Source organism: Wolffia australiana, chromosome 8, assembly GCF_029677425.1.
Source record: "Wolffia australiana isolate 7733 chromosome 8, ASM2967742v1".
NCBI classification, from domain to species: Eukaryota; Viridiplantae; Streptophyta; class Magnoliopsida; order Alismatales; family Araceae; genus Wolffia; species Wolffia australiana.
The window spans coordinates 13154070-13222287 of NC_135842.1; the positions used below are offsets into that span (position 1 = coordinate 13154070).

At 39.5% G+C, this 68218-nt stretch overlaps 4 protein-coding genes across 7 annotated transcripts; 2 read left to right on the forward strand and 2 right to left on the reverse strand.

Annotated features, from left to right (window-relative positions):
* The first annotated feature begins 7180 nt into the window (after positions 1 to 7180).
* Positions 7181 to 7837, forward strand: LOC144707137 (putative glycosyltransferase At3g42180). Its single transcript, XM_078580252.1, has 2 exons — positions 7181 to 7571; positions 7833 to 7837. Exons 1-2 carry the CDS (start codon positions 7181 to 7183, stop codon positions 7835 to 7837), a joined length of 396 nt encoding a protein of 131 aa, XP_078436378.1.
* Positions 7828 to 12174, forward strand: LOC144706754 (3-oxo-5-alpha-steroid 4-dehydrogenase family protein). 4 transcript variants are annotated; one of them, XR_013582317.1, is made up of 4 exons: positions 7828 to 8191; positions 9837 to 10314; positions 11201 to 11262; positions 11995 to 12174. XR_013582317.1 is itself a non-coding variant. In XM_078579769.1 (3 exons), exons 1-2 carry the CDS (start codon positions 7880 to 7882, stop codon positions 10305 to 10307), a joined length of 783 nt encoding a protein of 260 aa, XP_078435895.1. In that variant the 5' UTR covers positions 7828 to 7879; the 3' UTR covers positions 10308 to 10314; positions 10382 to 10718. The 4 variants fall into 4 exon arrangements, 3 of the variants coding, with proteins under 3 accessions (XP_078435895.1, XP_078435897.1, XP_078435894.1); XM_078579769.1 differs by lacking the exons at positions 11201 to 11262; positions 11995 to 12174 and adding an exon at positions 10382 to 10718; XM_078579771.1 differs by lacking the exons at positions 11201 to 11262; positions 11995 to 12174 and adding an exon at positions 10382 to 10718 and having other exon boundaries at positions 9837 to 10243.
* Positions 12175 to 15361: 3187 nt separating this feature from the next.
* Positions 15362 to 25430, reverse strand: LOC144706705 (4-hydroxy-tetrahydrodipicolinate reductase 2, chloroplastic-like). Its single transcript, XM_078579704.1, has 8 exons — positions 25195 to 25430; positions 23985 to 24222; positions 17721 to 17854; positions 17377 to 17451; positions 16011 to 16112; positions 15814 to 15923; positions 15646 to 15733; positions 15362 to 15572 (listed from the first exon to the last, which is right to left on the reverse strand). The coding sequence occupies exons 1-8, from the start codon at positions 25366 to 25368 to the stop codon at positions 15504 to 15506; spliced, it is 990 nt and encodes a 329-aa protein (XP_078435830.1). The 5' UTR covers positions 25369 to 25430; the 3' UTR covers positions 15362 to 15503.
* A 29022-nt stretch (positions 25431 to 54452) lies between these two features.
* On the reverse strand, positions 54453 to 57073 carry LOC144707000 (glutamyl-tRNA(Gln) amidotransferase subunit C). Its single transcript, XM_078580113.1, has 5 exons — positions 56878 to 57073; positions 56743 to 56783; positions 55489 to 55544; positions 54772 to 54826; positions 54453 to 54680 (listed from the first exon to the last, which is right to left on the reverse strand). The coding sequence occupies exons 1-5, from the start codon at positions 57061 to 57063 to the stop codon at positions 54605 to 54607; spliced, it is 414 nt and encodes a 137-aa protein (XP_078436239.1). The 5' UTR covers positions 57064 to 57073; the 3' UTR covers positions 54453 to 54604.
* Positions 57074 to 68218: the final 11145 nt, after the last annotated feature.

Below are 68218 nucleotides of genomic sequence, written 5' to 3' on the forward strand. Positions count from 1 at the left end.
AAGCCGTAAAATGTGGTTCAAAATATGACGAAAGGGCCAAAACACGGAGGCCCTCCCCGAACAAAACACAATGAGAAAGTTCAGGAAAACACAAGGAAAGTAAATTGGGGAAGCCTTCTCGTCACGCTGTGTATTTGAACTCTAGGTCCTTCTCGTCAGCTCGAGCTTCGCGACGTGGTTGCTGACATGTCGCCGCGGGTTGACCTGTTGCTTCAGCTTGCAGATGGTCCCCCATCAGATGGCCCCAAATATATGACCAAGCGTTTGGCTTCCTTATAAAACAATAGGCCAAGGCTTCTCACTCACCATTAGAAGCTCCAAGCAATCTGAATCATGATCTACCTTGAAATATTTTCTGTCAAAATCCCAACTAAGACAACCACATATATGCACCAGGAAGGTTTCAAGCCCAATAATCTGATAATGATCATTAGCATGTGAGAACAGATATTCTCACCTTTGAAGGTTTTACCAACTCAAAATAATATCTGAGCTGCAAATATAAAAAAAATAATTATTTCTTTTGGGAATTTTAAGTCTTCGAGGGACAATGACCTGAATATTATTCCCTAGTGGAACATTGAATCAAACACAAATCTGAAAACTAAAACCATAAAAAAGCAAAGACATCACCTTTCCATGGATCAAAACTGTGATTTCTTGGTTTCTCAACTGAGTATGTTCTAGTTATCATATGTCAGGTTTCTAGATGTATCCACACGATATTCAAAGCACTGGATCTTCTCTTCTTTTTGCAAACTTTGCTGCTAGAAATCTGATTTCCTCTATTTGCTGCTAGAAATCTGATTTGCAAACTTTATCATGTATTGAAAATTTTTCATAAAAATTCACAAGAAAAATTTCAAAAGTCCTTTTCCTGGGAAACAATGAGTAAAAATCCTCAAACTTGAGAATATGCACTGACATTCAAAATCTCTGTGTTTGTGACCCTCTATTCATATGTATTAGTATAGTTAATAACTTCAATGGCTTGATAGCCTTAATGGCCGGCCTTATTAGTTGTTGGGTTCTAGAGGCCTAGGTCTGGATGAACAAATGTAAACGATTCGCAGTGAAAGACATGAACGAATCAAACGGCATCAACAAACTCATTGAAACAACATACCTTTCCACAAATCGCATCTGTGATTTCTTGGATCCCGGAGTGAGACGAGTCAAGCTGCTCACGTGTGCAGCCTCTAGACGTATCCACGCGATCCTCGCTAAATAAATCATTGCTAAATTTAAAACTCATGACAATCATGAAAAATAAATCAAGAAACAACCATTTAATAAAATTTAAAATGGTTATAGGAATTTTATTGAATTTAATAATTTAACTCTTAAATTATTACATTCAATTATTCCAAATATATATGTATTCCCTAAGTTAAGGAATTTTATTGACATCAAATAAATTAACTTTTAATTTATTTCGATGAATAAAATCAAGTACATATTATTCCTGATTTTTATGGAATTTATTTGACATTAAATAATTTGAATTTTAAATTATTTAACTCAAATAAAGGGAAATCAACATTTCTAATTTATATTTATGATTTATTTGACATTAAAATTTAACATTTTAATTTTTTTTCGTCTCAAGAAATCAACAATATATTTTTCCTGATTTTTCCAGAATTTTTTGGAATTTATTTCATGCCTAAAATAATTTATTTAAAAATTATTTAAGGTTAAATAAATATTCTGCTTTTTAAGGAAATAAATATAGTCTTACTTTATATCATTTAAAAAAATCCTAGAATGGCCCATTTGGTTGAGGGCTTCCTTCCTTTAGGGGAGGTATTGGGTTCTAAAAACCCATCGCGGCCAAAAATATGATGATATATTTGCGCCCCTTAGCTGGCCTGCCACGCGGGATTCATGCCTAGGTGGGACGGACCCCGCTGGCTGGCCGCCTAGCTGGCGCCCGCCTAGGCGGCTCATGCCACGCAGGCCGCCCTCATAGGTGGCAGGGCCCCACTGGCTGATCGCCTAGCTAGCGCCCGCCACGCGCGCCGCAGGCCCACCTATAGCAGATCGGGTGTGACCCGGTCCGTGCTAGGTGGCGCCCCCACAGCCATACATGGCCCCACCAGGTTAGTGGGCCGGTTTGACCCGACTTCAGCCACCGTTTGGCTGTCGGTGAGCTGCCACGGCCCGCCGTCGCTGAAGAGCCCCGTTCAGACTAAATGGGGCCCTGTTCTGCCCGGAGGAGACCCCGTTCAAGCTGAACGGGGCCCTCTCCCTTTGGGGAGGCCCCGTTCTGCCATGGGGAGGTCACGGGTCGTTCAAGCTGAATGGGGACCCGTTCCGCCCTGGACACACCATGTTCAACCATTGAACGGGGTCCGTTCAAGCGCTAAAGAGCCCAGAATGGAACGGGAGGGGCATCCGAACGGGAATGAACCAAAACAATGCGAAAACATCTTTTTGCACTTCGTTTAGGACGATTTTGATGCCATTCTTCATCAAAATCAAGGCAGAGTCCGACTTTGATACCATTGTTGGGTTCTAGATGCCTAGATCTGGATGAACAAATGGAAATGATTCGCAGTGGAAGACATGAATGAATCGAATGGCAACAACAAAATCATTTAAACAATGTACCTTTCCACCGATCGTATTCGTGATTTCTTGGATCCCGGAGTGAGACGGCTCAAGCTGCTGACGCGTGCAGCCTCTGGACATATCCACTAGGGAACGGCACGTCTGGGACGTGACGCCCCGAACTTGACGAGACGGATGATGGGTTGTGACAGACAGTGATGTGACGCAATGTTCGTCATGTCACCGTCACGTCACTCATCCAAGGATTTTTCGAAAAATTTGTCACCTACCCGTCACTCGTCCGCGCGTACTCGTTTGTCACGTCACCATCGTGGTGACGGCGTCACCGTCACTAGTGACTGGTATTATTTTTATTTTTATATCTTACGTATATGTATTTGTTATTGTTATTGTTTTATGTCACCGGCCCTCTCCCTCTCTCTCTCAACTCCTTCTCCCCTTACGATCGCTCCTTCTCCTTCTTCCCTTACGATCTCTTTCCCTCTCTCTGTCTCTCTCTGGATCACTCCCTCTTCCTCTTCTCTCTAGATTGCTCCATCTCCTTCTACATATATAAATATATATATATATATCTGTCTCTCTCTCGATCCCTCCTCCTTCTCCCTCTCATTCTCCCTCTCCTTCTCCCTCTCCCTTTCTGGATCACTCCCTCTTCCTCTCTCTATTTCGGTCGTTCCCACTCCTTATCCCTCTCTATCTATGATAGTAGTTGATTTTTCTGCTCTCGCTCGGTCAGGTATTTCCACGTAGGGCTGGATACTATCTTGATCTTAGATTGGGGGTCGCGATTCGAAATTATCTACATTTGAAATTTTAGGTCCATAATTTTATTATCATAACATATTAAACCATACATCTCATTTTTTTTAAAAATGATCATTACCACCTATTTAATAATAAATTATAATTGTATTAAAATTCCATCACGGACGTCATCCGTGACGGATTAATCGTCATGTCACTCGTCCGGACCATCCCGTCACCATCACGTCACCGTTAAGGGCAATCCGTCACCGTCACAGACCCTTTGATTCGTCACCGTCACCGTCACGTCATCCGTCACGTGATCGTCACGGTGATGCGTGATGTGACGGATGACGATTGCCGATCCCTAGAATCCACGCGATCCTCGGCACCTCGAATCTCCTCCTTCTCTTTGACGATCCCCGTTCTACCTCCACCGTCGTCGTTACGCCGTTCGATCCCATCGGGCATGGAGAGGGGTGTAGGGAGAGTGGAGAAGAAGGGGAAGGCCCCTGAAAAATTCTGGCCTGGGTGAATTTCTTTCAGGGCCTTCCCCTATTTATACTAAGTGGATATTTTTCATAAAACCCCCCAAAACTTAAGTAATATCTTCCGACGTCTGAAAGACCATTTGCATGTGACCCTCTAGGGCCATGTATTAGTCTAGTTAATGACTCCAGTGGCCCAATAACCTCTATTGACCTTCCACATTAATTAACCATATCATCATATAGATTAATTAATGTCGGATCGATTTAACCCAATCGATAGGTCGAGTCTCTAACATGTGGGGGGGTGCCAAGATACACCTCGTCTTCTCAAAGATACAAAGGAGTGTGTTTGACTCACTCAGGGAACCTGTTTGTCATCGGTTACCATGTAGACATAGTCCCTCATCCACTTGACGCTCCTTGGATGACTTAGGGTATGGTCAACTGTCAAACCCTAATCGGTCATCTGAGTTAGTACTGATGCATTCGGAAATCATCAGAGAACTCTTCTCCGATATTTCATTGCCTTGGCCAAGGACTTCATTGCATCGTCTTCCTTGAGTTGTCAACTCTTATACCGAGGGTGGACGATCCCATCTTGACTACACAATCATCTTCGTGAACTCCTTGATGTACCCGAACTAGGACCGTTTAGAATCCCACGATTAGAGACTCGTTGGCCATAGTCAAAGTACAATTGCCCGTCCACAAGACCTCTTTGGTGTCTCAGGTCTAAGGACCACTTACACAACCGTGTTGTGAATCATGCAGATTTAGTATAATACCATTCAAGGATTCGTGCGGATGCATATCCTTCAAATAGGAATGTTTAGAACACATGCTTAAAGACTAGTGATCTCCATATTACGATCTCATCATAATTCACTAAGTCCGATCATGTATGCATGGACTTCATTATGAGCATCACACGTGCACTATAATGAATATATTCTATTAACGAACATGGAACGAGATGTGGAATGTGTGATTGGCTTGTCGGCCACATATATTTCCATCATTAACTATATTATATATATTAGTTATTCAAAGATTTATTTAACTAAATTAATTAGTTGAGTTTTTGGCTAGTGGGGTGCAAAGCTACCGAAGATACAAAAGAGTATGTCAACTCTCTTATAGAGAGAGAGTGTGGGAGAAACTAAGACAAGAGGGATAGAGACATACTAATAGAGACTAGTGAGATGGGAGAGAGATATGTAGAGAGTGAGAGTAAGAGACAGACGAGAGAGAGAGAGGCATATAACAATAGAGGCTAGAGAGAGAGGGGGAGAGAGATAGGTAGAGGAGGAGAGTGAGAGACATACAAGAGAGACATATACATAGACATATACTCATAGAGACTAGAGAGACTAGAGGGAGACTAGGAAGAGAGATACTAGAGAGATATTTACTAGCGAGAGAGGGATAGAGACTAGAGAGAGAAACCAGAGAGAGACTAGAGAGAGATACTAGACAGAGATAGAGATTAGAGAGAGGGATAGAGACTAGAGAGAGAGGTAAAGACTAAAGAGAGACTAGAGAGAGGGATAAAGAGTAGAGAGACACTAGAGAGAGCGAGGGGTAGAGACTAGGGAGAGATAGGGATAGAGACTAGAGAGAGATGCTTGATAGAGATAGAGACTAGAGAGATATACTAGAAAGATATATACTAGAGAGAGATAGAGACTAGAGAGAGATAGAGACTAGAGAGAGACTGGAGAGAGATAATATATAGAGATAGAGACTAGAGAGAGATACTAGATAGATACTGAGACTAGAGAGAGATACTAGATAGATATTGAGACTAGAGAGAGATAATAGATAGAGATAAAGACTAGAGACTAGAGAGAGAGATACTAAATAGATATAGAGACTAGAGAGATAATAGATAGAGATAGAGACTAGAGACTGGAGAGAGAGATAATAGATAGAGATAGAGACTAGAGAGAGATAATAGATAGAGATAGAGACTAGAGACTAGAGAGAGAGATACTAGATTGAGATTGAGATTAGAAAGAGGGAGATAATAGATAGAGATAGAGAGAGATACTAGATAGAAATTGAGAGTAGAGAGAGATATTAGATAGATATAGAGACTAGACAGAGATACTAGATAAAGATTGAGACTAGAAAGAGAGATATTATATAGAGATAGTTACTAGAGAGAGAGATACTAGATAGAGATAGAGACTAGAGAGAGATAATAGATAGAGATAGAGACAAGAGACTAGAGAGAGAGATACTAGATTGAGATTGAGATTAGAAAGAGGGAGATAATAGATAGAGATAGAGAGAGATACTAGATAGAAATTGAGAGTAGAGAGAGATACTAGATAGATATAGAGACTAGACAGAGATACTAGATAAAGATTGAGACTAGAGAGAGAGATATTATATAGAGATAGTTACTAGGGAGAGAGATACTAGATAGAGATAGAGACTAGAGAGAGAGATGCTAGATAGAGATAGAGACTAGAGAGATATACTAGATAGAGATTGAGACTAGAGAGAGAGATACTAGATAGAGATTGAGACTAGAGAGAGGGATATAATAGATAGAGATTGAGAGAGAGATACTAGATAGAGATTGAGACTAGAGAGAGAGATACTAGATAGAGGTAGAGACTAGAGAGAGATACTAGGTAGAGATAGAGACTAGAGAAAGAGATACTAGGTAGAGATAGAGACTAGAGAGATATACTAGATAGAGATTGATACTAGAGAGAGAGATACTAGATAGAGGTTGAGACTAAAGAGAGATATACTAGATTGAGAGTCAGTTCTCAAAAGTCAAAACTGTCTTAGCTTGAAAACAACTCTCTCTCTCTCTCTCTATTATATATAGGGGAATACTGCGAAACAGCATGAACTCTCGTTTTTGTCAGCCAGGCAGCATAAAATTTCATACATGTTCAAAAAATAGCACGCACCAATAAGAAGACGCCAAGTGGCATCTTCTTATTTTTTTTGTCAGCGATGGTCAACTGCTGACGTGGTAGCCAGGTGGCTTCCACCGTGGTAGCCAGGTGGACTCCATGGTGGCATCCACATCTCCGGTCGCCGACGCCGCCCGTCTCCGGCCGTCGCACACTCGGGGCGGATCACTTCTTCGTCACGGAAGACGGAATCGGCGAGTCCTTGGATCGGAACCTCATGAAGCTGCGCAAGAACGCGATCCAGATCTTGCCGTTTCTGGCCACTCCGACACGAGATTCATACCTCACAAGGACCTCACTCTCCCGTAGTCGACGAGCGCTTCCCCGCCGGAGTCCCTTGATCCGACCGCTCAAGCACTTACGGACAAAATCCGGACCGTTCCTGGATTGATTGCGGTGAACGGATGTCGCGATCTGAGCGCATGCGCCGAGATCATGTCAGCCAATGAGTTCTGCTTGTTCTTCCACGGCTACGGCGGCGATTTCCCGATCGGTGAGGCGATGAAGGCGGGATGCGTGCCGATCGTCGTCTCCGACCGTCCGATCTTGGATCTGCCATTCAGCGATGTGGTGGACTGGTCAGAGATCGCGCTGTTTGTGGCATTGCAGGAAGGAGGGGGATTCGTTCGGCGAGCAATCGATCGGATCGACGAGGAGAAGCGCGCGAGGATGAGGGCATCGGCTGCTCAGGTGAGTTCGCTGTTCAGGTTTGAAGATGGGTTCTTGGAGGGGGATCGGGAGCCGAGGGATGCCTTCCATGCCGTGATCTTCCAGCTATGGTGCCGGCGGCATACCATTCGCTACGCCGGCGGCATACCATTCGCTGGTGGCCGGAGATGGGTGGCGTCGGCGGCCGGAGATGTGGATGCCACCGTGGAGTCCACCTGGCTACCACGGTGGAAGCCACCTGACTACCACGTCAGCAGTTGACCATCGCTGACAAATAAAAAAAGAAGAGGCCACTTGACGTCTTCTTATTGGTGCGTGCTATTTTTTGAACATGTATGAAAGTTTATGCTGCCTGGCTGACAAAAACGAGAGTTCATGCTGTGTCGTAGTATTCCCCCTTATATATATATATACATAGGCTGATTTGCAGGAGGGAGCTGTGGAGACGAGAGGGGGCAGCCAGCCATGTGGGAGGCCATCTCCGCCATCGCCTTTCCCCTCCCTTCCAATCCCCTCCTCGTCCTCTTCCCCGCCATCGCTGCAAGCGCCCAGTTCTCCACAGGCCTCAATGAAGCCCAAGGCACCAACTTCAACTACTCCAAGTTCTTCGATTCCTCCAAGACCCCTCTCGCCCTCAAAATCCCTAGCCGGGTCGGCATGGTTGCCCTTTACTCCCCCGCCGCGCTCACCGCCGCTGCTGCCGCCTTCAATTCCGACGGCACCGTGATGATCTTGTCCTCCATGCTGGCCCTTCACTTCGTCAAGCGGGTCCTCGAGGTATCTTTTGCGATCGCCCCGATTATCGTCTGGTTTTTTCTTGTGTTTTCTTACCTGGGTTGGTTCTTTCGGCCGCTCTGGTCGTGCCCTCATCTGGGTTTTCGGATTCCTGCGGTTTTCCTCCTCGAATGGCGCTTATTCCTGAGATTTCTTGGGTTTCCTCCATGCTGGCCCTTCACTTCGTCAAGCGGGTCCTCGAGGTATCTTCTTCGATCGCCCGGATTATCGTCTGGTTTTTTGTTGTGTTTTCTTTCATGGGTTGATTCTTTCGGCCGCTCTGGTCGTGCGCTCATCTGGGTTTTCGGATTCCTGCGGCTTTCCTCCTCGAATTGCGCTTTTTTGGGTTTTCGGATTCCTTATATTTCTTGGGTGTTCTCAGAGCTCCCTCTGTTCTTCTTTGTTTGCGGATTGCCGTCCTAGTTCTTTGGGTTCTCAGGATTTGGCTCATTGAATGGCGATTTTTTTCCAACAACAAAAAAAAACTTTTAAACACTCCTGATTTACAGTGTTATCTTCCCTCTCTCAGAGCTTGGTTATCTGAGATTATATTTGCTTCCCTCAAATTTCCAAATTCTTGTTTTGCTGAGTGACTGGTGTTTTCTCAGAAAATGTCTGCAGTTCAAGATTCTTCGAGAATCATCATTCAGCGGAAGAAAACTTTGGAAATTTAAGGGGTAAAGAAATTTTCTGATGAAACAAGCTCTGAGAGAGAAAATAAAACCAAATAAATTTGAAAAGCCGTAGACTTGTTTTCCCAGAAATTCTCTCCATGTCTTTAGATTTTTCAGGATTTTCTTTCCTGATTGGTGGTCTTCTCCCGTCGTCAAATCTTTTCTCTTCTTCAGAATAATATGATTTGATTTCCTGAATGTTGATCTTCTCCCCCCGTAAAATCTGCTCCCCTCTTCAGACTTTTAAGGTTTTCTTTCCTTATTGGTGTTCTTCTCCTCGTATAAAATCTCCAACCCTCTTCAGACTTGTAAGGTTTTCTTTATTGCCTGGTGTTCTTTTCCTCTCATAAAATATCCAACCCTCTTCAGACTTTTAAGGTTTTCTTTCCTGATTGGTGTTCTTCTCCTCTTGTAAAATCTCCACCCCTCTTCAGACTTGTAAGGTTTTCTTTCTTGCGTGGTGTTCTTTTCTTCTCATAAAATATCCAACCCTCTTCGGACTTTTAAGGTTTTCTTTCCTGATTGGTGATCTTCTCCTCTTATAAAATCTCCACCCATCTTCAGACTTCCAGGTTTTCTTTCCTGCCTGGTGTTCCTTTCCTCTCATAAAATATCCTCCCCTCTTCAGACATTTAAGGTTTTCTTTCCTGATTGATGATCTTCTCCTCTCATAAAATCTCCACCCATCTTCAGACTTCCAAGGTTTTCTTTCCTGCCTGGTGTTCTTTTCCTCTCATAAAATATCCCCCCTCTTCAGACTTTTAAGGTTTTCTTTCCTGATTGGTGTTCTTCTCCTCTTATAAAATCTCCACCCTTCTTCAGACTTGTAAGGTTTTCTTTCTTGATTGGTGTTCTTCTCCTCTCATACAATCTCCACCCCTCTTCAGATTTCCGGGATTTTCTCTAAATCCCTCCTGTTCTTTCCAACAACCCCTTCCCTTCTTCATATTTTTAAGGTTTTATTCCCATTTCAGAGCCTCTTCCTCCACCGATACAGCGGCATCATGGCTGCGGACACCCTCGCCACGATCCTTTTCCATTATCTCTCCTCCACGGCGCTGATCATCTACACCCAATGGCTGACAGTGGAGGAGGCGGCGCCGTCGGTGGACCTGAAGCCTGCCGGAATATTCCTCTTCTCAATTGGAATCTTTGGCAATCTCTACCACCATTGTCTCCTCTGCAACCTCAGGAGGGAGGGTGACAAACAGTACAAAATCCCACATGGAGGGCTCTTTGGGCTTGTCACATGTCCTCATTATCTTTTTGAGATCCTTATCTTTGTTGGAATCGCCTGCGCGTCTCAGACCGCTTGTGCTTTCTGTGTGATGATGGGCACCATCTTCTATCTCATGGGGAGGAGCTGGGCCACAAGAAAATGGTACATCTCCAAGTTCCCAAACTATCCTAGACAGACCAAGGCACTCTTTCCCTTCATATTCTAGACAAAAGGTAAAATTTCCATTTCAGAGGACCTCAAAACTCTTTTAATCTGTTTTTTGTCTCACTTCTTTATCAGATAAAGTAAGTAATAATGGTCGAAGCCCGCAATACTTCTTTGGATCTGGTGAAGGTACCAATAGATACGGCTTCATACTCCATACAAGAATGTTTGAATATAATCATATTCAAAGGCCTTCGTTAAGTTGGGCACCATTTTCTATTCTCAAGTATGATTCTGTTGTTTCTCTCAGCTCGCCACGAAGAAATTAGAATTAATGAGAAGGCAATATCAGCCTCAATATTATTCTTGATGAAATGTAGGTATATCTCTATAGATCTTATTTACTCTTGGATAAGAAAACATTATTCTTGTGGCAGATATTCAATTATGTAATGGGTGCACTGATCTCAAAGATATCTGTCTCTAGTAATCCTTTTGTCGATTATCTTTGTAGAATGTAAACGGTTGCAAGCATAATGAGACTTTGATGATGAAAACTGGATATCACTGTAAGTCAACAGCGCCCTCAACTTATATCCTACTCAACAATAAAACCTTCACTATAAATATAGGTTATAATTTTTTTATAAGTTATGATGTAATGAAAATGAAAAACAGAGACTATAGCGACAGCAAGAAATCACGGCCCTTCAAGAAACTTTAAAATCTCATTTCTTCTCTCTCTAAGCATTAACAAGCTATAAACAAGTGGCCTTTAATAAACTCTATTTGTTCTTGGTCCATTGGCATGTATTTGGTAGGTCAATTCTCACGCAATTTGCCTCATACTTGGACATTTGGACTAGATTCCACCAACTTTAAAATTTTTCGAAGTTAGAAAATGCACAACAAATCAATTATATTTTATTTCTAATAGATATCTTCCTTTTGTAGTGTACATACTCCAACACTGTGGGAAACTTCTTGGAAAAAATGAAAGGACAGTGAAATTTCAGGTAAAAACTGCAGCACTTAATATTGAATTGATTTCATAAATAAAATAAAATAAAGGGAAATTATCAAGATAAATGAAAAAAATCCTGATTGCCGTAAGTTGATGTCACCAAGAAAATGACACCCAAAATAAAGAGTTTGGGATTTTGGGCTTTGTATATCAACTAAAATTCTTGGTTAATTTATAAATAATTAGATGAGGCCAAGGCCATTGGAAATGATTCTGTATCTAATTTCCATTGTTGTAAAAATTTACAACATAAATCCTCAAAATCAATTAAAATTAAAAACCCCTGGGTGTCTGCCACACAACAGATAATAGGTGTGGATTTCTCATAGAGGTTGGAGCATTCAGAGGCGACACCAGTTCTCTTTTTCAGTTTGCAGCTACCCTCTGAAGCTTACACGTCCAAAGATGACATATATATATATATATATATATATATATATATATATATATATATATATATATATATATATATATATATATATATATATATATGTGTGTGTGTGTGTGTGTGTGTGTGTGTGTGTGTGTGTGTGTGTGTGTGTGTGTATGTATATATATATATTTGTTTAGAAATCTTTTGAATTAAGTGATATTTAGCTTACACACTTAGATCCAAGCTTATATGCTGCATGTCGTACCACATGCCCATTTTGCATTCACTGAAGCCATAAAGGAACATAATAGAGTTCATTTTGATGTTCATAAGATTACAAAAATCTCACAGGAAATGCAGATGAGGGGCCAGTTGCTCCCACGACCTCCATACAACTTGTGATACTTATGAGACTGGCTTACTCCTAGTGCCTGCCACTGCCTATTGGAAACTCCATGCCTCTCCATTGGCAGTAACATAACTTTCTTAATGTTATTTATTTTTTAATTTTAATTTAATTTACTTTGGTTAGTTTGAAGGTTACAAATTGGATCAAGTATTATAATAATTTTACATAAAATTTTAAAAATCATCAAATGTCATTCAATCATGTTTATGAATTCAATAAAAGCCCTTGGAATAGTACTTTGATTGATGTATGATTAGTTATGCATGAAATTAAATAAAATTTGATGGGAACCATCTATCTCCGAAGACTCGGTCTCAACCAGCTCGACGAGCTAGGGCTGAAGCAAAAGGCCCGTCCTTCAATTATTCAGCCTAGTCAACGGCCCACAGGAGGTTGACATTATCTTCATTCATATTTTTGGGGCTTCTTCTCATTTTGTGGGCCTATGTGTTTGTGTTTTTGGACTTGGGTATGTGGATCCAGGCGTGGGCCTCTCTTCTAGAGGGCCCATAAAATGTATGGTGTTATAAGTTTGCTTTAATATATAGAAAATTTATAACAAATACTAATTAAAATCATCTAAAATTTACCTTCATGAGAAGCTTGAAATATATTTCCTTTGGAAATATATCTTCATTGTATATTTACTTATGGAGCCTTTGACATATTAAATGAGAAAACTATGTGATATGGGAGTTTTACTCTGGGGGAAAATGTTTTTATTTTTTCTTTAAGAAATAAATTAACTTCTTAAGGGAAGTGTAATTATTGGATCCATAATGATTATGTTTACAACCCTTATATCAGAGCAAATAACCTAAAAGAATGCACTTGATTCCATGACATAATGAACACCGGAGTAAACTTTATGCGTATTGGATAAAGTTCAGCTAGAATACATAATCATTTGGAGGATTGGTATCCAATTTCAGATTTGATACTCTGAAGACCATTCAAACATATATTTCATAAAATAGTTTCACCATAAAGTATTCCGGGATATTGTTGAATAACTGAGGATTGACTCTTGTTAATATATGTGTGTTTTACTGGGGTTCATTATCAATAGATAATTCCTGCATTCTAACCCTTTGATTAAATTAAGGAGATGAAATTAATCTAAATATACCGAGAATAGTCTACCTGAACCTATTAATACAAAATCACAAATCACTTGTGAATCATATCGATTTTATTTTTCATTTGTGCATCTTAGGGTTTAAAATTGATGAGTTAAGTTAATACACATATATAAAATGATCCAGAGATAATATTAACCACACTTGTAAATACTGCCCAGAGCCTCAACACATCAGAATGATATGTTATATTAAGATTGATGAAGCTTACTAGTATAGTGAGCTTATGCTTAAAAGATTTTTAGGACTCACTCATTGCCACATTTACTTACCAACTATTAAAATACCTCAAAATTGTTTTTGAAAGCTAAAAAAATACAAGAATTATCACAACGATGTCATCATGGTTATACATTTATGGAGGATAATAGTGATATTATTTTATTTTATTATTAGTTTCCTTTTGAGAAGATAATCATATCACTATTATCCGTCATGAGGAGAAGAGTCCATGCTAATCTACTATGTGACAAACATGAATGTTGATACTCCTAAAAGCAAACTTTTAAATCTCTGCAATCTTAATTATTGTCAATATCTTTTGGAAAAGTGACAACTAAACATATATCAATTGTCATAGTGCTGTACTAAATATACTTTCCATTAAAATAATGAAATTCGATGATTATTTTAGTACTACATGTGGTTTATTCTCAGAAGATAGTCGAATATGTAGACCCTTTCATGGCTTAGAGGCATACCCAAAATTTTTCTTGTTGATGTAAACTCTAGACAACTATTCCTTGGCATGGGTTGGTGTTGTATTCCATCATTTTGTGTAGTGGAGCTTGAATTTTGTCTCAATAAGTTTCTTATTTCCTTATTGAGACACTAATGCATGTTTATATTGCATAGAAATACAACGAATTTTGACTAAACTGTTGTAATATCTGTTCCCACAATTGGAACCCATCTCAGATATCTACCTGTGTTAATTTTGGGGAAAAAATGCGAAAACGTTAACATCACCCTTCCTTTCCAATTTATCTGGATGCCTTTGCATTTTAAGAGTCGTAGATTTCCCACCATAGTATGATATGGTTAGCCTATGATCATCATATATGGACTTGGATTTTATTCTCCACCTTTATAGAACTTTTGGGTTTGATGGCTTGTTATAACGAGGCGAGCTAGTTCATCCAGCAAAACGATAAATTGTTCCCACAGCATATATGCAAAAGATGTATGTTAGAAACTATGGATCTGGGACTTCAAAGATATATAATTTATATAATTTGAAAGATAATTGAAATAGGAATTGTGTAGTTGTGCTGTTGTTAGGGATGGGATCAGACCATCTTTGGATGAACCATTACCAACAATGTGAGGATAATTCTCATTGAAAAAAAAGGTGTAGTCTCATCTCTTACTGCAGATGGTTGGGACAACACGAGCATGTCCAGGGTACTTTGAATCCCAATTTACAGCAGCCTATCATCTGTTGATAAGCTGATTAAGAAAAAAATAACTACAAAAGAAGAGAAAGAGTAATTATTATATTTTCTCAGAACCATAGTGTGCAACTGATTTGAGGATCTATGTATTTCTTAAAGTATAAATACTTTTCAACAATACCATAATTGGAAAAAACTCTGTGCTCTACCCACCCTGACTTGTAAGTGTTTACCAGACATATATTGGGTCCTGCTGGCCTTGCTATTGGGCCCACTTTTGGACCAGACTGGACCAAGTTAGATATATTAATTGTGCATTGGCGAAAACCTTAAAGAAATATAATAAATGCTAAAACATACTATAAATATAGCTTCCTATAGTTTAGTTACACAGTTATAAATTATTTAAATATATTTCTATTTATGTCAGCTATCGACATCCAACCCTACAGACAAAGATGAATGCCGATATCAGGAGGGATAATGGTATCAATACTGTAGCAACTGAATATTGGTAAAAACAGATTGGATAAGCCCATTTCCAATATGAGTTTCACATCCGTCCCAATTTGTCATCCAATATCAGGCTTGGGCAGGGTGAACACTACATTCATCCGATATCAGTCCCAATTTGTAATTTTACTTAAAAAAAGAAAGAGTAGCTCCAATATCATCCAATGCCTTCAAACTCTTATCCAGTGCTCCCACCTTTCCGCATTTACTTTACCTCCCAATTAAATATGAGAAGAGAAAATTGTAATTTGCTAGTCTCACGATTACCCACTAAATGGCCACATAATATTAGACTCATTAAACACAAGAATCTCATTACAATCATGCCAAAATATTCTTTGCCTAAGATCTCATAAGTTGGAATCATCGTCATCATCATCATCATCATCGTCATCATCATCATCATCATCTCATGTTCCCCTCCCGGAGAACATCGATCATATTGTAGATCTTCTTTTCTGCCTTTTCCTGAATCTGAAATCCACCAAAACCATAATCAGTTCTACTGATGAAACAGAAAGACTGTCCTCCCTGAGCAGAGTACAACCTTCTTGGCCAGGAAGACTGCAGCATCTATAGCCCCCTCTGCATAAATCGACCTCCCGCATACATTGTGCTGGAACTCAAATGAGACCCTGAAAGATTGCAAAACGCGACTTGAGTTACCCAAACATCAAACTTCGTGACAAATAATCCAAAGTTGCGGATGACATACGTGTTATCTGGAGATGTCAAATGATAGAGATGGAAGGCATGGCCTGACAGATGCTCCTCAGGCACACCCACAACCTCGAGCTGCTTCCTGGGATCCCTGATCAGCTGGATCTGCACCATGGAGATGATGAAATATGAAATTTAGGGTTTCCAGGTTTAAGAGTTTCGACAAAAGCGACAATTAGGGTTACATCTCACTTCATCCAGATCAAATGAGACGCCCAGTTTGTTGAAGCAGGCAATTATCGCCTTTGCTGTGCCAGAGGTGTCTAGTTTGGTAGACTGATGAGATTCCATCACCTGAAGATTCAAAGATAAACTCAAAATGAGGATAAACTGAAAGTACTTTATTACATTTTAATGTTGTTAGGTGAAATTTCAGAATTTTGTTTTATTGTTGAAACTTAGTGGGAGCGTTGGATTCCATTCTCTTTCTGAATTTATTTATAATTTCTGTTAGGGTTTGTCCACCTATAAAAGAGTAGACTAACCAAGAGTTTCTCGAGTTAGTTGAATTTCTCCTTCATTCTGTCGCCCTGCATCTTTCTACCTCATCTTTGCATACTTTCTCTACCTTCCAAGATTTATCTACTCTACTATTTGACACGATCGAAGTAACTTATATCATCTTCTATGTAATTACACAACAAAGGATATAATGAAATGCTTTGATTGAGTTCTTTTCCATGTGGTTCAATTGAGTCCAACAATAGAGAAAGTGCAGGGGAAGAGAGATTAAGAGTTCCTAGGGTCGAGAATTGAACCGGAATGGTCGTAAGAGATGTCAAACAGAGGAGGTAGGGATCTACTAGGGAGGAGCCACTTGAAGGCACGGTGATGTAGAGATGATCATGAGGGACAAGGACTGTAGAGGGAGAGATGGGACCCAGACTTTGATTGGAGGAGAGACAAGAAGCTCAAACTTCATAACACCCCCTGGCTGCCCTCCTAAATTGAAGGCTGCCCTATTTAAAAGGAACATAAAGTGGAAAAGATATGAATGCCCCTAAAGGACAAAAGGGGGGAATGCCCCTGAGGAAGGTCAGGTATTGTATCATTTTTCTACCTTTCCTGAGAAGAACCTTCAATTACAATAGTAGGTACACTATGAAGTGAGGAAGATATCCAGTTAAGAAGACTGGGGGAACGACATTAAAGACTTCTAATAAGAGCACGATCACACCTCAGATCCAACAAACAATCTGATGATCATGGTCAGACCTCAGACGATGAAATAAAAGCACGACAACATGTGACCCCTGAACATAACCCTCCGTCATGAAATACTGTTTTTCCAGTTGATGAGCTTCTTAACTGGATGATCTGACCAATTCTGTGACTGCCATAAGCAAGCCTTTATTTTTTTGGACAAGTAAGAACAAAATGGGAAATTTTCTTTTAGGCGACAGTTTCCTCAGATCGGCACAACAAAGAATTAAACATTTGTTCCTTTAGAGGAGAGTAATATGTAACTGTGGCGTGGGATGGATTTAATTTAATTTGTCTGGAGATTGATTTTTTCCCACGATGTCCACCTTACGTAGGATGAACTGATAATTCATACCTGCAGTGAATAGCCTGAGAAAGCCCCAGGAAATTGTTCTGCCATGATCTCCATTGCTGCCAGAAACGCAACTACCTGAAAATGTCCCAGCAGGCAGAAATAACCATAATATGATGGCATCAAGATTAAAGAAACTATACAACAGAGATAAAAGCCCTAGTAAATCAAGATTGTCTAAAAATCTTCTTTTTCCTTCATGAAACATCATAATGTCATTTTTTTCTTCATTGACAATCAAAATCTCGGCGTTTTATCCTGGAACATCAAAATCTCATCGTTCTCTTCTCCGATTGTAAGAATCTCACGTTTTCTTTTCCTAAATTATAAAAATCTTAAGAGCATACCTGCTTCCCCATCTGAGGAGAAATTACGGCATAGACATTAGCCTCCTCTGCTGTTTTATACATCAATTCTCTGTTCCCACCGGTGGTTCCCATAACAAAGGGTACACCAAACTTGCAGTACAGATCAGTGTTTGCTGCACCAGAGGCAACCAACTCATTAAAAAAACTCAAGCTAAATAAGATAACCATAACATATTGGAAAGTTTTCTTATTTCTTTTCCTAAATTTAATTTGAGATCCTATAAATTATTACTGTTTAAATCAATTTCAAGATTGAGCAAAAAAGGCTTACGACTGATAGCATCAGGCACTGTGAAGCCAGTGATGATTACAGAGAATAGAACATCCTCCTCCTCTGAAGGGTCATGAGGAAAAACATCTTTGTTCTCCAAAATGACCTCACATAGATGTAGGGATAATGTACTCCGCTGACCAGAACAAGAGGATGGCGACTTGTCATTCATCTCCACCAACGCGATGAAGAGGATGATGAGTTTGTGTTACTCTCGTTGGTAACAATGAATGGAATGTGATAGATCGGAATCCAATGTATCTCAAATTGCGAACAAGAAGAATACAAACAAGCTAGCAATTGGATCGGACGGCTCCTCCCTCCTGCGGTCGGTGCTCCTTCACGATCTCCTTGGGCGGTAACCCTCTCGGTTGACTCCTCCCTCCCGCGGTAGTGTGCCCCACCGCAGCTCCCAGACCTTGGCGTAACTGCCAAGAAAAGGAAAGTCTACCTTCTCCTGGGTGTGACATCTTATTTATAGGCCCAAGGTACCGGTCTCCTCCTTCCTCGGGTTAGTTAGCCTGGTCAACATCCCGTTGACCAGATCTGGCTCCTTTTCTCTGGTACTTCTTATAATACCTTCTATCAATACCTTCCCCTTGGAGTCTCAGCTTGACCCCAAGCTGGAAGTCGGGAAAAGCCTCGTGGAAGCGATGAACCTGCTCCCAAGAAGCTTCAGATGCTGGAAGATTAGCCCACTTAACCAATATCTCCTTCCCGTAGGGCGTACTGCGAACCTTGAGGATGTCCTCCGGGTATACCTGCCATTCATAATTAGCAGTTAGATGTAGGTGTAGTTCTTTTGTAGCTGGTTGATGAGGTCCCAGAGCTCTTTTTAGTAATGAAGCATGGAAGACTGGGTGTAATGTGCTCTGAGGGGGCAAGTCTAATTTATAAGCGACAGCCCCAATTTTTTGGAGAATTTTATAAGGTCCATAAAATCTGGGACTGAGCTTTTCACATGGTTTTTGCGCCAGTGATTTCATTCTATAGGGTCGAAGTTTCAAGTAAACCATATCACTCTCCTGAAACTCTTCATCACTTCTATGTTTGTCTGCTTGGAGTTTCATTCTTGAGTGGGCTTTAGATAGGTGTTGCTTTAATACTGTGATGATCTGATCCCTTTCAATTAATAGTTTGTCGATGGAGTCAAAAGGCGATGGTGGTGACCCATATCTCATGAGTGATGGTGGATCTCTGCCATAGACTGCTCTAAAAGGTGTAGTTTTGATGGAAGTATGGTACGCCGTGTTATAGTTGAATTCTGCCCAATGAAGCCATTTCTTCCATAATTTTGGGTTTTCAGAAGTAAAACATCTCAGATAGCATTCCAACCCTCTGTTGGTGACCTCTGTCTGGCCGTCCGTTTCTGGATGGTATGAAGAGCTGAATTTTAAGTGTGTTCCTTGGAGATGATGTAATTCCCTCCAGAAGTGACTTGTAAAAAGGCTCCCCCTATCCGATATAATAGAATTTGGAATGCCATGTAGTCTGACTATCTCTTTAGTGAATACTTCAGCAATGGTGAGAGCTGAGAATGGATGCTTAATGCCGATGTAATGGCTATATTTACTTAGACGGTCCACTACGACCAAAATTGAGTCAAATCCTTCTGATTTAGGTAAGCCTTCCACAAAGTCCATTGTAATGTCCTCCCAAATTTGATTAGGTATGGGTAAGGGCTGAAGTAATCCTGCTGATGACAGAGTTGATGATTTTTGTTGCTGGCAAACTTGGCACTGATTAACATATGATTTAATAGTTTTTCTCATCCCTGACCATTTGACCTGCTGAGATATTCTTTTGAGGGTCCTTAGATATCCCCCATGCCCTCCGATTTTTGAATCATGGAACTCCTGTAAAATCTGAGAGATCAAGGAAGAATTGTAAGGTAAAACGATCTTTCCTTTCCAGAGTAGGAGCCCCTGTTGGAGTGAGTAATTTGGTGCTTGTTCACATCCTGATTTCAATTTTTTGATAATATCACTAAGTTTGGAATCTTGTTGTAGTTCTTGAGTAAGTATCTATTTATCTAACCAATGCGTCTGGGATAGTGAGTTGCACTCTCCGTTGATTTCTTGAATGGATCTTGATAAGGCATCAGCTACCACATTCTTCTTGCCAGCTTTATATTGGATGCTAAAGTCGAACCCCAGTAGTTTTGATATCCACCTGTGATACTGCAGAGGTACCTCTTTTTGCTCTGAGAGAAATTTTAGACTGAACTGATCCGTATATATGGCGAATGTATTGAATAACAAGTAGTGTTTCCACTTATGTACAGCCCAAACTACTGCCATCAACTCTCTTTCATATGCCGACTTGAACCTCGATGTGCACGGAAATGCTTTGCTAAAATATGCCACAGGGTGTCCTTGTACTAACACTGCTCCCACTGCTTGGTCTGAGGCATCTGTTTCAATGCTGAAAGGAATAGAAAAATTAGGTAGCTTAAGAACAGGAGTTTCTGCCATTGCCTTCTTTAGTCGGTTGAATGTTTGCTCACTCTCAGCGGTCCAATTGAAAGAATTCTTTTTTAAAAGGGCAGTGAGAGGTTGGGCAATAACTGCATAGTTAGCTACGAAACGGCGATAGTACCCAGTGAGCCCCAAAAAACCCCTTAATTCTTTCACTGTAGAGGGACTTTTCCAATTCTGAATTGCCTCAATTTTTCCGGGATCCGTGGGGACGCCTGCCGCCGATATGCCATGCCCCAAGAACTCTATAAATTCACTCCCAAAACAGCACTTCTTTGGATTAACATACAGATGATTATTAGAAAGTAGCTCAAATACTATGGCTAGGTGCTTCTCATGCTGTTGCAAGCCTTGGCTGTAAATGAATATATCATCGAAGAATACAAGAATAAATTTGCGAAGGTATGCTGAGAATATTGAATTCATGAGTGCCTGGAAGGTAGCCGGGGCATTTGATAAACCGAAAGGCATTACCTTAAATTCGAAATGCCCATGATGTGTCTTAAAGGCAGTCTTATGGATATCATTTGGATGCATCCTGATTTGGTAATAGCCAGATTTCAGGTCTATCTTAGAGAAAACTGTAATCCCATGTAGCTCTTCCAAGAGTTCATCGACCATTGGTATGGGAAACCTATTGGGTATGGTCATTTGGTTTAGTGATCTGTAGTCAACACATAGTCTATATCCCCCATCTTTCTTCTTGACCAGTAGGGCGGGACTTGAAAAACAACTATTCGAGTGTTGTATCACTTGGGAGACCAAAAGTTCTTTGACTAACTCCTCTAGGACGTTTTTGTGTAGGTGCGAGTATCGATAAGGTCGCTTATTAACTGGTTTTGCTCCCGGTATTAAATGTATCTGATGACCACAACTTCTGGTGGGAGGTAGGGTGTTGGGCGATTCAAAAATTTGTGGGAACTTGCTTTTAATCCGATGTAAACATGAATCAAGTGGAGAAGTAAGTACCTCGTGAAGAGAGTGTGTGTGGAGTGACTTGGCTTCCTTAAATTGAACGATAGACTCTTCCCACTCTTGATGAGCTTGATCGACTTGGAACTTAGAGTATCTGAGCTCTGGGTCAGAAATAATAGTATGAATCTGTCCATTAAGACAGAACTTCAGCATCAGGTGATGGTAATTGCAATGGAACCATCCCAGGGACTTCAACCAAGGGACTCCTAAAATTATGTCACAGCTGCCCAACGGAAAAGGAATAAGATTTTGTTCAAACTGGAGCCCTTGAAATGATATCGGTATATTAATACAAATTCCATCTGTCAGCTTGCGATGCCCGTCGCCTAGTGTTATGCTGATTCGATGATAAGGGTGAACTGGAATATTCAATTTCTGAATCACCATGGGCTTGATGAAATTGAAAGTGGCGCCACCGTCAATGAGGATCCGTACTCGATGATTGGAGATATAGCCATAGAGCCTGAATGCACCTGGTTTTGGTATCGAAGATGATTTGCTTGCCTGGACAGACATAAATTCTCCGTAATATAATGGCCCTTCATCAAGTTGCATTAAGTCTTCTTCTGAAATAGGTAGCTCCTCGGGTTCCACCTCCTCCTCCAGCATGTAGATACTCAATTTTTTCTGGCAACGATGTCCCAGAGTATATCTCTCGTTACATTGATAGCATAAGCCCTTCTCTTTCCTTTGCAAGAATTCTTCTGTAGATAGCTTCACCAGCTTTTTCTTATTTCCTGGTTGAGGAACTTCGTTCCTAGCAGGAGCCTGGTTAAGCCTCATTTGTTGACCACTGTAAGAGGTCTCTCCCCTTTGTGTATAGTTTGTTCTCCTGTATTTATCATGAGCAACAAGAGTAGTATTGGCATTAGTGAAATCACGACATTCCTTACCATCCAATATAGCCAAATTATTTTCGGCCTCAATCGAATAATCCATAATTTCCTGGATTCCAAATGGCCGGTACTTGTTCAATTCCACCCTGACCTCAGGCTTCGGTCCTCTGAGATAAGCGGTTTCTTGAATGTCTGGAGGTACATGAGATAAGAAGGCCACCAAATCCTCAAAATCGGATCGATACTGTGAGACGGTGCTTGTCTGTCTTAGGTCCATCAGCTGTGTGCACAAGGAGCGGTTTGATAAGTTGTACCTTTTTTCAAAATGTTGGCCGAACACTGCCCAATGTCCAAATCCAAGATTTTCCTCAGTGTAAATAAACCAGCCTTGAGCATATCCTTCCATGTGGAGTGAAACGAGTTGCAATTTTTCCTTGTTGTTCCATCTGTGAATTTTAAAGAATCTTTCCACGTCATTTAGCCATATTTGGGCGTTAGATCCGTTAAAATAAGGTAAATCCCCTTTTCTAAACATCACCTTCTGTTCTGCTACTGGATCTTGATTAATCTGTACAGGACCGTACCTGGTCGGCTCCCTCTGGGAGGGTCTTGTGGATGAAACTTGGTTGGCTTCCAGCTTTGAGTTCATCGCTTGAAGTTGTTGCATGATGCCCGCGAGAATCTCCGCCGGTACTGGAATGTCGTCAATTTTGGACTTCCCTCTGGCGTCCTCTTGATCCGACATGATATTGATCTTGGATTGAACTCGAAATCTTCCCCCAAATAGATCGTCTGGCTCTGATACCAGATTGTTACTCTCGTTGGTAACAATGAATGGAATGTGATAGATCGGAATCCAATGTATCTCAAATTGCAAACAAGAAGAATACAAACAAGCTAGCAATTGGATCGGACGGCTCCTCCCTCCTGCGGTCGGTGCTCCTTCACGATCTCCTTGGGCGGTAACCCTCTCGGTTGACTCCTCCCTCCCGCGGTAGTGTGCTCCACCGCAGCTCCCAGAACTTGGCGTAACTCCCAAGAACTTGTCAAGAAAAGGAAAGTCTACCTTCTCCTGGGTGTGACATCTTATTTATAGGCCCAAGGTACCGGTCTCCTCCTTCCTCGGGTTAGTTAGCCTGGTCAACAGCCCGTTGACCAGATCTGGCTCCTTTTCTCTGGTACTTCTTATAATACCTTCTATCAGTTTGTCATCGTCCTCTTCCTACATCCGCGAATTGTTGACGGATGAGAGTCTTCTTCGAAAAAATGTTGATGGATGAGGATGATGGATCATCACCGTCTTTTGTCACTTTCTCTTGTTATATTCTTTTAGATGATGAGGGACAATGACCGGTTGTCATCTTCCTTCATTCATCTGTGCCTATGGCGACAATGACAGTTTTCTCTGGGTAATTCTGGCCACAGATTACGACGATGACACGCTGCTGGTGCAATCGTCCCTCGTAAATAATGGATCTATCATCGACAACAAACCCATCAGATACCCTTCACCAAATGACAAACATGACCTTGCTGAGCCTGAATAATAACAGGCCCACTTAGGTTCTTATCATATTCATAAGAAGTTCGGCGATTGTCTCACTTATTTTTCAAAATAAATTTGAGATCCAACAAATGATTCCAAAACGAAAATTAATTCTAAGACCAAACAGAAAGAGCTCACGATTGACAGCATCAGGCACTGTGAAATCAATGATGATAACATTCGGGTGCTTATCCAAAACTGAAGATAGAACGTCTCCTTTCTCTGAAGGGCCATGGAGAACAACATCAGTGTTCTTCACATGGATCAGCTGTCCTGCTTCACTCGGACCGCTAAATGATGAAGGAACTAACTGCAGCCCGGCTGATACTGCTGCTTCGGCAACAGCCTTCCCCATTTTCCCGGCGCAACCATTCACCTACCAAGGTTAAATTTCCATGAAAATTCAGCAAAATGCATATTCAGCAAAATCTTGCTGCCTCGAGGAAGTTACTATTGCGGATTATTTTTCAGATTTCTCAGTCATGCCAAAGGATCATAATGCTGGACAGAAACGAATGCTAGAAATAATCTTCAAAGCACGTATGATTCAACTTCAGAATGGAGACTAGAATTTAACATACTTGAAAATATTTTCTCCTTCATAGATCATAGGGATTTCCTTGATTAAATGCTGTGAAGCTACGTATTAGTCAACATAGCACAAGCTGAATAGTCTGTAGTTTAAAGGCGACATCCCAAGGCAAAACCAAGGAAACATACAGAAGAATTGATACTAGCGACAAAAAAATCTGAAATCTTCCCTTCTCGTTAATATCATCCATCTGGACGCAGGCGTATTGAATTGATACTAGCAACACGGTTTTATCTTTCATCGACAATCTAAACGATTCTCCATGACAAGAGTTTGTTGAAGCTAGTATCGGTCCATCAAAGTGTTACCTTACTTTTGCTCCGAGATATTTCCTTCAAAATCCGAACTCATATTTTAATAGTTTCAAGGGCCCCAAAGGTTCCCTTCTGCTCAGCAGCCTCCAGCAGGAAGCACAAATTTAACTGTTCGGCAGGAAAAAAAACACAAATTCATCTTCCCTGACTGGATTTTGTTGAAGCTGGCATCAATCCATCAGAATATTACCCATACGAACTCTTATTTTACTTGTTACAACGGCCCAAAACCTCACCTTCTCATCGACAGCCTCCATCAAGAGGCAACCCATCAGCAAGAAAAAAAAAAGACATGAACACCCAAACTTTCCCAAAACCCTCACAAACCCTTGCAACAAATTTACCAAACACAAATGCCCAAACACAAAAACAACAAAAACAACAAAAAATACAAACTTTCCAAGCATCTGCTAAGAATTATGTCTAGTTCTTTAGAGCTTACCATTACGGGGAATAGGGCAGTGGTTTTAGGGATGAGGGCGAGGGATTCCGTAGAAGCGGTTGCGTTGCTCATTACAATGCCGCGCGTCTTCCTCCACCTCTGGCTGCCTCTGGTAGAGCTTGTTCTGAAGAACGACGAGGCTGTGCCCGTCGACGGGGAGATGAGCGACGCCATGGCAATCTGAACAGATGGGAGTGAAATGAAAACTTGGCTGTACTGGAAAGCGGAAAGAACAGTCGAGGTTTTTCCCTTTTTATATGGGCTTTTTAGAAAAAGGTTTTTTTTCTCTTTTTTCCTTCTTCTTTCCCCCCAAAAAAATAGAAAATATTAGGACTGAAGCAATCACGTCTTGGCACAGGACTATGTATTCGGAGTTGTTTTTATATTGAGTCTCTCTCTCTCTCTCTCTCTCTCTCTCTCTCTCTCTCTTCCCGTCTCTCTCTTTCTCTCTATCTTCCCTCTCTCTCTCTCTCTCTCTCTCTCTCTCTCTTCCCGTCTCTCTCTTTCTCTCTATCTTTCCCTCTCTCTCTCTCTCTCTCTCTCTCTCTCTCTCTCTCTCTTCCCGTCTCTCTCTTTCTCTCTCTCTTTCCCTCTCTCTCTCTCTCTCTCTCTCTCTCTCTCTCTTCCCGTCTCTCTCTTTCTCTCTCTCTTTCCCTCTCTCTCTCTCTCTCTCTCTCTCTCTCTTCCCGTCTCTCTCTCTTTCTCTCTCTCTTTCCCTCTCTCTCTCTCTCTCTCCCCTCTTTCTTTCTTTCTCTCCCTCTCTCTCTTCCCTCTTACTCTCTCTCCCCCTCTTTCTCTCTCTCTCTCTCTCTCTCTCTCTCTCTCTCTCTTCCCGTCTCTCTCTTTCTCTCTATCTTTCCCTCTCTCTCTCTCTCTCTCTCTCTCTCTCTCTTTTTCTCTCTCTTTCTCTCTGTTTTTCTGTGTCTCTCTTTTTCTCTCTCTCTCTCTCTCTTCCCGTCTCTCTCTTTCTCTCTATCTTTCCCTCTCTCTCTCTCTCTCTCTCTCTCTCTCTCTCTCTCTCTCTCTCTCTCTCTCTCTCTCTCTCTCTCTCTCTCTCTCTCTCTCTCTCTCTTCCCGTCTCTCTCTTTCTCTCTATCTTTCCCTCTCTCTCTCTCTCTCTCTCTCTCTCCTCCCGTCTCTCTCTCTCTCTCTCTCTTCCTCTCTCTCTCTCTCTCTCTCTCTCTCTCTCTCTCTCTTCCCGTCTCTCTCTTTCTCTCTCTCTTTCCCTCTCTCTCTCTCTCTCTCTCTCTCTCTCTCTCTCTTTCTCTCTCTCTCTCCCTCTCTCTCTCTCTCTCTCTCTCTCTCTCTCTTCCCCTCTCTCTCTCTCTCTCTCTCTTTCCCTCTCTCTCTCTCTCTCTCTCTCTCTCTCTTTTCCCGTCTCTCTCTTCCCGTCTCTCTCTTTCTCTCTCTCTTTCCCTCTCTCTCTCTCTCTCTCTCTCCCCTCTTTCTTTCTTTCTCTCCCTCTCTCTCTCTCTTCCCTCTTGCTCTCTCTCCCCCTCTTTCTCTCTCTCTCTCTCTCTCTCTCGCTCTCTCTCCCTCTCTCTCTCTCTCCCATCTCTCTCTCACTCTACCTTTCTCTCCCTCTCTCCCTTCTCTCCCTCTCTCTCTCTTCCCTCTTACTCTCTCTCCCCCTCTTTCTCTCTCTCTCTCTCTCGCTCACTCTACCTCTCTCTCTCTCTCCCCTCTCTCTCTCACTCTCCCTTTCTCTCCCTCTCTCCCCTCTCTCCCTCTCTCTCTCTCCCCCCTTACTCTCTCTCCCCCTCTCTCTCTCTCTCTCTCTCTCGCTCACTCTACCTCTCTCTCTCTCTCTCTCCCCTCTCTCTCTCACTCTCCCTTTCTCTCCCTCTCCCCCTTCTCTCCCTCTCTCTCCCTTCCCTCTCTCTCTCCCTCCCCCTCTCCCTCCCTCTCTCTCTCTCTCTCTCTCTCGCTCACTCTCCCTCTCTCTCTCTCTCTCCCATCTCTCTCTCACTCTACCTTTCTCTCCCTCTCTCCCTTCTCTCTCTCTCAATCTCCCCCTCTCTCACTCTCTCCCCCATCTCTCGCTCCCCCCCCTCTCTCTCCCTTCTCTCTCTCTCTCTCTCGCTCACTCTACCTCTCTCTCTCTCTCTCTCCTCTCTCTCTCTCTCTCCCCATCTCCCCCTCCCCCTCTCTCCCCCCTCTCTCTCTCTCTCCCCCTCTCTCGCTCCCCCCCTCTCTCTCTCTCTCCCCTCTCTCCCTGTCCTCACTATCTCTCTCCCTCCTCTCCCTCCCCCTCTCTGACTCTCCTCTCCCTGTCCTCTCTCTCTCTCTCTACCTCCCCCTCTCTGACTTTCCTCTCTCACTGTCCTCTCTCTCTCTCTACCTCCCCCTCTCTGACTTTCCTCTCTCACTGTCCTCTCTCTCTACCTCCCCCTCTCTGACTTTCCTCTCTCATTGTCCTCTCTCTCTCTCTCCCTCCCCCTCTTTCTCCCTCCTCCCACTCTCTCCCTCCTTCTCTCTCTCTCTCTCTCCCTCCCTCTATGCTTCTCTTCTTCTCTCCCTCTCTCTCTCTCTCTCTCTCTCTCTCTCTCTCTCTTACTCTCTCTCCCTCCCTCTATTCGTCTCTCACTCTCTGTCTCTCTCCTCTCTCTCTCTCTCTCTCCCTCCCTCTATTCTTCTCTCACTCTCTGTCTCTCTCCTCTCTATCTCTCTCTTCCTCTCTCCCTCCCTCTATTCTTCTCTCACACTCTCTTTCCTCTCTATCTCTCTCTTCCCCTCTCTCCCTCCCTCTATTCTTCTCTCACACACTCTCTCTCCTCTCTCTCTCTCTCTTCCTCTCTCTCCCTCCCTCTATTCTTCTCTCACACTCTCTCCTCTCTATCTCTCTCTTCCTCTCTCTCTCTCCCTCTATTCTTCTCTCACTCTCTGTCTCCTAGCTACCTCTCTCCCCCTCTCTTCCTCCCTTTTATTTCTCTCTCTTTCCCTCTCTCCCGCTCCCTCTCTCTCTCTCTCAAAATTCTAAAGATGTTATTTCAGACAAATTTCTCTTTTTCCTAAAAAATAGAAAATCCAAACTAAAACCCTGATTCAATCACAGAAGGCTAAACTCGAAATATTTGGAGTTATTTTTCTCAATGGTCAGTAAACGGAAAATATATTATTCAGCCATCCATAATTCTTTGGATATTACTCAAACATACTTCTCCAATGTAACTCTTTTCCATTTTACTTTAAATCGTTTTAAGTGATTTTATTAAAAAAATAATAATGATTTGGAACTATCGGTGGAGTGGGAGAATATTTTTCTATTTTTTACTTTTTTTTGTTGTTTTGTAGTGGACGGCAGCCGTCAATGTCCTGTCAATAGTCAACGTCAACCCACCATACTTGACGTTGACGTATGTGAGCTGGTTGAAGTTGAAGTTGACAGGGTTGACTGCTGCGATGATGTAGAGAAAGAGGTGAGAGAGAGAGCGAATGAGAGAGAGATAAACAGATAGATATATAGATAGATAGAGATAGAGATAAATAGATAGATAGATAGATAGAGAGAGAGAGAGAGTGAAAAAGAGAGAGAGGTATCAAGAGAGAGATAGAGAGAGGGATCCAGAGAAAGAATAGGGAATCACAGAGAGATTGAGAGAGGGAGCCCGAGAGAGAAGAGGGAACCACAAGAGATAGAGAGAAGGAACCAGAGAAAGAAAGAGAGGCATATAGGGAAAAAGGGAATTACAAAGAGAGAGAAAGAGAGAGGAGCCAGAGAAAGAGAGGCATATAGGGAAAAAGGGAATTTCAAAGAGAGAGGAGCCAGAGAGAGAGAGGCTAAGAGAGAAACATACTAAGAGACAGAGACTAAGAGAGAAATACTGAGAAATAAAGAGAGAGACTAAGAGAGAAAGAGAGAGAAAGACCAAGAAAGAGAGAGAGAGAGACTGAGAGAAAGAGAGTGATAAAGACTAAGAAAGAAAGAGAGAGAGAGAGACTGAGAAAGAGAGAGAGACTGAGAGAAAGAGTGAGAAAGACTAAGAAAGAGAGAGAGACTGAGAGAAAGAGTGAGAAAGACTAAGAAAGAGAGAGAGACTGAGAGAAAGAGAGAGAGACTGAGAAAGATGGACAGATTAAGAGAGAAAGAGGGAGAGAGAGACTGAGAAAGATAGACCTACTAAGAGAGAAAGAGAGAAAGAGACTGAGAAAGAGAGAGAAACTAAGAGAGAAACAGAGAGAAAGACTGAGAAAGAGAGAGAGACTGAGAACGAGAGAGACTAAGAGATAAAGAGAGAGAAAGACTAAGAAAGAGAGAGAGACTGAGAACGAGAGAGACTAAGAGATAAAGAGAGAGAAAGACTAAGAAAGAGAGAGAGACTGAGAAAGAGAGAGACACTAAGAGAGAAAGAGAGAGAAAGACTCAGAAAAAGAGAGAGACTAAGAGAGAAAGACTAAGAAAGAAAGAGAGAGAAAGACTAAGAAAGAGAGAGAAAGACTAAGAGAGAAAGACTAAGAAAGAAAGAGAGAGAAAGACTAAGAAAGAGAGAGAGACTAAGAGAGAAAGACTAAGAAAGAAAGAGAGAGAAAGACGAAGAAAGAGAGAGAGAGACTAAGAGAGAAAGACTAAGAAAGAAAGAGAGAGAAAGACGAAGAAAGAGAGAGAGAGACTAAGAGAGAAAGACTAAGAAAGAAAGAGCGAGAGACTGAGAGGAAGAGGGAGACTACGAGAGAAAGAGAGGGCGAGATGGATTAAGAGAGGGAGACTAAGAGATAGAGAGAGAGTCAAAGAGAGAGAGAGCGAGATGGACTAAGAGAGAGGGGGATCAGAGAGAGACTGCGAGAAAGAGAGAGAGCGAGATTAACAAAGAGAGAGAGGCTAAGAGAGAGAGCGAGATTAACAAAGAGAGAGAGGCTAAGAGAGAGAGCGAGATCAACTAAGAGAGAGAGAGAGAGAACGAGAGACTAAGAGAGAGCGAGATGGACTAAGAGAGAGAGAGAGACTAGAGGGAGAACGAGAGATTAAGAGAGAGATAGACAGAGAGAGAATGAGAGATTAAGAGAGAGATAGACAGAGAGAACGAGAGACTAAGAGAGAGCGAGATGGACTAAGAGAGAGAATGAGAGATTAAGAGAGAGATAGACAGAGAGAGAACGAGAGATTAAGAGAGAGATAGACAGAGAGAGAACGAGAGACTAAGAGAGAGATAGACAGAGAGCGAACGAGAGACTAAGAGAGAGAGGGACTAGAGAGACAGAGAGAACGAGAGACTATGAGAGAGAGACTAAAAGAGAGAGAGGGACTGGAGAGAGATACAGAGAGAATGAGAGACTAGGAGAGAGAGAGAGAGACCGAGAGAGAATGAGAGACTAAGAGAGCGAGAGAGACTGACTGAGAGAGACAGACAGAGACAGAGAGAGAGAAATAGAGACAGAGAGTGATATAAACAGACAATAATGTTATCACATGCAGGGTTGACGTAGACTCTCGCAACAAGTAACACCGTCAATGGCCACCGTCAACATCATCAGGAAGTGCCAATCCCTATCACTGTCACTTGTGTCTGAATGTTGATAGCAACAGCTAAAAACCAGTAATTATTTTCTGTTAATTTCTTTCTTTCCTGATCTTAATATAACAAATGGAACCACCTCGTCATTATGGCGATGTAACATAAAATTTTAGTTATATTCTAACCTAAAAACACGTAGTAGCATCCGTAAGTTTCATTATTGCAATGTAACATAAAAACATGAGCATGTGATGATTACTTGAATGCTCAATTGATACCTCATCATTTAAAAGTTGTATGTGTATATGCTACTACTTATACTTTTGCAATATTGATGATGAGAATATAGAGGCACAGTGAAAACCAAAGCGACACAGAATAATATTCGAGTTGACGAAGGATGCCATTTTGTGCACTTTCGCAACTAGTAAGGCATTTCTTATGAAATGAACAATGTTAGGTATGCGTAACCTCGCACTATGCTTTATGTTCTGGGTTTAACTATTTGAAGATCCTAAATATTTAGTATAAAAGTACTTTAAATTATTTGAATCTATCATGCCTTCTTGAATAAGTATCTTTTTATTAGAAACATGTCCTTAGGTCTTGACTCATTAATTCCAAACAATGCATTTCTGGATCAACTTCTTTTCTTAACTTCTATGATTTATTTTCAGCTCTTGTTTTATAAATGTGATGAATTTTTTTGCTGTATGTTTGATAAAAAAAATATTTTTATGGAATCACCAGATTCAGTATGGTAAGTTTTTTAGGTTTTATGTCATAAATAAAATATGATGTACTCCTATGGCACATTTATATTAATTCCCTTCAAAATGTTAAAAATTTTCTCAATGAAAATGAATCACTGACACCCTATTGAAAAAGTCTGACGTGTATACAAAATTTTGAATGGCTCCAACATCTGATGCGTACAAAGGAGATATCAACAAGTGAAGTGGACGGGAAGAAATGGCCTGTTACTGTTCTCTTTCTCATTCTGTCACCTACTCAAAAAGGAAACTTTTTATATTCCATTATAGGTCGAGACTCATATTTATTAATAGTTTGGAGAAATCTTATTTCTCTTCTAATTGAAAAGTCATGGTAAGAAAATAAAAACTTTTTAGTTCAATGATATAGATGAACACTCTTAGTCAGACTTTATACTCCAAACACTACAGTAAATGGTCATGACTCATTCAATAGAGTATGATAGCAGAAAAACCATACAAAACCATGTAAACATTTCTGTATCATCACATGACATCATTTAGCGAAGAGAAGAACCTTTTTAGAGTTGAATGGACATAGTATCTTTATGTTTATCAAAAAAATAAACGTCTGAGAGTAAGTTCATAGGTTAAATCTAGGCTTTGGACCCAACTTCTCATGATATGTGTTTCAACTTGTTATATATCAGTGGATAAAAATAATATTCACCCAACGTTATTTGACAAGTAAAATGGCCCAGCCAACGCCCATATCTATATACTTTTCTACATTTAGTGAGTTATTTCATAATAAAATAAAGTATTTATTCATATGATTCATAAAGCACTTTGTGTTTATGAAAGTTTTTTGGAAATTTAAAAGGTATGATTTGATGAGTCATTTCTATAAGCTCTAGATGATATTTTTCAAAAATGGAGAGAAAATGTTAATTTATGAATTTTAACCCCTCTTATTAAAAAAAGGAACTAATTTATGTGGGGTGAATCCAAATATGGTGCAACTATTAAAAAACAGATGTATCTAGATGTTTCATCTTAATCCAGTTTTTATTTTTAAGGTTCTGATTGAAGCAAATATATTTATAATAATTTCCTTAATGGCACAAGAGTACGAATTGAACCACATAAAGCATGTATTAAATCATTGGTTTTCTTTTTTTTTTTTATAATATTTTCAAAAGTGTTTTATAAATGTTCTAGGTTTTACATAAAATTAATATTTCAAAAATAAACTATTGGAGTAAAAATATTTTATCCCTAAAAGTCTGAAAAATTTTTTTTGGGAGTTTCAAATAAAATATCTATTTTTGAGAAAAGTTATAAAATTTTCGAAGGTAAAAATAATTTTAAGTGAATTTTCTTACATGCATTGGAGCTTGGTGGCATTTCACGGTGGCTGGTGACAGAGAAGCAGGCGAAAATGAGAGGGGAAGGTCACCTGTTAGTGCTGGGCTGCACCACAGGCGAGTGAGCACATGGTTTCATCAGACATGAGACAAGCGAGTGCTAGAAATTGGCTTGACCAAGTTACTCGGTTAGGCTGAGTTAACTTTTTCCAGCTGAGTTGACTTGATCAGAAACTAAAAATGTGTATCTCATGTAGAGATTTGAGTGATATAAAGGCAGCGATGCTTGTTCTCTGAAATTGATGACTGGTTACTTTCACCATAGGTCAAAATTTTTAGCTTTGTTAGAAGCATTGGAAAGCTCCACATCTTGGGTGTATTCCATGACTTGAAAAAATGAGGGAAAATCAGGTAATTAAGAAGATAAAATCACACCCACCAAGATGTCTATTTGTTTCTTCTCTAGTTCCTTGATTGCGACTCCACCCTCTTGCAGAGTAGGAATATACCTTCAAAAGAATACTGTTCACTCAGCTAGTCATGGTTGTGGCATAAATCTCAGGATGAGATAAAAAGTGGGGAAGAGAAATTTAAAGAAAAGATACCTAATGGTCTCACCCCTTAGATATGATTAATTAGAATTAATTAGATGGATGACATGTCTTCAATTGAGCCTTGTTTAATGCTTCCATACATCCTCCAATAGGGAACGAACTTCTAAGGTGAAAGTGTATTTGTAGTTCCTCAAAACCTTCTCCCTCTGACTTAGCCTTCTAAATGGGTTTAATTTGGATTTAACTAATTCTCCTTGATTATTGGGCCTTGTCTTCTGGTCCAGGTCAGGGCTTAGGCTTCATCTTATCTCCCCTATGCATCCAAAATTTAATATTTTATTTACTTAAATCCTGCATTTAAAAAATCAATGAAAATGTTAGAACTTATCCACAACTAAAAAGGAGCTAAGTGGGGTTAGTCTCAAAACTCATTTATAAGTGCGTAAAATAAACTAACTTAGGACATTGAATTTTATTGAGTTTATCTAATTTAAAACCATAAATGATGATTACTATGTGTGCATAATAAAAAAATTAAAATAAAACACACCAACACACAAATATCAACACTTATTTAATAATAAGACCATTTTTTAAATATCCGTTAACCACTTCATCTAATACATTATAATCCTAGTGATTTTAAATTTTAATTTGAGTAATGTTGGGTTTTGTGTAGTGTTTGACTATCCAAAAATATTCACACAATGGAAATTTAGATTGCATCAGGACAAAATTTAGAAAAAAGAAGGATCATGTAACCACCTTGTGTGGAGTCAAACCAATCATCAGATGATTCCTCAAATAAGTCTCTTCAAGATACAGAAAATACAGCCTCTAGATGTATCCATGTAGTCTTTGGTTAGCGGAGTCTCCTTGTTTTCTTCTCAAATAGTCCATTCAGATATTTGTGAAGATCTTCTCACCTTTTGAATCATTTGAAGATGGGAGAGAGAGTTTAAGATGAAGAAAAGAACGAAGGTTTCTCTACGGAAACTCATTAGGGGTGTATTCCTTCTAGGAGTCTTCCTCCTTTTAAACATAAAACTATTATTTTTCATAAACCCCCTTAACTTTAATGTACATATCCTCTGATAACTAAAAATCACAAATGATAGGCTAATTGTTTAGTAACAACATTTAATTTACATGTTTATTTCTATGAAAACAATCATAAATGAATGTTCTTTACCCCAAAATATTTTTTTATAATGATATTCAAATTTTCTTATCTTTTAGTATTTACAAAATTTTCTAACTTCAAATTGATAAAGAAAACAATTTTATAAGCCAGAATATATATTTCTGGATTTATTTAAATATTTCATGTTTTTAAATGCATTTTTATCTTGATTTATTCTGCTATGATAGCAGTTCATGTTGACCAATCACTGGTTGCTGTAAATGATTGTCGTTAGCCAATCATTGGCAAAAACCAATGATTATTTTTCAATAAGTACACTTATTTGTTAGATGCACCCTATCCATACATATATATGTATGCACATTGAGAGCTGACATCCACTCCGCAGTTGATGTCATGCCCAAGATCATTTTATGGTATGGGCTCACTCCATGTCAGAGCCTATGTGCAAACCCAAAGTTGTATTGGAACCATCAGTTGTGTCTAAGATTACACTCAAGCTAAGGTGGTTTACACAATCCTGCTCACACAAAAGCGCATTAGCCGACGATCATGCCTACACACACTTTGGTACATGACACGTGCCGATGCTATCTACATTGCATGACTCCAGGCTTGTACTGTGCGAACGGCTGAGCCAAAATCTGCACACAAGCTCACACACACGTGTGATAGCCCATAAGCCCACACCCGTACTCACACCTATAACTGTTCTTATGCCCATGTGACAGTGCTAATGCATGTGCGTAAAGTTGCATTTAACCCTGTCTGTATGGCCTGGACTATGACCATGAAAATTCATGAGCCTGCACTTGTGCCTGCGCATGCAGACATGCTCAGGCCTACACTTTTTGCATGCTGAACCTTATGCTTGTGTATAGACCTACACACACACACTCCACATGCACTCTGGTGCATATCTTATTTTAATATCATATTTTAATACATTTTTATATATTCCTCTAAACAAAATTATTGAATTTTTATAAACAATAAAGATCAAATTTAAACCCCTATTTCCCAAAGGATAAACCCTTTATATTCTTAGCATTAAGCATTTTAGCTAAAATTATGAATATTATTGCATAAGAAAATTTCTGGATTGTGATTTATTTTAACCACAAAATGGTCTTATTACCTGTACTTCAGAATTTACTATGTTCTTGTACTATTTCAAAACTCTTGGAATGGCTTAGGGTACTGTCCATTATCAAACCCTAATTGGTCATCCGAACTAAGATTGATGCATTGTGAAATCATAAGAAAACTCCTTTGCTGTTATTTCCATTAGCTTGGAAAATAAATTAATTACAGCATCTTTAGTTACACTCTTCTCTCTTATTTATCGCCTACAATCTCATCATGCACCTAATCCCATACTATATTATTAGACAGAAAAATACTTTTTTGGTTGTACACATAGAATCTTTATGTAATCATGAAATTACTTTGAGTGATTAAAATATAGTGTGAATCTTGAAGTTGACAGAAAGGTCATAAAATTTAACCTTTAGGGTGTGAGAGAGAATTGAAAATATTGAGCATAATATGGATATAAACATGGAAACACACAAATATATGGTGGATAATAATTAGATAAATGATTATAATTACAGTAAGCGGGATGGAGTTGACACAAATTAGGATATATATGGGACATTGAATAAAATATGTATGAATAAGAGTATTTATTATGAATAATCTCCATGCCATTTTTTTATAGGTTAAGGTTAGTACCTTAATCCTGTCCCCAATATTTCCTTATCAGAGTACTGTGTGTAAGATCCTCACAAAGTGTTAAGTGCTCCCAATCCAAAAGCACATTTTTCAGAAAGGAGTTACAAAACTATATAAAAATAAATAAAAAATCTTGGTTAGAGTTCTTGATAAACTCAAAATTAGGATTTTAACTCTTCATTGATGCTTTTGAGTTAAATCCAATAAAAAAAATAAACCAGTACTCATGAAAATAAATCTAGCCAGTGATGAGTATGTATCATCTCCATAGGGTGCAGTAATTAAGGATTTAATATTCTTTAAATAGTTATTAATAAGGTGAAGGGAGATACATATAAATACATGGTAGAGAGATGAGGAAAATGTGATACAAGAAGGTTATACTTATTAATGAGATGAATATGATTACTGTAAATGGGAGATAGTGATATGAATGAATTGAGTTAGTGGGATGATGGTGAGACGACAAAGACACGGTGATATGAAATGCAAAAGGCATAATAAAGAAGTGTAAATATTTGATGTGATGTTAATATGTGATGATGAGATGAGTCTAAGCTAATGATGATGAGGAAAATAACCAGTAAAAGGTGATGGCACTTACCGTAGATGCTTACATCTTGCCAAGGTTATGGCATTTCACTGGTGTATGTAAGCTCCCCCTCTTATAAGATACCCATGACACCAAGAACAAGCTTGATGGATCTCAAAAACTCACTGTCCTTAAATCAACACACAAATTTCCGTTACCGATATCCGGATATCCGTTTCGATATCCGGATATTTTTTTCCGAATCCGTCGCAATCCCATATGGTAGATTTCTAAAATGTTTTAAGGTTTAAAGTCGGTCCAGCCCTTTTTTATATAAAGCCTTCAATTAAGTTGCGTGTGCAAACGAATGCTCCATGTCACATTACTAGAGAAATGCCTTTATCACTATATATTGTCCAAATATGTATAGGAGAACTATCCGAAAATAAAAATTTATACATTAAACCCATATAAATAATTTATTTTGATCCTTAATGGGGAAACATTTAACCTATATTTTTTATTGGGACTAAGTTATATCTAAAATATTTTTCCTCGAAATCTGAAAAGAAACTAGAAGATTATTTTTATTAAAGTTTTAGCATGTATGTGGAAGATGTTTACCTATCCTCCACTAGAAACCTGATAAAATGAAGAAGCTTGTTGGGAAATGTTGAAAATTCCACAATTAATGCCCACACTTTGTTGAAATTTATACAATTAAATATTAAATATTTTGAAAATATGTATATCAGTAATTTTGAAGTCCCCACATTAGGTAAGTGTAAATGTTTAATGTTGGAAAATTGCAACATTAAACATGGTGAATTAAGTGAAATTTTTTAACAAAAGATGCCTACACTATTTGGTTCTTTAACATGGTTTATATACCTAGTATTTAAATTAGTAAATTACGTGCAAATTGAAAATAGGTATATTACTAATTCAAGATTTTTGTAGCAAAATGTTTTAAAATTTTAAACAAAAAGATGCCCACACTATTTGGTTCTTTAACATGGTTTATATACCTAATATTTAAATTAGTGAATTAAGTGAAAATTTAAAATATGTATATTACTAATTGGGTAAGTGAACATTTTTAATGTTGGAAAATTCAAGAAATTCATAGGAAAACGTTTTAAAATTTTCAACATAAAATGCGTGCAACAAAATTGACTAGTTCTGCTATATAATCGTCAAAATATGCCCTTTGCCTGATAATTTCCCCACGGCTACGTCAAATGTTTGTGCTTACTTGGTCATCACCTGCATAGTGAAAGATAACAAATAAAACATGATGGTTATGTAAAATATGCATAAAAGGTAGTCAATGTAGGTGATGTGTACTTCGAGCAGATGCAACTACCCCATCCTCGCCATCCTTGCCATCCGAATCCAGCTCCACATCAGTGTACCATCGCTTGTTGTCCGCATGTGGACAACACTTCATAGTGATGAGTGTTTGGATGCTTATCGGTGACAAATGTGATCTCTTGTACGTGACAATAGCATTGCCCGCCGAGAACATGCGCTCAGAAGGAGCGCTCGTTGCACATACGGATAACAGCTCCCTTGTAATGGAGGCAAGTAAGGGGAAGCATTTCGCCCTTGTGCTGGACCACAATGATAGTGGGGTGAACACTCCTCATTAGGCACGACCTCTGTTAGGTATTGGTTGAACTCGTCCAATGCCGACCTCATTGACACAGGTGCCGGTTGGACTTTACGCATAGTGCTCTGTAGCCAAGAGTCCAATTCCCTACCTTTTGAGTGCTCATATTCAGCGTGCCCACTCGATACATGCCTCAACGAGTCACATGGTAACAAAGATCAGACATATGCAATGGTTGCTTCTCTGACACCCTAACGGAGCATTGCCCCTTTGTGGAATGGGTCCATTCATGCCGCGCGGGTGATTGCATCATTTGCCCACGAGATTTCTGCATATTGTGCTAGATTGCGTTGCATTGCCTTACACGCTTGCGCCATGTTAGAACAATCTCCTTCATGCAACTGTCGTACGCAGGTGAAGAAAGTGCCCTCTTCAACTTACTGGACCACCTCCTCCATGTGGCACATGAGGCCACCTATGAGAAATAATACATCACATATGGCCGGCGTCACTATCTTGCAAACATGATTGGCCTCCATTATATGCAGCTGATCAGGGTCATCCACCACCAAGCCCTTAAGCTCAGCATGATGTTTAGGATGACAAGATTGGAAATGTCTCCAAAATACGTTGGTGCTCTTGTCAGCCTGCCACTTGATCGATTTCCTCTTATTGTGCAGGTTCTTCTCACTGTATAGTAAGCATGCATAGTACCCATCACCAATGTGTTCGAAGTAGCCAATGATGACTGAACGGTTTGAACGAGGGTGACTTTGTACCGTACGAGATGCTCTTGCGTCCGTACCTTCAGGACAACTAGGTCCTGCCCTAGAGCACTCTTGGGGCGGGGCACTACCTCTAGGTGGGTTCGTGGTTCTGAGAAGCATAATATGGTTAGCAAAAATTGTTTCATACATCAACGCATGTTGATGAGCTATGCCTAAAACTATAAAGAAGGTATGCTTAAAACAATTGTTTCATTGTTTTTCCTGCCAAGGAAGAGTTCGGAGATCTTTTTGTTTTTTGCTTGTGCATTCTTCTATCACACATGAATCTCCCGACATTATTCTGTGAATTGTTGTTTCCAACATAGCACCAAGAAAGAAATAAGCAAGGAGTTATGTGAAATGATCATTATTTGTGAAGAGACACAGAGGGAGAGAGAGTGAGAGGCAAAGAGACAAAGAGTGAAAGAGTGAGAGGGAGGGAGAATGAGAGAAATAAAGAGATAATGAATCACAGAGTGATACAGAATGGGAGAGGGGGAGAATGAGAAAGACTGAGAGAGAGTGAGAGAGACAAAGAGTGAAAGAGTGAGAAAGAGGGAGATTGCAAGAAATGAAGAGAGAAAGAATCACAGAGTGATAGAGAATGAGAGCGGGGGAGAATGAGAGAAATTGAGACTGAGAGAGATTGAGAGAATCAAAGAGTAGAGTGACAGAGAGGGAGAATGAGAGAAATAAAGAGAGAAACAACCGCAGAGTGATAGAGAAAGAGAGAGGGGGAGTGTTAGAGAAATTGAGACTGAGAGAGAATGAGAGAGACAAAGAGTGAAAGAGTGAGAGAGAGGGAGAATGAGAGAAATAAAGAGAGAAACAATCTCAGAGTGATAGAGAATGAGAGAGGGGGAGAACAAGAGAAATTGAAACTGAGAGAGAGTGAGAGAGACAAAGAGTGAAATAGTGAGAGAGAGGGAGAATGAGAGAAATAAAGAGAGAAACAATCGCAGAGTAATGGAGAATGAGAGAGGGGGAGAACAAGAGAAATTGAAACAGAGAGAGAGTGAGAGAGTCAGAGAGTGAAAGAGTGAGAGAGAGAGGGAGAATGAGAGAAATAAAGAGAGAAACAATCGCAGAGTAATGGAGAATGAGAGAGGGGGAGAACAAGAGAAATTGAAACAGAGAGAGAGTGAAGAGACAAAGAGTTAAAGAGTGAGAGAGAGAGGGAGAATGAGAGAAATGAAGAGAGAAACAATCGCAGAGTAATTGAGAATGAGAGTTATCTTATCCTCTGAGATATTTATATATTGAGTCCTAAATGAGTTTATTTTACTCACTAAGGACTTATTTTAAAAAATAAATGATATCCTAAATTACTTCAAACATATTTTCAATGTTTAAAATGTATCAAATTATGTGCGATTCAAACAATATCAGAAATTTAGGGTGAAAATTCTATCTTGAAACTTCAGACATCATTTTCATGGCTTTGATTTTATGAAAAAGAAACGGGGGAGATCAAATTGAAAAAAAAAAAGATTCCCTTGTAATAAGATATTACATTCAATGAGTTATTGGGTGAGGGAAACTGCTGTATTTTTTATCTTACAAAAATTTTAAATTCTTGATTCTAGACTGAAGTGGGGAGGAGAAATGTTTATTCCTTGACTCATTTATATTTTCTTCTCGAAGAAGTAAGTACATGGAAAACCTGTTCTCAGAGAAAATAACAACATTAGAATATTAGCTCATATCAATGTGCTTTGATCCATATCAAATATTTTGAAGTATATTTATTGTAATTAGTATTCATGATTGACACAATATTTTTTGAATTTGTTCCTAAATTTAAATTCACCCATGGTTTTGATTCCTTTTTATCTCCTTAAGTAACCCTGCCAATATTGATCCATTTCAACTAATAATGATAATAATCATATAAGAGTTAAGAAGAACTATATTCCAACCCATGTCTAGGGCTCCTAATTCAGTGCTAAAATCCTAAGTAAAAGTTATATTTATGATGATATATACCTTATATAATGATTTAAATGACATGATAATATGTTTTCATGTGGTGTAATCATTATGGTAAATATACTATACTGATTAAAGTTGGAATAACTTATAATTGATGGACAATGTTGAATAAAAAAGTTAATAAGAAAAATTTGTAACGACCATTCAATCTTTGGAGATACATCTTTCAAAGCATATCCAAATTTGATGGAAGATAATATATGATTGGAATATTATCTTCTGTGAAATGTGCACACTTATAAAGGTGAAACAAATTTTAAATCATTTAAATATGAAGTATCATGACAACTAACATTATTATGTGTCTCTTTGTTGAGATAATGATTTTTGCAAATGTATAAATCTAGGGATCTGGACAAACATGGAAAGTATAGAAGTTATAAACTAGACGAGATGGGCTAAGATGTTTCACAAAAGTTTTGGTAATTTTTGGAGGTTAAATTATGACTTCCGGTTTTCTAATTATTATGAGAATTATTATGAACTCATGTAAAATCTAGAGAGTGATATCATCAAGAATGAAGACTCTGACATCTTAAAATCAGTTATGCAATGAAGCCATGGTCGGGGTTTGAATGGATTACTTGGAGATTCCGACCTTGGTCGGTGTAAATTTAGTCTTAACCTTTTTATTAATGGAAAGAGGGGTAAATGGAAGACAGTTCACATTGTATTTGTCTCAAGGAATCATTAGGCAGGGGTTATACAGTATATACTGCTGGATTATTAAATTTCACTTTGGTTTGAGGAAACCCTGGATGCAATGTTCCTTGATTTCAGGAAAGTAAACATTTCTTTATGAGATGTGTATCTAATAATTATTTTAAGGTGGGATATTATGATGCCTGTTCACATACTATCTTGATTCAAAATTTGTGTTGTGTCCTCCATTGAAGCTATAAACATAAAGGTTATATTTTAGGGTTTGAGACACTCAACCAAAAATAATATACCAAGAATCATGGTACTGGAAATAAAGATTGTAAATTGGAGGTTGATAAAGGGATTTTTAGTATAAAAATCTACACATTTTAGAGTCATTATATGCATCATTATATTTATATTATATCTATTTTAATATAAATTTGCTCTGTATGTATTATTTCATGAAAATCCTCAATATGGCAATTTTGATTACTATAAAACTTGTTTAGTGCATGAAAGCCATTTTTTTGTTATCTCATTTTAGAAGAAAAAAAGGCTTATGACCATCAAGATAAAATTATATATACAAGGGAGGGGGGGATTTAAAGTGGCAGACCAAGGACAAGCCGGCAGCCCTCAAGCCAGCCGCCAAGCCAGCAAGCGTTATGTGCTCAAGCCGGCCCAGCTGTCAGTGAGGCCCGCCGCACAAGGTGCTCAGAGCAGGCCCACAATGAGACCACTAGACAGGCCCACTCAGCGGATCACGACACGAGGACATGCAGTCAAGAGGTATAGAATTTTATTTCACAAAATAATACTTGTGAAAATAAATATAGAACTTTACATTTTTATATTTCTCGATATGGGATTTAGATCCCACTAGCTCTTCTATTTTTGCATCTGGCCGGGCGGATGAGCAACGAAGGCATCGTGACCCAATGGGCCGTTATCTTATGAAATTAAAAAACAAGTTATGATCGGGTTTCGAGCTGATCTGCCCCGAAAGCCTGTATTATTTTGGGCCATTTTAAGTAAACAGATATGATCTTGTCCATCCGATCTTCTTAAAGAAGATCGGACAGTGAGGTCTATCCAATTTCTTTTAACTGGTTTTATATCAATTTCAGGTAATCTTATCGGTTGCTAGGCGCTGACGAGGATCACGAGAACCCCTACGGGTGAATCATAGCGTGAGAAGCTGACAGGGCAGCTTGCTAGGCCTACTGATAGGGCACAGAGGGGGTACACTGATCTAATGGGTCCACGACTGCGATCAAATCACAGCCGTTGACCCAAATCGCGAAGAATTGGACGAACGAGGGAGGGGCAGATTTGTCCTTAGCCCCTTGCCGTCCTCCTCATCGGCGGGCCAGCAAAAACTGCCAAAGAGGGGACCACAAGCCGGTCCAATGGCCTCTGGAAGGTCGTTGGATCAAGCCTACCCCTCTAAGGGATCAAGAGAACCTCTCTGGACACTTTAAAAGTGGGGTTTTGACACCTAATTTGCTATCTCTCATTGCAGGAAAGAAGGGGAACGGCGGAGGACTCGTGAAGGTAACCCAGGAGCTTGTGGATGTGCTGTGACACACCTCGACATCTTAAAGGACTCTCGAGAAGATCATGAAGGTCAGAGCATCCCCGAGTAGCACCAGGAAAGAAGAGGAGAGCAAGGGAACCACTAAACCGAGGCTTGGTGGCGGCGATCGGCGCCGCCACTCTGGCTCTTCAAATCAGGACATTCGATGAGGTCTTCAAACCGAGGATTTCGTAGATAGATCCCCAATGTATCATTTACTATCAGCAGAATTCACTCACGGATTCACTCACGGATTTTGTTCTGACATTCTATCGAACACCTTGCATGTTCGAGGAGCACTTGTCAGTGTATATATATATATATACGTTTCTCATTACTTATCTTATAAAATTGAAGTATATACATTTACATCGACCTCTCAGAGGCAGTCCCACTAATACCTCTCGGGTTTCGACAGAATTACCTCTATTATTTCTTACTTTCGAGTCTGAAAATCTATAAAGAAAAACATATCTCTATCAATCGACCCACTCTAGGGCATTCTGTCGAACACCCCACGGGCGTTAGACAGAACATCCCATCTACCATGATTTTCTTCTATAAAATCTATATAACATATATATAAAAAAAACATATAAAAATTAAATAGATAATACATCTATCTGATTTTGACTAAATCAACTATTACCTCTGAAAATAGACCCTAAAGATCTATAAAAAAATATAAATAAAATATAAGTACATATATATCACTATATAGTAGCTACTAAACAAATATATCTATTATAACTAACTTCTAGTCATCCTTAAAATTCTTATTAATATCTTTACTTTCTCCTAACTTTCTTAAGTTCTCCTATTACTATAACTTCTATTCCTCTTCTCAATTATTAATCCCACTATCTCAGATTCTACTCATATACTCATAGAGCTTACCAATAGTTAAGTAACCCTCTGTCTTTATTCATAGAACTTTACTAAATCTTATTAAACTTCCCTACTCACTTTATCCTTCTAACTGACAGTTTACCAAACTCTTACTACATCTCTCGTTTCTTTCTTATCTCTAGTATCTCTAAAAATATATAAATAATATATCATATCTTGTCACTTACTAGTTATTCATTTTCCACTATGTTCACTATCTCATTGGTATTTTTAGTGTCATTATCCTTAACTAGTAACCCAAATATTGAATATCCCTCTAAAGGCCAGTCCATGTGGGGATGACCTCACTCCAACTATACATTGAGTAAGTTTATATATTTTATCAAATTTATTTGATTTGAGGTAAATTAAATTTACAACGACACTAAAAATAAACACCCCAATTTGCCTCCATCAGAGGCTCATTGATGCAGTTCGGTTGATTGATAGTGATTTGAAGGTTTGAAACATTTTACCATTCACCATTCACATGATGCAAATGAAAACATGTCAATCCTTTTTATAACTTGGTTGCTTTATGTCACTGTTAATTATTCCAACATTACCATACTATCTCTTAGTTCTTAGCTATTTTTGTCACTCTGATATAACAAAATATATGCAAATGATCATTCACGAGCATAATTATACTACCACTTTTGGATATTATTGTTATTAAGACAAAAGTGCATGAACTAATTTCAGGAAGATAGATTAGATCCTCAAGATGGCCTTCAATAAAAAAATCCATCAAAGGCATGATGTTCTAACTAAGATCCATCAAATGAATCGATGACTTATTTTCTGGAAAAGGGTTGATGAACAAAAAAATGGGGTTTGGTTTTCTCCTCTTATCTTTAAGCTTGTTCCTCAGATAAACTATCTCCAGGGTAAATGAACTCAATTGAAGAAATACAAATAAACTACCAATAGAATAACCAAGGTATGTTTAAGTTCTTTTTTCTGTCATCCTTTTTCTATCCAATCTACTGGTTCAGGTCAACATCCATAACATAGAGAGAGGGTGAGAGAGCTAGAGCTAGAGAGGGAGAGGGAGAGGGAGAGGGAGAGGGAGAGAGAGAGAGAGAGAGAGAGAGAGAGAGCTGAGGGTGAGAGCGAGCTGAGGGTGAGAGAGGTAGAGCTAGAGAGGGAGAGGGGGAGCGAGAGAGAGCTAAGGAAGGAGAGACAGGGGGAGAGAGAGCGAGAGGGGGAGAGAGAGGGGGAGAGAGGGGGAGAGGGGGGCAGACAGAGAGAGACGGATGGAGAGAAAGGGGGGGATAGAGCTAGAGTGGGAGAGAGAGGTAAAGCTAGAGAGGGAGGGGGAGAGAGAGAGATAAGGAGGGAGAGAGAGGGGGAGAGAGAGCTCGAGAGGGAGAGAGAGAGAGCTACGGAGGTAGAGCTAGAGAGGGAGAAAGAGGGGAGAGAGAGAGGGCAGGGGAGAGAGAGAGAGCTAAGGAAGGAGAGAAAGCGGGAGATAGAGCTAGAGAGGAAGAGAGGTGTAGAGCTAGAGAGGGAGGGGAGAGAGAGAGCGAAGGAGGGAGGGAAAGGGGGAGATAGAGCTCGAGAGGGAGAGAGAGAGCTATGGAGGTAGAGCTAGAGAGGGAGAAAGAGGGGGAGAGAGGGAGAGAGGGGGACAGAGAGAGAGCTAAGGAGGGAGAGCAGGGGGGAGATAGGGGGGAGATAGAGCGAGAGAGGGAGAGAGAGGTAGAGCGAGAGAGGGAGGGAGAGAGAGCTAAGGAGGAGAGAAAGGGGAGATAGAGCTAGAGAGGGAGGGGAGAGAGAGCGAAGGAGGGAGAGAAAGGGGGAGAGAGAGCTAGAGAGGGAGATAGAAGTAGAGCTAGAGAGGGAGATGGGGAGAGAGAGAGAGCTGAGGGAGAGAAAGGGGGAGATAAAGCTAGAGAGGGAGAGAGAGAGAGAGAGCTGAGGGAGAGAGAGGGGGGAGATAGTGCTAGAGAGGGAGGGAGAGAGAGAGAGCTAAGGAGGGAGATCAGGGGGGAGATAGAGCTAGAGAGAGAATGAGTGAGAGAGAGGGAGAGAGAGGAGGAGAGAGACGAACTGGACACGCGTGAGATAAATAACCTTCCACGTCGTGACACGCGTCAAATTAAACCTGATTACAGGTGGATCTGTACAAACGATGGGGAGGCGGCGTCTACTCTCCCCGTCCTTATCTCCTTGTTTATATCTCGCCACTACTGTCTCTGTTTCTTCCTGCTCTCTCTCTCTCTCTCTCTCTCTCTCTCTCTCATCGTGGGCTTACTGGGTATGGCTGGTGCACTTAGGCTGGCGTATGGGCTCTTGTTCCTCTCCCTTTCTCTCTCATGTATTAAGCTGCTTCACCTTGTACTTTGTCCTGTCCTCTATCGCATGTTTTAAATCGAAGATGCTGTTGCCAGAATCAATGTAAAACGTAGCTACTCTTTCTCTCTCTCTCTCTCTCTCTCTCTCTCTCTCTCTCTCTCTCTCTACCTCTTCCTCCCTCTATGTTTTAGTGGGAGAAGACCTCTCTCTCTTGAGCGAACTGTCCATATGTAACACAATTCCATTTTCTCTCTAACGAAGTTTACGGGCTTGTAAAATTTAATATCGACGGATCCGGAGTTTAACGATTCTCGGCTAAGCTAAAGAGATATCCTATATGAGAGATTGAAGTCAAGCAGGTATCTGTAGTAAAACGGTAATCAACCCATTTTTAGAATGAAACAGATCAAGTGAATTGTATCTGAACTGATCAATTTCGTGATAGGTTTGAAAGAGGGGCCTCTTTTCTTCTTTTATATTCCCAAATAGTTTGGTGGAACGAAATCTCTCTCTCTCTCTCTCTCTCTCTCTCTCTCTCTCTCTCTCTCTCTCTCTCTCTCTCTCTGTCTCTCTTCTCTTTTTCTCTCTTTATAAATAACCCATCTGCATCAAAATTCCATTTCTTTCTCACCGAAGTTTATGGAGTTCTAAACTTAAAAATCGATGGATTAAGAGTTTTCTACGCGGGTCTTAAGAGTTTCCCATGGGGGTCGTGGGAGAGAGAAAAAGGTTCATCAGATTTCGTTTGTCAAACATTAATTAATCCTTCTTTAATTAAAAAATAAAGTGAATTGGGTGCAAACTGGCAAATATCATGATAATTTAGAAAATAAAATATCGCTTTTCTTCATTCATGTCCGAAATAATCTAATCCAAAACTCAGATCGAACACTTGTCGGTGAAAAATAGAAGCGTCAACGCCGGAAAACGCGATGCGACGCAAAGTGGGTGACTGTCGAGAGAGAAAGAGCCTCCCTAATCAGAACTGAGAAGGCTCCTAAGAAAGGCCTCGTTGACGTTTCTCCGTTCGAAACGGGAAGATACTAAAAATGCCCAAAGAATCATAGAAAAGAAGAGAGAAGTGGAGAAGAAGAAGAGACACATAAGTAGTCAATGGAATTTTATTAATGATGACCCGCAATCTGGGTCGGCAAAAAATCTTGTATTTTAGTGTTGAATCCGTTGAGTGATTCATGGTCAAGTCCGTTTAGAGTTCTTTCTTATTTTAGTGAAGAAATCCGGACCACCGGTTCGTTATTTTCCGTTGTTTTAAATATTCTGTGATTGGTTATGTATAATAAGTTAGTTTAAGTCGTCGTGTATACTGAGTTTTGCTTTGTCTTCTCGGTAGATAAAACTAATTCTTTATCTGGTTTCCTTCGTTGATACGCTTAATGGGAATCTCTGACTCTCTTTCTAAATATGATGTATTGAAGATTTGTCTGTCTTTCTCGCTACGGTGACGAATCTTTGGAAGGCAAACGGTATTATGGAGGGGGAACGATGAGAAATGAAGTAGAGAGAGATAGATAGCTAGTTTGAGAGAGATAGAGAAAGAAGAGAGAGAGATGGATGGGTCAACATGCTGGGGAATGATAGCAGTGGTGGGGGTTTCGGGGAGTGTTGCATTGCTGTCTATGCATATGCACAAGCTCCTGGATCGCGAATTCAAGAAAATCCTAAGAACAGAGTTTGGTAACATCTTGTTCTTGTTCTTGTCCTCATTCATGCAATTTTCATATTTGGTTGTTTTCCTACTTTTCTATTGTTCTTCATCGATATGCTTGAAATGATAGGTTATAATCCAGAGCAAATCAAGAATGTAACTACAATCAATTTGGTCCTGTTTTTGTTTTTGTCCATAATGTTATTGTCCGCATGCACGAAATATTTTCATGCGTAACTGTTTTCCTACTTTTCTATCGTTCTTCGTCGTTATACTTGAAATGATAGGTTATAATCCAGAGCAAATCAATAATGTACCTACAAACAGCTTGGTCGCGTTCTTGTTTTCGTCCTTGTCGTTTTGTTTTCTCATGCATTTTATATACTTGGTTGTTTTCCTATTTTCCTATTGTTCGTCGTGATATTTTGGAAATGATACGTTATAATCCAAAGGAAATCAAAATGTACCTACAGAAAGCTTGGTCGTGTTCTTGTTTCCGTCGTTTTTCGTTTTTTTTCATGCATTTTTCATACTTAATAGTTTTCCTATTTTCCTATTGTTCTTCGTCCATATACATGAAATGATATGTTATCTTGGTCGTGTTCTTTTTCTTGTTCTTGTCATTGTCCTTGTTGTTTTGTTTTTTCATGCATTTTTCATACTTGGTTGTTTTCTTATTTTTGTATTGTTATTCGTTATATAATGGAAATGACAAGTAATAATCCAGAGGAAATCAAGAATGTACCTACGAACAGAATTTGGTATTATCTTGGTCGTGTTCTTGTCCTTTTTTTCATGAATTTTTATACTTGGTTGTTTTCCTATTTTTCTATAGTTCTTCATTAATATGTTTGAAGTGATAGGTTATAATACTATTCAAATCAAGAATGTACCTGTTGTGAGGAGAAAGAAGGTGAGGTTTGCTGACGATGTGGTGGAACCCTCCTCAGATAACGCCAACTACCGGCGGCGCCGCCGCTCATGTAACACCAACGTCGCCTCACCATCAGCTTGATGTCAGTAAAGAACAAAAAAATAAGATAACTAGGGAAAATGAAAATCATATGGATATGTTTTGGAGATATATGGGGAACAAACCATGTAAATTGTGAAAATTTGCCTTGATCTGATTAGACCCAACAAGAAACCTCTTGCATGTCAGACCAGTTTTTGAATCAAGATTTTTAATGCTTCCTTTCCCTAAAAATCAGCTCAGAAATGTGGCTAACTTTCCCTTTTGACATCAAGACGGCCATCACAGGATTCATTTTTCATAGTTGTTGTCTCATTCTACTTTGAATTCATGGACATTCCAGATAATGGTTGATTAACTGTAAAATTGTGGTCTATGAGAGAGAATGGATAAAAAAATCTGAACCTTTTTCCTAAAATCAAGAGCGTGAATATTGTAGAAATATCAAACTTGTGGAAGACTGTATGGATATGTTGCATCGGCGCCTTCAATTGACATGGTTTTAGCAAAATTTGTGGTGTATCATGGTTTCTAGTTTCATGGTTCGATTTTGGCGACCTCAGATTGCGGGTAAGAACATTGTTCATCATGTAACTTTGATCCCAAATAGTAGTTTCATGTCACCTAGAAGAGGAGCATCGCATTCCAAATGGACACAAACATACATAAGTCAGAATAATGATATAAATAATAACATCCTCGTATATATGACCAAAAATTTCTTTGAGTAATTTTAAAATAGCTTTCACGTCTTGCAATTCAGTAATGAGTCTCTGTAAACTGGATAGTCTGTTCACAATAATGACAAAGCAACATAGAAGAGAACAATGAAGCCAGGTTTGTGTAATCATGTAAATCATACTAATAAAGTTTATTATAACATTAACCATAACCAAAAACATTCAAAAACCATAACAATAGCTGAGAAGGAACAGAGTCATCATGAAATCAACTTGTTTGTCCTTTAATGAGTATAATTTCATGGTTCTATGTCTTAGAACACTTCTCAGTATTATCCAACCAACCATCCTTTGAATCATGTTGACATGATGAATAATGAATTTTATGAAGCAGATTTTACAAGAACAGCAAGAGGATTGGTGTAGAGTATTTCAAGAACTTGTTTTGGAAGGTGAAGGGGAAAAATCTTAAACTCATGGATATTATGATTAGAATATTTATGATGGGAATTAAGATTAGAATATGAAGAGTTAGACAGATTGACGTCGGTAAGAAAAGGTCAAATGATTAAAAATAAGAGCCCCTTTTTTACGAGAGATAATTAATTTAAGGTCATGTTTACTTTCTCAAATCCAAATTCAAACCATAAAAATACTAAGGAATTATGATCCCATTAACTAATAAATAATTCTTATTTAGTTAAAAAATCCAGTGTTACTATAATGAATTCCATATATTTGTCAATGTACTATTGTATCATGTGCACTGTGGAAGGAAGATGGGTAAAAATATTACAATGCCCGTATCACACTAGGCATTGTTATTCCTACAGATTATGAGCTAGTCAAAGCATATATTTAATCATTAGACAGCGAAAAATTTGCTAAACCTCAAGGATTTGGGTAAAATTGTGTTAAGCTTGATTTCCATTTATATGCGTGTTTGAGTTATTACACATATAGATGATTTTTTTATGGATGAAATATTTTCATTGAATTTATGCTTATTTACGAGAAAAAATTATTTTAAAAGAAAATAGAAGTATATTGTATTCATTAGCTTACTATATTCACTTTTTCCCAAATTTATAACTTGAAAAGAGTGTGACTATGGAGCTTCCAAAAAGCGCTTCAACATTCCTTATTCAGAAGCATTAAGAATATCAGAATTATAGACGGTTAAAGAATTTTTTGGAATATTTTATCCCCACATTAAAGGGAATCAAGTCGCTTTGTGTTTTTTTGGTCAAATAAGCCTCGTACAAAAGAAAAAATCTAAGCTTGAATGATCAATTTGATTTGATCCTTCTCTCTTTTGTTCTTAATGTTTAATAAGCCACTCCTTAAAGTTCTTATCCATAAATACTGAAAACGAATCCTAAAAGAAGTAAAATCTATTCTGTTGTGAAGCGGATATTATCCCCAGATAAAAAGGATGAGAGTCCAAGAGCTGCAGATAAGTTCCATAAAAAAATACTTATAAACAATACTTCAAGCTTAGCTTACGATTAGGATACTTCAAGCCTAAGTTTCATCTAAGATGTGGATTTATAGATGCTCAGTCTTTCTTCCATACCACATGAAAAAATCCTTGAAGTTATGAATAAGCTAAAATACTATCCTAATCAATATAAATTCAATAGAAATCATGAAATGGGATATTTTTCTGGGTTCTATAGGCCTTTATCTGGATACACAGCAGAAGATTTTTGCAAAATCGCACGACATCGATAAAATCATGAAACGACGTACCTGTGCATGGATCACATCCGTGATTTCTTGGATTCTGGAGTGAGAAGAGTCGAGCTGCTGAAGTGTGCATCATCTAAACATATCCGCGCGGTCCTCAGCACGTCGGATTTCTCCTTCTCATTGACGAGCCCCGTTCAACCTTTTTCGTCGTCGTTATGCCCTTCCCATCACATCAGGAGTGAAGAGGAGTCAAGGGGAGAGGGGACAAGAAAGGGAAGTCCCCTGATCAATTCTGGCCTTGGTGAACTTTGTTCAAGGCCTTCCCCTATTTATACTAAGTGGGTATTTTTCATAAAAACCCCAAAACTTAAGTACGTCTTCCGAAGTCCAAAAGACCATTTGCGTGTGACCCTCTTGGCCCATGTATCAGTCTAATTAACGACTCTAGCGGCCCAATAATATTTATTGGCCTTTTAAATTAATTAAATATATCATCATATAGATTAATTAACTTTGGATCAATTAAATCTAATCTATAGGTTAAGTCTCCAACACGTGGGGTGCCAAGCTACACCTCGTACTCTAGAGGATACAAAGGAGTGTGTATCTACTCACTCATGGAACCTGTTTATCATCGGTTACCATTTATGTATAATCCCTCATCCACTTGACGCCCATAGGATGACTTGGGTATGGTCAGTTGTCAAACCCTAATTGGTCATCTGAGTTAGTACTGATGCACTTGGAAATCGTCGGAGAGCTCTTCTCCTAATATTTTACTGCATTTGCCAAGGACTTCATCGCATCGTCTTCCTTGAGCTATCACCTCTTATACCAAGGGTGGATGATCCCATCTTGACCACTCAATTGTCTTCGTGAACTTCTTGATGCACCCAAACTAAGACTATTTAGAATCCCATGATTAGGGACACGTAGGTTATAGTCAAAGTACAATTGTATGTCCACAATACATCTTTGGTGTCTCAAGTCTAAGGACCACTTGCACAACCGTGATGTGAATCAACCTGATTGACCATTCTGTATGATACCATACAGGGATTTGTATGGATCAATTCAGTCAACTCTTTCCTCTAAAGAGCACTCACTATCTATCCTTAGTTTCTCCACACTAATGGCTACGTGACCGGCCATACTCATCATATGAATGAGGCTAGATGGTGCTATTCTATCCGGATATTTTGATGTCCTTCTCGAGTATCCTTTGAATAAGAGTATTTAGAACAAAGTCTTGAAGACTAGTGATTTCTGTATTTCAATCTCATCATAATTCACTAAGTCCGATCATGTATTCATGAACTTCATTATAAACATCACATGTGCACTATAATGAGTATGTTCTATCAATGAACATGGAGTGACATCTAGAATGTGTGATTGGCTTGCCGGCCACATATATTTCCATCAATTTTATCATCTGAAATTGTATACATATCAATATCAAGGCACAAGTAGGAGAAAGAAAATAAATCAAGCCAAAATACCCAAGAGCTTCATTATCCCATCTTTTTGGTCAAGTTTGGGAAATCTCTCCTGAGCAAAGGTTTGTTTAATTTACTTACCCTTTAAGGTTACCCTTTTCATAATGTTGAGTGTTCTGTCAGTTAAGGGCATTGGCTTGAATGAGCTGAGTGTGAGTGTAGTGTCTTGTGATATTACTATCATTTGGATAGTTGGTGTGGTTAAAAAGAAATATGGGAGAAAGGAGATTTCCCTTGAAAGTATACTATGCAGAAATATGTCAGACCATTTATCTATGCCTAGGTTACGGCAAGCATCATCTGTCACATCTTTGGTCACGGTGACAGATGTGTGACGGTGATGTATGGTGGTTTAGGACGCTATGATGTTGACAGATGACATGACAAAAATTTTCTGACAAATGACATGATGGAGTACTGGTGAGGAATGACGTGACAGTGATGGATGGGCTTGGACATGCGGCATGATGGATTTTTAAACGATGAAAAGGAGGCTGTCATGTATAAGATTTAGTTGAAATTTATTATTATGAAATTAATAAAATTAAAAGCTATCTCCCTCTCCCAGTCTCTCTCTCTCCTCCTCCTCTTCCTCCTCTTCCTCTCTCTCACTCTTCTCCTCCCCCTCGTTCTCCCTCTCCCCCCCATCTCTTCTCCCTCAGTTCTCACTCTCCCTTCCCTCTCTTTCCTTCTCTCCTCCTTTCCCTCAATTCCCCCTCTTCCTCCTGTTACTCTCTCCTCTCCCTCTCTTCCTCCATGTAGCTCTCTCCTCGTCCTCCCTCGTCCCTCACCTTCTCTCTCTCTCTACTCTCTCTATCTCAATAGTTATATGAGTTGACGTGAACTAAGGTATTGAAAGGCCTAAATTCAAGAATAAAACTAAATAATTTTCATTTGCTTATAAGACCTTACGCGACAGACATGGACGATGTCCGGTGACAAGACCAATACACGACGTGAGGATACATGACGTGTGACAAAACTATGATGGAATTTCTTCAAACTCAGGGACTTGGGATAGGACAGGAGATGTGATGAAATATTAGTTACATTTTGTTTGTCACGTCCCGTCCAGGACGTGCATAACCCTATATCCACCCCATTACCTATTTGGGATTGATCACATAAATACTTTACGAGATTAATCGCTATGATTCAAGTATCAATCCTCATTTTATTAGGCAGACTCATAATCTGCTGTGTGAATAATCAAATTAGCTATTAATCAGAAATTAGTTCCTATAATTTCATGCCATGTGTACATTCTTTTATCAAATGTAAGTAACAACATTTGAGAAATAGATAAAAATATCCATACACCTATTGAACCCAAGCGTATTAGTATAGGTATAGTTAGTACCTTCAAGACATAATAAAATAAAAATGGGTATAATTTAAAAGTATGGAGGTAAGTCCTTTCCTAGAAAAAAACAATTAGTGCATCTTAAATATCAAATAGAAACTGAATTAGTAAGGCCGCTGAAAATCTTAATCTGCGTTACCCTGCTGGTAGAAGTAGCAAAATTTTGGACACAATTTGGGTCGCATTTTTGTGAAAAGGTGTATAAAAATACAAATAGAGCAAGGAAAAACAGCTTTAGATCATACTACAACAAATGTTATTCCTTGTTCAACACTTTGGGAACTTTGATATATGGGTCTTCAGAGCTTGGAACAGCGGCTAAAATTGCGGGCCTGGAGTTTGCAAAAATTAATTTGATTAAAATCAGACATGCTTCGTATCCCAGTAAACAATTAATTCAAGAAACATATATTTTCAGCTCACCTGTTTTCGAATGATTCTGGTACATCATCTCGCAGATTACCACCAGCAACAGTGTCTGAGAAGTGTGCATTAAAAATTCAGCGAGATCCTCATTAAAAACACTTTTGAAAACGAGGTTAAATGATAAAATTCATGTTTTACGAACTGTATAAATGCGAAACTATCTGAGGCACTCCCATGCGACTGTATGGATTTGGGCCCAACAAATTTTCAAAGTGCAATTGAAAAATGATAGAGACTTTGATTTAGGTTTCTATCAATGAAGGAAATTCTGAGGGAGGGAAGAGTGATATGTATATAGACCGGGAACGAGAGCCGCAGCAAGAGCGAATGCAGGAGCGAGAGTAGGAGCAAGACAAGAGAGAGAGAGATGATTGATAAAGATTAGAGGGGAGAGAGAAAGGGAGATGATCGATAGAGATTAGAGGGGAAGAGACAGAGAGAGGGAGAAGAAGATGATCGAGAAAGATTAGACGGAGAGAGAGAAGGAGATGATCGATAAATATTAGGGGGACAGAGACAGAGATAATCGATTGATAAATATTAGAGGGCTGCTGATATTGAAATGGAAATTACCTTAAAAATAAAAGAACAAAAATGAAAACTAGGAGGCTGGAATGAAATAAACACCCCTGACGGGGGGTTGAAGATTGTATCGGAAACACTTAATCAAACATGAAACTAGCCAAACAGAAAATGTGGTCTAAATCTATTTACCGACACGAAGGGCAGGATCAACAGACCCGAGGTCGACAGATTGGAGTTGTCCGAACCTGAAACAGAGATTCTATGAAAATTAACCAAAGGTAATGTGTGAAAAGTAATTTGATAAAACTACGGTCCACCTGTTTCAAGTGTGTAATGAACAAAACAGGTCATATGTAAAATAAATGATTGGATTTTGATCGATCTGACAATTTTCCATTCGCTCTCTCCCACACACACGATAGATCATGTACGAGATAGATAATGGAAAATCATCAGACAAATTTTTATACCACTGCAACTTCAGAAACTGCCAATGTGGGATTTCTCACATGGCTGCGCCTGACTTGACCAATCTATCACTTGATGGGCCGATCTGATGAATTTGTACGATATAATCAGTCGGATCAGCCCACCGATCATCAAACAGCAGAATGATTGGAACCGAAGCCCAGTCTTATCTCTATCATGTTGATCCCATCGATCATTTAGGGTCGATGCCTTCCAATTGGTGCCATTTGACTCATCAGATCTTAAGATACAAACCCGATCTGATTGTCGACCGCCAAGAAACCTCAATTCTCATATGTACAGCTGAGATTGTCAGCTGTATATATGAATAAAAGATTGTCAGCTGTTTATGCTTTTGTATATGACTAAAAGAAAGGGTTTCCTTCTGTTCAATGCAAGGCAAACAAACAATAATGTTCTGAATCTTGTCAAAGCCTGAAAAAGAAATGAGTCAAGAGATTCTACACTCAAAAGTCCAGAATCATCATAATTTTTTTTTAAAAATGTTTAATGCCCACGTAGAAGCCGTGAAGGAAGATTCGAAGGACTAAATGATTCAAGGCCACTTTAACAAGCCCCTTGAATAAGCACTTGAATTTTACTGAAAATCCCTTCAATATTTTACTCAAATCATTCTCTTAATTTTGAGAATGCATACGCAACACGAGGTAATGGTGGACAAAGATTTTACACTCAAGAGATTCTGCACTTAAAATGCAATTTTAATTCAAACGAATATAGCCCTGGAAAAAAAAGTGAAAAACCCAAGGGAGACGTTTCTTTCAGATTACCCTCCGCCGGATAAAACCTAATAAAAGAGAACAAATTTTGTAAGAGTTAAACAGCCCATCATATATTCCCTGATTAATCCTATAGATGAGGTGCAGGACAATTCTACTAAAAAAACGGTAAATTGGCACTGCCAAAAGCCGCAAACCGCTAGAAAAACTAATGCCAGAGAGAGAGACCACGAACCAGTCAACAACTTGTCGAATCTTAGGAGTAAATTGCTCCACCTGTAAAGCAAAAACCATCCCAATCAATGATTCAGCAATAGAAGAGAGTAATCCAAGCTCAAAAAACATCATTCGAGGACTAAAATCAAGCGACCTCTTCCGGCGACAAAGAGATGCGCGATGTCTCCGCCAGATGGCGCAGATTCGGCGGTTCGAGAGCCGCATTGGTACGTAGACCTCCCGAAGACGATGAAAACGATCTGATTCCTCTTCGAAGCAGCGTCGCATACCTTCCCCATCGCGCTGCCCCTCTCCCTGCAAGGCTGCTGGTCATCTCCATCTTCGTCTCCGCCTTATCTTTCAAATCTCTGTTTATATAGTCTGCTCCTTGTTCGTCAACGTCAACGTCATCGGCATTCATAGACAATGTGGCATTTTCAGAGCAGGGACGCGGACGGGACGGTAATTTCATCCATGGACGAAGCAATCATCCCGTCCAGGACTTCGGAAGATTGATGGGACGAAGAATCGTCCTCCTGTCCCCGGACGGGACGATTGCTTCATCCATGGACGAAGTAACAGTCCTGTCTGGGGCCTTGGACGGGGTCGGGACGGTTATTTCGTCCTGTGGGGGCGTGACAGGTCCACCTGGCCAACGGACGTGCTGCGCCACGTGTCAATTTCTGAGTGGTCTAATCCTGATGCACACCCTGTTTCGTTCCGGAACGTTGGACGGGGCGGTTTCAAACGGGACGGGACGATTTAGATGAAACTCTAAAAATTGGGACATAGGATAAGACGAACTTCGTCCCTTATCGTCCATCGTCCACGTCCCGGACGATCCAGAACTTTATGTGCCAATGATAACATCAAATTTGGATATTGGACGGTTGACAGTATACCTCTAATGGGCCATCCATAACTGCCTGGGAGAAGAGAGAGATGAGAGATGTGTCCCCCCGTCCTACACGCGATATCGGAGGTTGATATCGTGATAGATGCTAAACTGGATATCGCAAAGGGTGAATCCTATTTATGTATTTACTGGCATTTGGACTACAGAACAATGTTGGATATTGGTTGCTATAGTACCTGATGGAAATATATGTGGCTAGCAAGCCAATCACACATTCCACTTCTCGTTCCATGTTCATTAATAGAACATATTCATTATAGTGCACGTGTGATGCGTATAATGAAGTCCATGAATACATGATCAGACTTAGTGAATTATGATGAGATCGTAATACGGAGATCACTAGTCTTTAAGCATGTGTTCGAAACATTCATATTCAAAGAATACGCCAGAAGGACATCAAAGTATCCATATAGAATAGCACGATCTAGCCTCGCTCATATGATGAGTATGGCCGATCTCGTAGCCATTAGTGTGGAGACACTAAGGATAGATAGTGGATTCTCTTTAGCAGAAAGAGTTCACTGAATTGATCTGTACAAATCCTTGAATGGTATTATACCGAATTCTCAATCAGGTTGTTCACGTCACGGTTGTGTAAGTGGTCCTTAGACCTGAGACACCAAAGACGTCTTGTGGACGGACGGTTGTACTTTGGCGATGGCCAGCGAGTCTCTAATCATTGGATTCTAAATGGTCTTAGTTCCGGTACATCAAGAAGTTCACGAAGACGATTATGTGGTCAAGATGGGATCGTCCACCCTCGATATAAGAGGCGACAACTCAAGGAAGATGATGCGATGAAGTCCTTGGCCAAGGCAGTGAAATATCGGAGAAAAGTTCTCCGATGATTTCCAAATGTATCAGTACTAACTCAGATGACTGATTAGGGTTTGATAGTTGACCATAACCTAAGTTGTCTAAGGAGCGTCAAGTGGATGAGGGACTATGTGTACACGGTAACCAATGACAAACAGGTTCCATGAGCGAGTCGATACACACTCCTTTGTATCTTCTAGAGCACGAGGTGTAGCTTGGCACCCACGTGTTGGAGTCTCGACCTATCGATTGGGTTAACTCGATCTGACATTAATTAATATATATGATGATATAGTTAATTAATTTTGAAGGCCAATAAAGGTTATTGGGCCACTGGAGTCGTTAACTAGACTGATACATGGGCCTAGAGGGTCACACGCAAATGGTCTTTTGGACGTCGAAAGATATACTTAAGTTTTAGGGGTATTTTATGAAAGATACCCACTTAGTGTAAATAGGGGAAGACCCTGAACTAAATTCACCTAGGCCAGAATTGTTCGGGGGCCTTCCCCTTCTTCTCCCTTCTCCCAACACCCCCTCTCCTTCCCTGATGTGATCAGGATGACGTAACAACGCCAATGAAGAAAGAACGGGGCTCGTCAACAAGAAGGAGGAGATCCAACGTTCCGAGGACCGCGTGGATACGTCTAGAGGCTGCACACGTGAGTAGCTCGACTCGGCTCACTCCGGGATCCAAGAAATCATGGATGCAATCCGTCAAAAGGTACTCGTTTTAATGTTCTTGTTGATGTTGTTCGATTCGTTCAAGTCTTTCGCTGCGAATCATTTTGTTTTGTTCATCCATATCAAGGCCTATAGAACCCAACAATACCGGTATATGATAATGATCTATCCTGATATTGGTCTTTGTCTTTGTCTCAGGGACTGGCCCTGATATTTGTATTGGTCCTCATCTTAGGGGTTGGATGATGACAACTGATACCGGTGTCTGATATTGGTTCTTTCGATATCCGATGTATAAAATTGAATTATATGAAACATAGAATTACATAATTAAGTTTTTTTAATCAATATCCCTCTAAGTTAACAGGTTGAAATAGTCTAGATTAATATTGGGAGAGAGAACCGAGAAGCTTATGGTAAAAGGAGAAAAAAGCTCAATTGGTCTAGTCGGTATCCTAATTTCATTTATGAATGATGGTTTTGACTCGTGGTGAAGTAGTCAGCATATATATTAATGTTATGTTTTAAAGTAGAGATGTTTCTATACACAATATTCAAAATGAGGCTTTTGATATCACTTTGTCTTGTTATATTTTATTCCTTCCACATGGGAGAATACACTGGATTTAGTTTTCAATATCTAGTACCGTAATCCACCACCGTCCTTACCCTTACGATATCCATCCCGATATCCAATATCAGGCAGATATTCAATATCAATAGGGTTTGACTGTTCTGGTGCGGTCAATACTTTTAGCAAGGGCCTAAACCTTACCTAAGGATCGGTCTGGTTCTGGTCCGGTCTCCTTCGGTCCCGGTCCGGACTTGGTCCAATCATGTTGACTAATCAAAGTTGAAGAAAAAAAGTCAAGATAAAAAAATGGTACGGACTTCTCATAGAATGGAAAATTTATTGCAAAGTCACTTGCAAAGTCACTTGGAAAATTTATTGCAAAATGAAAAGAAGAATAAAACAAAAGAGGAAAAGAAAAGAAGATTGAAAGAAGAATAATTGAACAATAAAAAAAGTTTTAAAGAAGAAGAAAGAAAGATGGAATGGAAGAAGGTAAAGAAACATAATGATAAATAAGAAAATCAGGCAAAAGAGGAAGAAGGAAAATAGTAGGATAAAGGTAACGAAGAAGAAAAAATAAAAGCAGACTAGAAAAGGAGAAGACTTAGAGCGTGGGAGATAGAGAGAACATGAGAGAGAGAAGAGAGCGTACGACAGAGAGAGAGAGAGAGAACAGGAGAGAGAAGAGAGCGTGCAAGTGAGAGAGAGAGAGAACGGGAGAGAAGAAAGAGTGTGAGAGAGAGAGAGAACGGAAGAGAGGAGAGAGTGTGTGAGAGAGAATGGGAGAGAGAGAGCGCGCAAGAGAGAACTAGCAAGGGAGAGAGAGAGAGAGAGCATGGGAGAGAACAAGAAAGAGAGCACGAGAGAGAGCGTGAGAGAGAGCACTAGAGAGAAAGCGTCAGAGGGAGGGAGAGAGAAAGCGAGGGAGCCAGAGGGGGAGGGGGGAACGAGATCGGTGCGAAGGGGGAGCACGACCTGTTGGGTTATGTAGTTTGGTTCATCCATGAAAAACACATTCCATGGATGCAAAAACATGGTCGATCGATTCTCAATCGATCTATAAAACAAAACGTTGTAGTACCTTTTGGGGAACACGTTCCACCCTTGACTTTGTCGTTCCGAGATCGTTCTGAAGCCGTTCACGCGTCCGGCCTCTAGAAGTATCCACGCGATCACTCGGAGCTTGGATCTCCACCTCTTCTTCTTCAGTTCTTCTTGAGAACCTTGAAGATCTCCTCACCATGAAGACACTCTTCCTTGGAAGTGCAGAAGAGAGTGGAGAGGGGAGGGGCTCTCAAATTAAACTTGCATGGGTATCTAAAATGAGACCCCTTTCCCCCTTTATATTTCACTTAAGGTTTTTCTCAAAAAACCCTCCAAAGAAAAATATATCCACCAATGCCCTTATGACCTTGTGCGTGTGACCCTCTAGGCCCATGTATCGTTCTAGTTAATAACTTAAATGGCCCAATAACATTTATTGACCAACCTTATTAATTAACTATATCAACATATAGATTAACTAAATAAGGATCGATTTAACCCAATCGACAGGTTAAGTTTCCAGCCCGCGGGGTGCCAAGCTACACCTCGTGCTCTAGAAGATACCGAGTAGTCTCAAACTCTCTCATGGAACCTTTACCGTCATCAATTTCCGTATATGTATAATCTATCATCCGCGCGAGACTCTCGAACGACTTAGAGCATGGTTTATCGTCAAACTCTAATCCGTCATTCGATTAGTACTGATGTGTAACGGGGATCATTGGAGAACGCCTTCTCCAATATCCTCACTACCCTGGCCAGGGATTTTTCTTGCATCGTCTTCCTCGAGTCAATCTCCTCTTATACCGAGGGCGGATGATCCCGTCTTGACCACTCAATCATCTCCGTAAGCTTCTTACTACATCCAATCTATAACTTATTTGAATCCCATGATTAGAGACTCATATATCACAGTCAAAATGTAGTCGTCCGCTTACAAGATGTCCTTGGTGTCTCAGGTTAGTGGATCACTTATACAACCGTGACTTGAATCAACCTGATTGACGTTTAGGTATAATACCATTCAGGGATTCATACGGATCAATTCAGTGAACTCTTTCTCTAAAGAGCACCCACTATCTGTCCTTAGTGTCTCCACACTAATAGCCACAGGATCAGCTATACTTATCGAATAAGTAGGATCAGCTAGTGCTATTCTACCCGGATAATTTGATGTCCGTCTCGACTATCCTCGAATAGGAATATTTAGAATACATGTTTAAAGACTAGTGATCACTGTATTATGATCTCATCATAATTCACTTTGTCATTGCACGTATTCATGGACTTCATTATAAACATCACACAGAATAATAATGAACTTAAATAATCATGGTAGTGTGATTGGCTTGACGGCCACATAATATTCATCACGACCAAGCAGAGGAGGGGGGAGAAGAGGGGAAGTGTGATCGATGGGGAGGTGGAGCACGACCAAGGAATGGGGGAGAGGGAAGAAAAAAATATAAAATTTTTTATATTAATTATTTAATCTGGTCTTGGTCCGGTTCGACCATCGGACCAGATCTGGCCCGACCAACCGGCGCACTCTAAAATGGAGGACCGGCGGTCCTAATCGGTCCGGTCCAACCGGTCCTCAGTCCAAAATGTCAAAGCCTAGATGTCAGTTCAATATTTGACACCTGCATCTGAAATCCTCTTGATTTCATCAGGATATTGGATATCGGATGGGTCTCAAATGGGCAAACACTAAGAGCAAGGTAATTAGACAAAAAAAGAACCGCCCTAGAATCATAAACCACTCCATTAAAGGGTCTTGCGTGGTATTGGGTGAGCTCCATGTGAGGGTCTGTCCAATGTGTAGGCCTGATGCTCCACATAATTGGACCATCCATACTGATGTCTCTTATAATGCGAGACGAGAGATATGAGAAACAAGAGCGAGGGAAATGAAAAAGAACCACCTCAGAACCACGCAAACTGCTCTGTTTAAGGGTATATGCGGTGTGTGGGTTCCAAGATGTGGGATACAAAAATTCAAACAGCACTGCGCAACAACCAAACAACCATGCACCTCACGTGATCAGACTATCCTAACTGACATCCCTCATAAGGAGAGACAAGAAAGAGAGAACCGCAACAAAATAGTGCGACATCTCTGTTTACGGATCCGAGCGGTGTGTGAGACTGATACTGTTTCAAAAATTCAAACAGCACCGCACAATGGATCGTACGTCAACGTCAACATCAACCTCATTTTTGCCTCCGTAAATGTTGGAGGATTTATTATTATAAGACGACAATGATGACGAAGATGAGGAAGATGAAGACAACAACGATGATGATGACAATGACTATGAATATGAAGATGAAGAACATTTCTAGGGACGATGGCGAGAGACTATGAATATGAAGATGTATTGGATCAGCTAGTTGGTCCTTTGATCCAAAAAATACATTTAAAATATATTATTATTATTATTATTTTAATTTCCTAGTTTATTTTTTAATTTTTCCCATAAACTATTTGGTTGTACTCTAATGTTATTTTAGTCATCGAAATGTTAACCTTGTTTACTTTGTGTTGTCCATGTGGAAATATTTTTCTCAAACTAATATCAAAATTTTATTTTTTTATTGAGTATTTTTATTATTTATAAATACTAGTGTTCTAGAAACCTTATTGTAAGACATTTGGCATTTGGTATACCTCATAGATTAAGGTGTCTTTTTATTTTTTTTGTCAATGGCAAATAAATTATTTTTTGAAAATAAAATTAAATATTATTGAATTATTCTCCATATATTAAAATTTTGTTATTGCGTATCCCCAGATATTTAATTTCTCTCTTGAAGGTTTAGTATTTTCTCCATAAGATTTTCATTATTTGGGACATCCATGTGTAGTATACGTAAAGTTTTAATGAATCAATAAAACATCAAAAAAAGCTAAAATAAAGAAGTGCAACTGTCAATGACGTGAACATCGGCCAAACAAGAGAGGGTTCATCAATCATGGCATCTCAAAGAGAAATTGAAAGCTTAGAAAATAGATATTATATGACGCCAAATTCTCAAAAGTGAGCCAACCAAATTAATAGAGGTATTTCATGAATACGATACTGATAAGTCCAAAGTGAGTCATGTAATTATACATATTTTAAAGGCATTTTGGGATCAATTCATGTGTATTTCACCCTATTTTATGAAATCTTGCATGTCATGCATTAAATAGAACAAATGATAAAAATGATGCATTTTAATGTCATTTTATGCATGTTATACAATTTAAATTTTTTTTCTAGTTGAAATAGACATTTAATACCTATTTAATTCTCTCATGTTCTATTTAGTATCTTGTCTATGAAATTGCAGGGGTGAAATCTGTATTTAATTTGAAGAAAGAAATAGGGAAATATTATTGAGAAATAAAAAAAATAAAGATAAAAAGAGGACTTTTTTGGGCCGGCTCAGGAGCAAACCAAGGAACAGGCCTCAAGCCAGCAGCCAGGCCAGTGAGCGTGGTGCACTCAAGCCAGCCAGCTGCCAGCGAGGCCCATGCACGAGGAGCCCAGAGCGCAGGCCTAACTCACGCCCAGCTCAAGCCCAAGGAGGTCACATAGGGAGGTATGGATTTCATTTCGATGTTAAATCCCGCAAATAAAGATATACTGAGGTAATTTTTAGAAGTTGTCAATATGGGATTAAGATCGTCTATTTCCATACCGCATCGGGTTGGGCCACCGAACCAGAAAATGACCATGGCCCGACGGGCCGTGATGAAAAGAAATTAAAAGGGAATTAAGACAGGGCTTCTAGCCAGACTGGCCCGAAGCCCGTCTTTTTGGGCCATTTTAAGAGGACAGATATGATCCCATCCGTCCGATCTTCTTTAAGAAGATCAGACAGTGGGGATCCATTCTGTCCCATTTAACATATATATTTTCTACTCTTCTCAGGTTGACGCGGATCACGGGACCCGGAGTGGATGAATAAGAAGATGGCGAGCTGACGGGCCAGCTGACGGGGCTCATGGACGTGTCAGCGGAACCATATGGTGGATATCTAACGGCCAGGGGCATTTTGGTCAACCTTTGCCCCTGGCCGTCGACGTCGCCGGCCGGAGACCATTTTCGGCTGGCCCCCTAGAAAGTCTATCGGCCGGAACATATATATTTTCGGCCGGAGACCATTAGGGATCCAACGGTGGGGGAAGACCCCCTAGAAAGTCCCCCACCATCGGACGGCCTCTGGGGTCCCTCCCAGGCCGTTAAAAAGGAACCGAGAACCCCAATTTCAGCATCTCCGGCCGCAGGACAAGATGGATGACGGAGGACTCTCGCAGGTGACCCAGGGCCTGGTGAGGCGTCGTGACATGCCTCAAAGGGCTCGAAGGACTCTCGAGAAGATCTTGAAGGTCAGAGCATCGCCGAGTCACACCTGGACGGAGGAGGAGAGCATGTGAACGACCAAACGAAAGCTTGACGATGGCGACTGGCGCCGCTATCCAGGTTCTCCAAATCAGGGCATTTGGTGAGATTTAAACTTCATAGATTATCCCTATACATCTGTTTGGTCCTAATGGGAAGTTTTATTCAACATTTCACCATATAATTGTGTTTACGATTCATTTTGATTCACGGATTTCTTCGGGGCATTTCATCGAACACCTAGTGTGTTCGATCAACATTCTTCGATTTAACTAAGTTGTATCCCACTCAACCTTATAAAACATCAAAAATATATCCCATCTTCTTCTGAGCATTCTGTCGAACAACTCACGGGCATTTGACAGAATCAACTCTATCTTCTCTTAATTACGACTCAAAGTCTATCGGGCATTCTGTCGAACACCTCATGGGCGTTCAACAGAAACACCCTCTTCTCTTTATAAGATCTTTATAAAACATATTAAAAAACGTACTATTAAGTAAATATCATATAAATAGCTTCTCTTCTACCCCTCCTCAGGGGCATTTGGTCAAACACCTCTCGGGTGTTCGACTAAATCTACCTGTATTTCATTAAATCAACTATAAAAACAATATGAATCATATAAACCTCTAAAACTACCTATATAATTCCATGATAAAGATCTTACTTATATAAGTAGTACGCTATAAGTCTAACCTATTCTACAGTTCTATAACTACTTCTTACTACTATTGTTATCCTTTTATTCCTCCCCAATAGCTCCCCACACCTAAATTCTTACTTAGCATATTAAAGTCAGATACTATTACATACCTATTTATTCATCAATCTTAGTAATATATAAATCCTGCTTCTATTCCCTCTGATCTCTCTTAATATATATATATATATATATGTACTCATCTAAATCACTTCTCTTCTTTCTTCTATTCTCTCATTACTAATTACTCTTCTTAAGTACTTTATATTTCTCCACTAGCTGCCTAATATTGTGATTCCTCCTTATTCATAGTAGATATAAAAGATATAACCATTAAAGTATTATCCCCTCTACTTATTAATCGGTTATCTCTTCTTAGTACCATTATCTTCAGTGTTATTACTAGATGTTATTAACTAATAACTCAACTATCGAATCCAGACCTAAAGGCCAGTCCTTGTGGAGACGACCTTACTCTCATTTATACATCTTTGAGTAAGTTACTATTTTACAAATTTATTTGATTGAAGGCAAATTAAAATCACAACGACCATTAAAAATTAATTACGCAATTTGCCTCCGTCAGATACCCTACATTATTAATCAATTGCGAACTTTCTCCCTTCCCCAAAAAAGTAAATGCTAACCCTCCTCGAAGTCGCACCTTTATATATTGAGTCAATGGTCCAAGGAATATACTCTGGTTGAACCCTGCTAAAGAATCTGTGTTGTTGATTAGACAGTCAACATACCATTTTGATGTTGCCTCAAACACATTTAAATTTCTGAAGGGCCTATGAGCATCATGGCTGAAGGTAATATCAATTGAATGGTGTGGCTTTTAGAACTTTGAGAAATTTATTAGTTCAATAAAAAAATAAATCTAGAAAATATTTTACATTTTAGCTATGAAACTCAAAAGCTAGTCACCTCATCAATTTTATGTTAAAGAGATATAATGATTTTCCTAACTGTTATCTAACTTTTACTTGAGATACACCCATGTTTGATATGTTGTGCCCATTGAAAATAGCAAAATAGTCAAACATAACAGGAGGAACATGAAGTAATCAGGGAGCAGAGATGACATACTGGAGTGCACAAAACACATCATCAAGTTTATTTATAGATCTTCCAAATACTCATCCTCAATGTAATTAAAGTTCAATCTTTTGGGCTCCTGGTCGTCTGGGCAAGGGGACCCTCCCTTGTGATGGAACTTTTCAGAGACATGTACATTGTTAGGTGGATTTGGATCCTCAAGTCAAACTAAGAACACAACACAGGAGTTCAGCAAGATAAAAGACAGCATGAAGCAGCATAAAAATAATATGGGCGGAGAAAAGAGGATAATGAAAGGAAGACGAGGGCATCTACAAAAAATATAAACACATATCTAGAGTCATAGGAGCTAGAGAATTCAGGTATCATCACAAGTATGATCAACCATATAGTATTAAATTTTTGAGGTTGTGATTTCAAGATGTGTACGATGTTTAAATGTTTGATCAAGATTTAATCGTAACATGAGTTTTCAACATTAGATCATGATGGTGTGTCTTTTTACTTTTTGTAAAAAGTCATGTTTTAATTTATGATATTAAGTTGTTTGATCTTTTCATTAAAAAGAAATCAGACTAAAACCGAGCTTCCCTTCACACTCCATGCCTGCCCCTTCATTTTTCCCACTCTGCCATCACAACCATCGTTATGCACTACCACTTCCTCCAAAGGTAATGTAACTAGTTGAAAATTTTCAAACCACAGGAAAAATTCAAAGGATCCATAAAAAACAGAAAAAAATTTAAAACCAAAAAACTAAGTCATATCAAATCTAAAACATAACAAATTTTAAAATTCCAAAAAATCCACATAAATTGTATTGATTGCATACCTTGTCTATTTGCTTCCACACTTACTCACTTTGTGCTACTCAGGAAATTAGGACATACTCTTGTTTAAACTAAAACTTTGAAACAGCATTTTCAGCCCTACTTTTAGTTTATGAGTGATGTATCTTGGTATATTGTGTGTTGGCGAACTGACTGATCAGCTGTGTTCAATCAATCCAAGAGAGAAGCTAACTTACATGGCTAAGATCTGACACCTAAAATTTAAATCTGGTGACCTGAGAATGAGGATCCAAGAAGAAGAGTAAGAGACATGATTTAGGGACCATTGTTCCCTGAATTTGGATAAAAGCGAATGTGTACTATCTTACCAAGATAGAGAAATATATGCTACATTTATTGAAATTTAAGAAAATGAAGGATATGTTAAAATTAGACTGCCTAATTCAATCTCCCTTATAAAAATTCCTAGTGCATCTAAATTATTTTTTTGTCTCGCAACATTAATAGTGC

What these genes read in the sequence shown, in the direction of transcription:
- LOC144707000 (XM_078580113.1), bottom strand. Translation starts at nt 57,063, where the DNA reads ATGGAGATGACCAGCAGCCTTGCAGGGAGAGGGGCAGCGCGATGGGGA. An exon ending in ATTCGACAAGTTGTTGACTG is followed by an intron (nt 55,545 to 56,742) that starts GTTCGTGGTCTC and finishes TCTCTGTTTCAG; the next exon opens with GTTCGGACAACTCCAATCTG. An exon ending in CCAGAATCATTCGAAAACAG is followed by an intron (nt 54,681 to 54,771) that starts GTGAGCTGAAAA and finishes TGCAAACTCCAG; the next exon opens with GCCCGCAATTTTAGCCGCTG.
- LOC144706754 (XM_078579769.1), top strand. Translation starts at nt 7,880, where the DNA reads ATGTGGGAGGCCATCTCCGCCATCGCCTTTCCCCTCCCTTCCAATCCC. An exon ending in TCGTCAAGCGGGTCCTCGAG is followed by an intron (nt 8,192 to 9,836) that starts GTATCTTTTGCG and finishes TTCCCATTTCAG; the next exon opens with AGCCTCTTCCTCCACCGATA.
- LOC144707137 (XM_078580252.1), top strand. Translation starts at nt 7,181, where the DNA reads ATGTCAGCCAATGAGTTCTGCTTGTTCTTCCACGGCTACGGCGGCGAT.
- LOC144706705 (XM_078579704.1), bottom strand. Translation starts at nt 25,368, where the DNA reads ATGGCGTCGCTCATCTCCCCGTCGACGGGCACAGCCTCGTCGTTCTTC. An exon ending in TTGACATCTCCAGATAACAC is followed by an intron (nt 15,734 to 15,813) that starts GTATGTCATCCG and finishes GCAATCTTTCAG; the next exon opens with GGTCTCATTTGAGTTCCAGC. An exon ending in CAGTCTTCCTGGCCAAGAAG is followed by an intron (nt 15,573 to 15,645) that starts GTTGTACTCTGC and finishes GGTGGATTTCAG; the next exon opens with ATTCAGGAAAAGGCAGAAAA.